Source organism: Cibotium barometz, chromosome 19 (assembly GCF_041138505.1).
Source record: "Cibotium barometz isolate CiBa-2024 chromosome 19, ASM4113850v1, whole genome shotgun sequence".
Lineage (NCBI taxonomy): Eukaryota > Viridiplantae > Streptophyta > Polypodiopsida > Cyatheales > Cibotiaceae > Cibotium > Cibotium barometz.
The window spans coordinates 31,126,626-31,198,714 of record NC_141064.1 but is presented as its reverse complement, the minus strand read 5'-3'; the positions used below and the strand labels follow the sequence as shown (position 1 = coordinate 31,198,714).

Sequence of the window (72,089 nt, the reverse complement as noted above, 5' to 3'; positions counted from 1 at the left end):
CCAATGAAAAAGTTACATCGACCACCTATTGATACACCATCTGGTAGAAGATCAATGGAACCTCACAAAGTACATATCAATAATCTTAAGAATAAAATGAAGGTAAATCCCCATGCCACAAGGGTTTCGTTTATTATTTTAGTTGACCCCCAAGATTGTCCCAATAAAATAGCTTCAAAATAGTAGAATGCCATAATTATAACTATTATGTCACTGGGGGCTCACACTCCACTCAAGCTAGGAGGGATCTCTTAAAGGAAAATCCAAACAGTCCTTACTGCAACATTGTAGACTGCAAAATCTATGTTGCTCTTACAGTTGAAGAGACAAAAATTCTTGCATGGGATCATAATAACGATAATAACTATCATCGTGTAAAGACGTCTCAGGTTGAGAAAGTCAATTTTTTTCACTGTGAGTTTCAGGAATATGTGGCATGACACCAAAAGGTTGATGGAATATTAAGAAGACAATGTAGTTTGGAGGTTGGGGTTCTTGTGGAGAAAGAGGAGCTCTCATATGGACTCCAAAAGTATGATCCTCTATTTCACCTTGCTTTTTGTACAGGACAGATTTGGGATCTTCAGAATAGAATCTTTTCAATGTGGGAGAATAAAGCTTTGAAAGGGTAGAAGACCTCTAAAAAGTTAAATGAATCTAATGGCTTGGCTAAAAAGTTAAATGAATCTAGTGGCTTGGCTAAAAGTCATTAAGTAAGAAGGAATTCAAGGAGTGAAGGATCAAACATTCCTAGTTTGTGTCTTATGCATGTCATTTCAAAGGAGCTATCACTTGATGAAATGTCTTTGGCGCTACAAAATTAAGTAAAGTTTTAAGTTGTTCATTTTTTATCTTCTTGATGTAAATGAAGTATTTATATTATCTTTACATGTGGCTTACAACCATAAAGTTTATATGAAGATGCAAGAGGTCATGATAAAAAACTAAATTGCACCACTTGGGACAATGTACGTGCATAATATCCTCAGTCTAGCTCTCAAAATTTTTTGAAAGATTTTCTCTTATCCTTCAAAGATTGGGCAATACTCTTTTTTTTGTATTAAAGATTTAAATGTGATGGTATGTTAGTATTAGTGTCATGTTTTAAGAAACTAGCTACTTAATATTAAAGATTTAAATGTGATGGTATGTTAGTATTAGTATTATACTTTAAGAAACCAGTTGCTTAATATTAAAGATTTAAATGTTATGGTATGTTAGTATTGGTGTTATGTTTTAAGAAACCAGCCACTTAATATTAAAGATTTAAATGTGAAGGTATGTTAGTATTGGTATTATGTTTTAAGAAACCAGCCACTTAACATTATATTCTTGTATATTAACTTTGTAATAACAACAGAAGCCTCCAACTAAAAAAGGCAAAAAGTCACTCTCTCAAGAGGAATCAGAGTGTCCATAAAACTTTCTTATACACCTTGAAAGAGCTTGGCAAGAGAAAGCAAGATGCCTTCTAAGAAATACTGCTCCAACCGAAGGAGATGAACTACAATAGTTTTTTCTTCCTGAATAGGAAAGTAAAGGGGCATCCTATAAAGTGATTTGGGGGATGTAAATAATATTTAGAATATCATTCTAAAGAAATATTACAGTCTTATTATTGCCAAAATCCCATATGGTTTTAATATGAGTGGCTCTACAAACGACGAGAGAGCATATACCTATCAAGAAATTCAAAAGTTGTTGCAGAATCTTTAAGTGGTAACTACATTGAATATATGGAGATTTGTAATCATCCATAGCACTAGCCAAGCTACATCAGTCTGCAGCTCTGAGAAAAGAAGCACATGGTCTGGAGTCTCTTGTTTGGTATGATTTTAAGAACTTATATTTTTAGTTTCTTTTCATTATTATTCAAACACATTAGATTTATCTTTCACTAAATTTGATTAATTGTAGCGTTAAAAAAAATATAGATCATGTTCTTGGTTTTCATTTCAAAAGTTCCTTTTAAATGCTCACAATTAGCTATTAGGATGACGATGAGCAAAGACGTGTTAAAGCACATGTCAATGAGTCTGGATGCTCTAATGTGCTTTCTTTTCCCGTAGTAACTAGGAAATTAAGGTATGTGATTGAGTCCAAAACCTTTGTGAATTCCTACCATAAGCCTCAATGCTTGATTAATTGTTTGATTGATCTATTTTCTATTCCAGATGATTGGGATACTTGACTTGTTTTTTGGAACTAGTATACACTTATTCTTGCTTAAAATAATTATATTTAAATATATACTTTCTTATTATTGATTGTGTGTTAGATCTTATATACATTAAAAAAAACAACAGGTATAGTTGTGACATGTGCAATTAAGAGAAAGAGAAACTACATTGCAGTTGAAAAGGATGAGATCCAAGTAGCCTTCATTCCTATGTATGTGAAGGGTGCTATGGAACTTCTCGATGAAGATCAAGAGGTGGGAGCAGTCTCCACTGATGCTAATGAGAAGTTTTAGTTAGCATCAAAAGAATCTATACCTCCACTCTCTGATGAGGTTGGGGAATTAGCACATCTACTAGAAAATGAGAATCTTACTTTGATGATCTCTGGTCCTCCCCAAGGAGAAGAAAACAATTTGACCAATCTAACAAAGAGTCAGAGGAAGATCCAGATCAAGTGCCAGATGTTTAGATTTTTGAGTCTATTAATTTATGTAATTTTGACTCTACTACTTTACATACTTTAGTTTAATGCTCTGAAACCTTCAAGAAGTTTTATCTCATCTTTGTAGGAAGAACTTTTGTTTCATATTATTTGTATTGGCTTTGCTATTTGGGTCTAGAAATAGATTCAAGGATGATTGTAGGCTTTTTCATAAACTATAGAGCTTATGATGTTATCTATTCTAATCTTTTTTGATCACTTGTCAAATAACGTGTATATTTGTGTATAGTGGTAAAATTTGTTCCAGGAAATTCCATTAAAAAAAGTCTCTTTCATTCATGAAATTTTTAAAATAAACTTTTATTTGAAAAATTTGGTATTTCTTTAGGTTGTGTGAAGTTCTTCCATCCCATTTGAAAGTCAAGTTGTTTTTATGTCAAAAGGGATTTTATTTTTTAAGAAGGATAAAATTTTTAACCTACAGGTTGTTACTATAAATCACAATGTTGAAACTATAGTATAGTTTTTAATTGCCTCTTGATTCAACTTACACCAATAACGGTGTCTCATATAGTTGTCAAAGTAGAGATGACACAACGTTCTAAAAAGCAAGTTTATAGTATAAACTTTTGAAGAAAACCTCATTTGAGATTAAAATATGTATAAATGTCACTACATCTCCTACTATGTTGCTCATAAACCCTAGTACTTTTTAGGATTGAATTGGCGTATTTAGTGAATTTTATTCATTTGCATGGCCAAGCGTCATCCAACACCACATAACACCCTCGTAGGATGCCTTGTTTAATTAGCACAACTAAGAAGGCAAAAGTAATGGTGCTTTACTATCATGAGATCATATAAGCACAATAGTTTTGAGGACCTAGCATTATTAACTTTGAGAGAGAGAGAGAGAGAGAGAGAGAGAGAGAGAGAGAGAGAGAGAGAGAGAGAGAGAGAGAGAGAGAGAGAGAGAGAGCATTGAATTGCACCTTAAGATGCACATCTTTACACATTATGAAGCTTGTTACTTATCATCACAATTAATAAAGTACCTTCTCTAATGCCAGTTGTGTTAAAATTACAGCAATGTGATGAGCTATGGTGGATCAAATGCTAGAATCAACATCATTAACAAAGTGATTAGATGATAATTAAGACGTGATTAGTGAGCAATTAACTAATAGCTTAATGTAGGCATGGATAATCAAAAACCAGCAAATTCTCATGAGGCCAATGCCTCAATTTATAGAGTTTACATCCAAGCATCTAATCCCACTGATTTCTCCTTGATTCACTCCACCTCTTTTGCTTGATTCTCTCCACCTCTCCCAGAATATCTCCACACTTCCTAAATCTTCTCATGCTGCCCTTTATTCTCTCCTAGTAGATTCTTCTCACCTTTTCACAAGTTCTCTCACATTTACAGATTCTCTTTTACAGCCTCTTGCCAAGGGCTTGTTCCCACACACACCCTATTCAATTGTATATTTCAACACCTCCCCTCAAGTGAATACTCCTAGCACACCTGGAACCTATACCAAGTTTCTCTCTTACTTGATAGTCCGCGAGACCAGTGCCTAGCACACCTCCCCTCAAGTGAACTTAGCACACCTAGACCCTATACCAAGTTTCTCTCTTACTTGATAGTCCGCGACTAGTGCCTCAAGTCCCTAAACTCATAGTCCTTGACACACACTCTCTCTCTATGTGTCCAAGGCTACTACAAGTGCCCGTGACCTTGACTAAAGTGCTCACACATACATCTACCACATGGCCTACATCATCGGTGGCTCAGAGGTGGTTTTACTTTGTTGGGGTAGGTTACATTGGGTTGTGGGGTCTCTCTCTCTCTCTCTCTCTCTCTCTCTCTCTCTCTCTCTCTCTCTCTCTCTCTCTCTCTCTCTCTCTCTCTCAGATTTTCACATGGCTCCTCACTCTTTGGAGCCTCACATCTTCTCTTGTCTTCAGTCTTCTTGTCGTGGCAGCTTCTCTTCACGCGTCCGTGTCTTCCTCTTCTTTCAGTCTTCTTGTTGTGACAGCTTCTCTTCTCGTGTGCATGTCTTCCTTCAATGCTTCCTCTAGATCTTCTTCTTGGTGTGGATCCTCTTCTTGGAAAGAGTTGTTCTTCTTCTTTCATGGGGCTGGGGCCATGAGCTTGTCCGTCAGTTCTTGCTCCATGTGAGCAACATGTTTAAACATTTTGCTTACAGTTCTTTTGGGCTTTTGATGTTTATCTTGTGTCATTATGCAATGCAAACCCAAATCTATGCGGGAGGTCTTACCTCTTACCTTATTCTGGACAAGGGCAGTGTCTAATCCCATTTTTACACTGATGTAATGTGCCCAATACATAATGCATATAGCATTTGTTCTTATGCACATTCCCAAATGCAACTCTGGCTGTGAATAATCTTGAATTTGAGTGTGATTTGCAGGCATTAACTAAGGGTTAAATGCAAAATGATGATTACCACAAATTTATCAGCATAATTTTACTAGAAATCACATTAAATCAAGGGTAACCAATTTGTACGGAATGGTTGGAGTATCAAACCAACTCCGAATTGCAATATGAAGTTATAGGGATCTGTATCAGATATCTAAAGGTTAATTTGAACCCTCAATTGCACCAAAATACAGTGATTAGCATTGATTCATTGATTAGCAAATTAATCCTCTGTTTTGTGTGCAGAAAATAGAGTATGCGGGGAGCCCAGATCTGAGGCCTTAGAGTTCAAATGAGCTCAAATCCTTTCAAGGCCATCAATAGCAATTAGTCTAGTAGAGGATTAAGTCAAGAAACACAAGATTTGACCAAATATTGAATACTTAATCTTTGTTTTACCAAAGTCACCTGCAGATTTGATGAAGAGCTTGGATCTCACTATAGACTTGATCAAATCAAATTCTGACTTCACTAGCTTGTAGAGCATGTGTACAGCATGCTTGAAAACCCCCGGGGCTAAGAGGAATTATATCAATTTGATTTGGAGTAGACAAGATCTGTAACTTTCTCAGAAAAAACTGTGCATGAAAAAATGCGATTTGCTCCTGAATGCGCCGGTGGTTTGCGCTTCTGATTTGACTGGCTGGAGCACAAATGAGTTGGCTATGTTGGGCTAGAAGGGTTTGGGAAATGGTTGAGCCTACAAGGAGAGGGAGCTCCTCCACTGGCTGTGGGGGTACAGAAAGATTTGATTATTTCTTAATTATCTACTAATCCTAATTAACTAGATAATGGGCTCAAAAACTTGATGGATTCTAGCCTTGGCTTTGATACCATGTTAAAATTACAACAATATGATGAGCTATGGTGGATCAAATGCTAGAATCAACATCATTAACAAAGTGATTAGATGATAATTAAGATGTGATTAGTGAGTAATTAAGATGTGATTAGTGATTAGTGTGAGTAATTAAGATGTGATTAGTGAGTAATTAAGATGTGATTAGTGAGTAATTAACTAATAGCTTAATGTAGGCATGGATAATCAAAAACTAGCAAATTCTCATTAGGCCAATGCCTCAATTTATAGAGTTTACATCCAAGCATCTAATCCTACTGATTTCTCCTTGATTCACTCCACCTCTTTTGCTTGATTCTCTCCACCTCTCCCAGAATATCTCCACACTTCCTAAATCTTCTCATGCTACCCTTTATTCTCTCCCAGGAGATTCTTCTCACCTTTTCACAGGTTCTCTCACATTTACAGATTCTCTTTTATAGCCTCTTGCCAAGGGCTTGTTTCCGCACACACCCTATTCACTTGTATATTTCAACAAGTTGTTAAAGCATACTTCACTTAAACTTATACACATCAGCACCAAAAATTATTTCAAAAAATTAAAGCTTGCATGTGCATTTTGCTAGGACCTTAAGAGGGAAGTGTACACACTTTGAGTAATAGTCCTTTAGTCGAGGTACATTACATGAATGTGGTAATCTATTTAACTAACTTGTTGATTATTATTCAAGTTGGGTTTTGAGTGTGGATGCCAATCATATTTACTCACCCAAAAAAAAAGACTTGGTTGCTTTATGTCATAACTCAATATCTAACCTTGATGAGGCTATGTGTAAGATTTGGTGGACTTGTAACTCTATTTTAATTTGTGACTACATTTTAAGTACACCTTAAAATGGGTTTGAAATCTTTAATAAAAATCAAGTGAAGACCATATCTTAACATTTTGATGTATATCAAGCTCAATTATCTTAAAGGTCTTCGATATATGTATTGATCTTAGTGTGGTGTGAATGCATGCTTGACCTTGATGTCGACTTCATTGAATGCCATTAAAAGCACCAATGGCATGGCATTTTTGTTAAAACAAATCTTCAATGAACTAGTTTGAATGCTAGTCTTTAAAATGAAACTATATTGGTGTATTGATTAAAGAGCCATGTACTCTATTTTGAGATGTGCTTTTTTAAACATTGGGTCAAAAGTATTATTAAAAAATCATTGTATGGTCCATGATAAAATTGAATATATAGATGTGAGGCATCTTTTTTGTTTTGGGGGCAAAGAAAGGAAGAGGGAGGGGGGTGTGAATGAGATGTAAACATCACATAAAACTTACTCTTTATGACACTTAGCACATAATCCATATTTTCACTCCTTCCATATCAAATCATTTAGTGAAGATGGGATGTTGCATCACATTAAGTATAGGTTTCTTTAAGGGATAAAGTATGTAAATGCCCAAGATGCCTTTTTATGTACAAAGATCTTGAGTTGCTTCTTTTGTGATACTAATGTAACATCAACTAACGCATTATGAAAGTTTGGTTGCACACAATCTTGAGTGGCTTTAATATTTTACTCTTTCGGCATCAAAATGTGAATCGTTATCGTGAAGGTGGACATGTAGCTAATATAATATGGGTTTGTTTGAGGGATACAATGTGTACATATCTACTACTATTCCTTCTTATGTATAGAGATCTTGAGTTGCTTCTTTGTGAGCAAAGTGGGTGACCCCTTATATTAGTGATGAATTAAGAAGATGACGTTTCTTAGCAAGCAGATAGACGAAAACCATAATGATTTCGGCAGACGTATTTAAAATGAGATCATGATTCATGACATGAACAGTTGATTCAATGAATATGTTATGATCTTTGGAGCTGTATGTAGAGAGAGAGAGAGAGAGAGAGAGAGAGAGAGAGAGAGAGAAAGGAGGTGGCCTTTACTTTGTCCATAGGGGTATGGTGGGTGAAAAAGAAAAGTAAAGTGAAAAAGGACGAATAAAATAAAGGGCATGGACACGTGGATAAGGTTGGGGTGCAGGCTTTGTGATTGGATAATTATTGCAAGGCTTGTTGAAAAGGCGACGGCTGTCCAGGAGTGAAAGCGACGTCAATTGGCGTGCGTACGTGGCAGGCAGGTGAGGGGCCACGAGGGCGCCACGGTGGAGAAAGGTCTGCCAAAACACGTGGGAGGAAGATGGGTCTAGGGCGCTGGAGGGGAGCAGGAGTATTTTGCATGAGCTAGCACTCTGAGTAACGCCTCCCTCCCTCCCGCCTCCCTCCCTCCCGCCTCCCTCCCCTCCCCTCCCCTCTCTCCCTCCCTCGCACCACCCTCCTCGCTCTCTCCCATTGATGGCTTGGCCGCGCCGCCTCATCTTCCTTCCGCTGCGCCGGCTTTGGAGCTCCTCCGTGAACTATTTCTGCCGTCGTCGCCGCGGTAACCACCCTGTCTTTTTTTGGGCGCTTAGATCTAGTTTTCTTAGCTCTGTTATGGAAAGATGCAGACCTTGATGAGCATATTTTGAAGTCCGCCTTAAGCCCCATCACCTTGCACCTTGTCAGGCAATCCTGAGTAACATTATCACTATTCGATTTTACCACTCAATTTAGTGAAAGCTTGCATGTGGAGTAATATATTTTGATCAAATTAAATTGATCGGCAGCCTCTTTTGCAGTAGCGTCCTTTTAATGACATTTCCATAAGCATGCATGTTGTTAGGGTTAAGTAACAAGGAAGCTAGCGTTAAGTGTGCATGTAATTAGGGTTACATGCATGTCGTCAGGATTAAGTAACAAGGAACAATGATAAGCTATCATTAAGTGTGCACGTTATTAGGGTTAAGGAGTGTTGTTAGGGCTAAGCAGTTGCCTTATTTCCCTTTCTTATCGTTTATTTTTTATTTTTGGGCAGGAGAGGATTTTTCCATGTTATATTATCATGTGCAATCTTGTGGCTATGAAGATGTGCATGTCATGTGGACAATGCTCCACACGAACCAGCTCTCCAAAACACAAAGCGGTTCAGTCCCACTTTTGTTAGTCTAAGCTGATAACTGAAGCTCTTTGAATTTGAAGTACTAGATGGGACTCTTGCTTGAATATGGGTTATCTAAGATTGAAAATTATGTTATGCTTATACTGATCCAAAGAGGAAACGCTCCAGACTTTTACTTTGTAGAAAAACTAATGTGGATGAACATTAAGGTTGAGTGTGGACGACTTCCAACTTGATAAGGTGAATCTTCATGCATATAACACTCATAGATCTTGAACCTTCTCATATCTTTTTGTTACACTCCTTACACACACACACACACACACACAACATATGAAATCATGATCTCGAGATCAAATCTTCCTTGTACTGGGTTCCACATGGTTTCCTTAGATGATCAACATGAGGAGGGCATGGGCATGTGCTTATGCTTATAACATGGAAAAGTTTGTAAAAACCAGACGAAATAGTTTGAAGGGTATGTGCATGGACAAGAAATCAGCCATCCATTCCACACATTGTCTGATACACTAGGTCATCGAGAACGATTCAGTGGATTTTGGACACGAAATATTTTGAAAGGGCATGTGCATGTGCTTATGACATGGAAAAGTTTGTGAAAATAATTCTCTCTCTCTCTCTCTCTCTCTCTCTCTCTCTCTCTCTCTCTCTCTCTCTCTCTCTCTCTCTCTCTCCCCACCAACCCCTAGCACTAAGAGATGGAAATATTAGGCTCTAGCCTCAAGATCAAATCGGCCTGAGGGTCATAAATACGATATGCCTTGGACACAGTGTTGTATCCGAGAAAAGTCATGCGCTGAGACTTCGAGTCCAACTTGGAGTGATGCTCCTTAGGCATATGAACATACGTCGAACATCCAAATATCCAAAAATGAACAACGGAGGGCTTCTCACCATGGAAAGCCTCATATGGAGTTTTATCTGGAAGAGCAGCAATAGGAGACCTATTTTGAATGTAGACAGCAGTGGAAGCCGCCTCAGCTCAAAAACGTCAAGGTAATGAAGAATGCTCAAGCATAGCATGGGCCATCTCCATAATGGTCCTATTCTTCCTCTCGGCAACTCCATTCTGTGATGGAGTATATGATGTAGTAAGCTGTCTCCAAATGCCATGGGTCTTGCAATATTACCGAAACTCCTGGGATGTAAACTCAACCCCTTCATCAATCTTGAGAGCGTTGACCGAGTGACCGGTCTCTTTTTCCACCTCAACTCTCCAATCACTGAAGTGCTGAAAAACCTCATCCTCGGTCTTCAGAAAGAAAACCCAAGTATATCTGGATGTCAAAGATCTGTGTGTCGCCTCCTTCGGAAAGGCGGCTCGGTGTTGCTTCCCCTGTAAACAAGAGGAACAAGTAGAAGACGGAGTCTTGATGATCGGTAATCCCTCAACCAACCCATCCTTCGAAGCAGCTCGCTGCAGAAGCTGATAGCTCAAATGGCCAAACCGAGCATGCCAAAGAGCAGAAGAAGCACCAGAAGAAAGTAGAGCGGTCAACTTGTAGAGACCACTATCTTGGACTCCCTGAGCCAAGATGCTACCAGTCGCCTTATCACGAATGGTAATCTCATAATAACGAGAAAAGATCACCTCCGCACCCTGAGTTGTAAGAGCACTCACTGACAAAAGGTTAAAAGCCAAATCTAGAATATACAGAACGTCAGAGAAGTACCTCTTGTCCTTAGAAGAGCGGAAGATGGGGATAGTGCCATGTCCATGCACTGGCACGGAAGAAGAATCACCCAAAGTGATCTCGCCTGACTTGGCAGTGAAGTCCTTGAACCAATCTCGATGGGGTGTCATATGAGCAGTAGCACCGCTATCCACAATCCAAGACCGTGATTGAGAAGTCACAAGAGCAAGTATACGCCGAGTACCTGCTAAGAGAAATGCCATCATCCTTCTTGGGTTGAGACACCGCCGTAGAGGAAGAGTTCTTTGCTGCTTCATCACGCTTCTTCTTGCGACATTGGGGTGACTTATGACCCTTCTTGCCACAACAATGACATTCAATGTCCTTATTCTTTGAAGATTTGTTGTTGTCTTTACCCTTGTTGGAATCCTTGGAGTTCTTGTCAGAACCCCGTTTCCCTTTCTTTTGTTGATTCTTCCCTTTCTCTCGCGCTGCCAAAGCTCCATCAGGGCCACCAGAGGTGCTAGTCCGCTCCTCAAAGCGAGACTCAATCTGCATAATGGAGGGGAGAACTTCCTCCCAAGTAACTGGAACAGGACGAGGAGAAGAAACAAGAGACTGAAAGTATGCATCAAACCTCTCGAGAAGCTTGGAGAGAAGCCGAATAGCTATGTCCTCTGTAGAGATGTCCTTGCCACAAAACAGCAAGCTCGTCTCGGAGGTCTTTCATCTTTGAGATGAAAGCAGATAAAGATGGAAAGATAGAAACTGATAAGTTCATAAGTTGCTTTTCCAATGCCAAAATCCAATCCGGAGACTTGATCTCATAGAGATCTCTGCAAAAGCCTTCCAAACTTCATGTGCAGCATCTCTTGTACGCACATGAGAGAGAACAGAATCCTGACAGTTCAACATCAGAAAGGAGAAAACGCATCTCTTGTACGCACATGAGAGAGAACAGAATCCTGACAGTTCAACATTAGAAAGGAGAAAACGCATCAATCATTCGACTGCCAAATATCAATTTGTGCTTAAGTCGCACCACCGGAAGCAAGGGTGGGAGGGGTGGCATTGGCCGGTGTAACAAGCCAATCCCAAAGATCCACGCCACGCAAGGCCGATTTCATCTTCACCTTCCATAGGGTGTAGTTGGAACCATCCAACTTTGCAGACTCAAAGAACAGAAGTCGGTGCAACCATCACAAAAGCTTGGGCTCAATCTCAAGAAATATGCACAAACTGAGAAGAAGATGTGTCCTCCACAGGTACCAAGAGTGCCACCAAAGCCCGAAACACCACAGACCCCCTATGCAAAGGGCAAAGACCACTGGAGAGGAAAATGTAGCACAAAGAAGGCTGTTGTCCTGAAAAAACAGGCCGTAGGAGATGTAGAAAACGCAGTAGCAAAGGGGCTGCAAATGTGAGAAAAAACACAGAGGAGAGGGTGCTGAAAACAGGGCTCAATGTGGGGCAGCAAAGAGGTTGCTAAACCGGGAGTGATGATACCATGAAAGAGTGCATAGAGCGGAAGCAAAGGAGCACTAGAGTGTGCTGAATAGAGAGTGCAAGAGAGAGAGAGATATGGAACAAACTATGCTTAATATACTAAAGCAAAACAGTCCCAAGCAAGAGACACTAGAAGTCTCATAAGTGAGGGAGCAAATATTTACAAGACTGAATGAAAAGTGAGAGGCCAGCACCTCCTATTTATAGGTGAGGTATGCTGGCCGACTGGGGATGCTAATGCTGGCTGACAAGAGCATGTATTCTGGCCGACTAGTAAAATACCAAAAAGGCTGGGAAAAATCCCAGAAAAATAGGAGAAAAAGGGGTGGCCAGCCGACAATCAAGGGCCATACAAAAGGGACCAAATGGGGACCAAATATGAGCAGAAACTGGGGATGAATGTGCTAACATCTAGCCCCCCCTTCCTCTCTCTCTCTCTCTCTCTCTCTCTCTCTCTCTCTCTCTCTCTCTCTCCCTCCATGCCCTCCCTCCCTCTCTCTCTCTCCTTCTACACACTCTATCTCTCTCCCTCTCTCTTATCATCCTTCAACACGCATCCTCATGCTCTCTCCACCTCTGTCTATCCCTCTCCCTCCTCCTCCCCTTCTCTCTCTTTCTCCCTCTACACACAATATCTCTCTCCCTCTCTTTCTCTTCCTCCTTCAACACGCACCCTCATGCTCTCTCCACCTTTGTCTATCTCTCTCTCTCTCTCTCTCTCTCTCTCTCTCTCTCTCTCTCTCTCTCTCTCTCTCTCTCTCTCTCTCTCTCCCTCTCCTTGCCACCGTATGCGCTCTCCCCCTATCTAGCCTTCTCCCCCTCTCTCTCCATGCCCTCCCTCTCTTCCTCTTATCTTTGTCTCCCTCTCTCTCTCCCTCTACATACACACACACTCTCTCTCTCTCTCCCTCTACACACACTCTCTCTCTACCTCACTCTGTTTCTCTTTGTCCTTCAACATGCACCCTGATGCTATCTCCACCTCAAACAACTATTATAGCGTCAGTTATATTGGTGTCACTTATAGCATCAGTTATACTGATGCTTATAGCATCGAAAAAATAGCGGCGCTTACAGTGATGATTACACCCCGACACTTTTCCAGTTCCCTTTATAAAAGCCACACTATAAACGCTGCTACCTTCTCTTTCTGTTGTAGTATTTATGTCGAGAGGGTTGGACTTTGTTGCAACAAACTCAACAACCTACCCCTCGTGTTCTTGTGCTTCGGGTTGGAGCTTGACCAAGACAATAGCCCCCTCCAATTTCTCTAGTTCTTGGGCTCCAACTTATTCCTCAAGATGCTTAGCTGTATCCTCTAGAAAACCAGTAATTTGTAGAGAGCTTCATGTTTCTTCGAGAGGGAGTTCAACAGCCTCATTGAGAATTAGAATACAAGTTGTTAACGGCCATGACAAACTTCTGACCAACATTACCTAAATTCAAATCACCTATTGTGTTCACTATGTCTTCGATAGAATGTAGTGAATATATTCTTCGTGAATCAAGCTAAGTGTTTGAAAAAGGAAGGGTTTGAATGGATGTAGGTAAGGAGCTTTATAAATCATTATATATAATAAGAACTTCAATTTCAATTCATGTCACATGATAGAGTCCCATAAGTAAATCTTAACAAATGTCTTTAGATTTAGGATTTATGTTTTATGGTACTTTGGACTTGCCTACTTTTAACTTTTCTTTCTAGTTACCAAAAAAAGTTGTATATCTGGCTTCTGAGAAAACAAAAGAAACAAAGAGAGACCTATGTGTAATTGCATTTCCAATTACCAAAGATTAGAGCATATTTATAACTTGTACATAAGCTCCAAGAAAAAAATAGAGAGAGAGGGAGAGAGAGAGACGTGTAGTACTAAGAAATATATGTAATACTTCCTAAGAAACATGAAAGTGATTTACATACTTTAAAATAAAGTTATTCAAGGCTTACAACGACTAGAAACTAACCTTCAAACATGGAAAATTTGCAATCACTTATAATTTAGAAGTGATTTCTTATGCTCATCTAGAGAAATTTGTTGTGCATTTCATTTATTTTGGTTAGGAACAAGGAATGCCAAGGGTCAAAATTTGAAGGTTAGAGCCTTGATGTTTCCATCTCTTGAGGCTAGAGCCTTGATATTTCCATCTCTTAGTGCTAGGGACAAAAGCTATTTGGGGGGGACGGGCGAGAGAGAGAGAGAGAGAGAGAGAGAGAGAGAGAGAGAGAGAGAGAGAGAGAGAGAGAGAGAGCTTTTGACAAACTATTCCATGTCATAAGCACATCCACATGCCCTTCAAAATATTAATCAACTGAATCGTTTTCTTGATGATCTAGGTGTATCCGACAACGTGTGGAATGGATGGCTGATTTTATGTGCATGCACATGCCCTTCAAAATAGTTCATGCAGATTTTACAAAATTTTCCATGTCATAAGTACATGCACATGACCATGCCCTTCAAAAAAAATCATGTGCATGCCCCTTCTATCGTTGTGATCATCTAAGGAAACCATGTGGAACCCACTACAAGGAAGGAAGATTTGATCTCGAGATCATGATTTCATATGTTGTGTGTGTAGTAAGAGATAAAGGAGTGTAACAAAAAGATCTGAGAAGATTCAAGATCTATAAGTGTTATATATACATGAAGATTCAACTCTTCAAGTTGGAAGTTATCCATAGTCAACCTTAATGTTCTTCTAGATCAATGTTGGCATGCACATTAGTTTTTCTACAAAATAAATTCATCTTTGGATCAGTTAGAATATATATATATATGTGTGTGGATTTTCTCTTTTTGGTTAGTTAGAGAACTCTCGTTTCTTATGAATAGAATGTATTTTCCTTGGTGAACTTCATTGTGTACATGAATTTCTTTGAGCAAGTATGCTATCAATCGTTTTTTTTCCTTCAATTTTAGTCCTCTCCTTATAGTTATAAATTTTCTCTTTTTGGTTAGATAACTCTTGTTTGTATGGAGTTTTTCTTTACTAAGGAAAAATTCATTGTGTACATGAATTTTTTTGAGCAAGTATGGTATCGTTCGTTTTTTGTTAATTGAATAAAGTACAATCCCGATTTTTTTGAGCAAGTATGGTATCGTTCGTGAGAAAATCCATGTAGTGTTTCCCGCCGTTAATTGAATAAAATTGAGTAATCACGGGGCAAATAAAATATGTAAATTGATCTTTTTGGTTAGTTAGATAACTCTTGTTTGTATGGAGTTTTTCTTAACTAAGGAATGTATTTTCCTTGGAAAACATTATTCAAACATGAATTTATTTGAGCAAGTATGGTATCGTTTCTTTTTTTCCTTCAATATCTCTCCTCTCCTTAAAGTAATAAATTAGGAAATTTGCATATAGAAAGGTTGAAAGAGATAGAACGAGATGTAGAGAGAAAGCGAGAAATAGAAAGACTAACCATAAGGAAGAGTGAGAGAGTAAGCATAAGGAAGATGGAGAGAGCGAAAAAGGGGAGGAAGGGGGGGATAAGAAAGCGGGGGAGAGGGGGGCTAGTTACAAGAAAGCGGGAGAGAGATTGGTAGGATCGATCCTCCCTCTCTCCCCCTCTCTCTACATACATAAATATAGAGAGGGAGAGGGCATAGAGAGGAGAGGGGGGCTAGTTACAAGAAAGCGGGAGAGAGATTGGTAGGATCGATCCTCCCTCTCTCCCCCTCTCTCTACATACATAAATATAGAGAGGGAGAGAGGGAGGGCATAGAGAGGAGAGGGAGATGGAATGAGAGAGAGAAAGAGAGAAGGAGAGGGATAGACACAAACACATAAGTAATTAAAACAAGTGAAATATACATTTAAAGTATATTAAAACCTGAAAACCTGTTCGTGTTAAATCCAAAATACCATGAAAGGCAAGCTACATCGAGTATGAAATGCAAAATGCCATAGAAGGTGAGCTACATCTAGTATTAAAGCCAAAATGCCATGATAGGCAAGCTGCATCGAGTCTCAAGTTACATAACAGGGAATACAGAGAGACAAAGGTAAAACACATAATGATAAAGTAGGCTGGTCTCTACTCATCCTCATCATCAATTGATGACGACGAGATGACCTACATGCCATTTGATACCATAGAATGAAGGAGCTAGAACACCATGTGCTAATTTTTGGATGGCCTTTTTACACTTGTCAGACTGTCCACCAATCCATCCTTGACATGTGACGTTGCTATTTAAAGAAGTACAATGAATAGCCCACATGGAATCGTGAATGTCACTTTCAATCACCCCTTCACATTCCACTTATGTTCTTGTATCTCCTTAGCAAGTCTTTGAAGAAGGATTTGGAGGTGGAAAGTTTAATCTTTCACCTCTCTTCCTTGGCACATTCTCTGTGGCTTACTTTGGTCAATGTGATGAATTCTCACCTTCCACATTTATGACTGATGGCTTGTATTTACGCGTTTTTGTGATATTGTCACCAAGAAAAGGTGCTTGTACATATATAGGCATTCCTCTCAATGCTTCAGCAAATGTTCTGTTGCTAGTTAAAATGGGACTAGGAGCCTTAGAAGAACAGGTCCTCTTAATCAACTTTTCCATGCTTATACTGGCACCATGGTACTTTCCTTCATTGAAAGCATGTTTCTTGGTATTTTGTAATACTCCGTTACCGAGATCAAACATAGCTAGTACCCTTGAAGCCGTCCCCTAGTAACCAACTTGCATGTTTTGTCTCTGTAAGATTTGTTATAGGCATGTGTGCCAAAATTCTATCATCCATCTCCTAACATCATGAAAACCAATAGTAAGTGGTTGTCAATAATGTAGCATTAGATTCTTGATACATAAGTATTTTTAATTGAAAAGAGGCAAATACTTACTCCAACCAAATGCTTATGCTAGCGGGCATATCTCACAAACCACCAAAACTATGCCAGCAATCCATTGGTTGAACATTTCCATTTGCCACCTTGCCATTTATCCACCAAATATCTATATTGAGAAAGTGCATCATCCTCAGTCAATGCACAATGCCACATTCGACAAAGACATTTGTGTTCATCTTGAAAATACTCAATCACATATTGCTCAGTGTGAATATGCAAACTTTGTTCCCAGTCGAACAAATAAGATCATTCTCTCACTTCCATAATGTTCTGAGAACCATCATTGTACACTATGCACATAGCTTGCCAATTAGCACTAGCCTCATCTCCACCATGAATCCAAAAAAAGGTCTTCCTCCACCTTTATGCACCACCACCACATCATTAAGCATTTTCCAGAATAACACTTAAGTATTTGTGTCTTCCTCCTTTATCTCACATGGCACAATGGTCACGAACTCTTGAAAACTACATAATATATATGAAGTATCATCAAGAGCAAGTACTACAATATGTTAAATTAGTAATGGAGTAAGTTTTACCTTGGATCATACACTTGTGCTCCCATAGTGGTCCATCCTTACATGAGACATACGTGATCGAAGCACACCCAAGCCCTTTTTAGATCTCCACCACTACAATGATTCATTCTTTGCACTTATTCTACACCTGAACTAGGACCTCTCAGGGGGTTTACTTAAAAATATGTAAGTCTACTATGCGCGATCATTAGGAAGGGTTTTTTAAACCAAGATTTTGAGAAAAATTTATAGAAATCTACTTACATAAGGGAGTTTTAAATGGATTTTTGAAAAAAAATTGTAAGTTTATAAAGAAAAAGAAGTCATTTTAGTAAGTCAAAATTCACAAAAAGGGTATTTTTTAATGCATGTTGTATGTAGGTCTTCCTAAAAGTACACCCCCCGGAGGACCTGTTGTGGACATCTTGACCTTTCTAACTTATTTAACGGTTGCCCTGGAACTGCCGACTACCATGAAAGAACTCATAGGCACATGACCTCTTCAATTGTGGTATACTTAACTGTGCACCCCAAACTTTGCTGTCACTCTTGGAAGCTCGTACCAATATCTTAAATTTGTAAAAACATTGAACATCATGAATGGGAAAACATCACAATTATATATAAAACCTTATGGTATTGGAAATACCTATGGCATTAGATGAGTGGTTGCATTTGTTGTAAGAGCTCAACCAACTCTTGAAAGCTTATACTACTTCTAGACGTGACGTGTTTTCTTAACACAACACCAATAGCTAGTTGTTTTTTTTTAACGAGGGCCACTTGAAGTCACCTCAGACACTACCTCTTGAACTAGCTACTTTATTCTTTGCAATGCACTTCAAGAAGAATCCATTTGCACTCCATGCATATGCATCCCTTGATGTATCATAAGCCTACTCATATTTATGTCATCAAGCATGCAATAGTATACTGTGGCATCACAATTCGCCTTCAATACAAGTCGACTCTTACAATAGAAGCATGCCAAGCATCAATGTCTAGTTGTTAACAATCCAAACTGAGGGACTTCAAGAATGGATGTAAGCTCATTGCAAAGGGACAAAAGGAGGTAAGAATATTCACTTTGGATGCAGAAAATTAGCCACCATGGCATCGTGCAAGACATTAATATCTGGCATCAAACTATATGACATGTCATGGGTGAATGGTTTGATAGGAAAAATCCCACACAAACATAAGGATATGTGATTACTAGAGATGATACACAGCATCTGATCATTCTATTAGTGATGCATCCATTAGCACACATGAGGTTAGTGATACCTCGCATGTGGAGTCATGGGGCACACATGAGCATAGGCATGAGTTTCTTATGCCAGATATATATCATGACATTCTTCTAAGGCTTTTGCATGTGGAGACATTCATGATACCACTACTCGTAGTTCTCATAGTTTACCTGACAACGTTTATGTGGGTATAGTGCATATATTTGTGTAGCTATGTATTAAGCATGAGGGTAGTGATGATTTTACTAAGGTGAGTGAGATCTCATAGGAGACACATAATTATACATATAGATCTAGAGAATTTTACTTTTGACTTAAACATTTTGTTAGATCCAGTATTGATGAAGATAGACCCTACCTCTATGAGGATTACTTCAATGACCTTGGAGATTCCAAGGTTAGTGACTCTATGAATGATTCCATTTATCTCTCATATGTGGATACGTTGTCAGTCTTTAGTGTTGATGATGCTTATGATGATCCTCTTGATCTATTTTTACCTTGGAGGATCACACACACATAGAGGGATTTGCACATGAAGATTTGGTGCATAGTTCAAATCATGCCCATTCACACATAGATATAGTGGATTGTGCTCATATGTTTTGAGTTGTGCTACATAGGGCGATAGCATCGATTCCCATCTGACTTTGCATTATGCTAATTATGAGCTATGTGCATTTGGTTCGTTGACATGGCCCTATGTTTTTTAGAGCCCTGACATTGGGTGCATCATTTGCCATTTGTAGTATATGGTTTTTGACTATGTGGCTGGACATTCAGATGCACCGGTGGTGGCACATCCTAGTCTTGGCCTGCACGATGGTTATTTTGTCCTAGGAAAATTCATTCTGGCCATAAGTTTCGAGCTCATTGTGTGGATATCTTCAGTGCTGGATTTGCATTATGACTATGAGGATAGGCTAGTTGTTAGTCTTTCCTTTGACCCACGAGGTTTGACATTGGTCTCCCATATTTACCATTTGACCTAGGTGGGTGGAGGAACATTATTTAAACACTATTAACCTTTTACAAAGGGGGAGGCTTCTATTTATAGGAAAAAATGAGCCTCTAACCAAACAAACTGATTCTAGAATTTTTCAGATCAGTTTGGTCAATTTTTGACCATTTTTGGGTCACTTTAGCTTACTTTTTGGATCTAGTTGAAACAGGAGAGAGGAGAGATGAAAATATCTCATTATTTATGAGTTTAAAACTCCTCCACACACATGAAATAGGCACCTCTTTCATGAGGGGAAATCCCCACACACTGAGGTGTCAAAAATGCATCATTTCCTCTAAATATCTCTTCTTTTTTTAATAACTAATAAACCTTGTCCTTAGTCAACTCTTCATCTTATGTGAGTATTTACTCATTTTTGGGGGATTTTCTTTTATTCTTCAATTTATCTCCTCCCTACATTTGGATTAATCTTATTGGTCCATAGGAACCTTAATTGGAGCATAATTCAAAATTTTTTAAAAATCTGGACCCTTAGGCTAAGATCGTTTATACCTATTTTTTTAATTAATTCCAATTGCACATTGGAAAGTTCTTTTTAGGATCTTTCTTTTATTTACATCACTAATTGAATTCTGACCCACGAGATCATCGCAAACTATGATCCCTAAGAAGGTAGGTAGGCCTAGATGTATCAATATGTGTCTAGGGGTGATTGCAGGTTGTCCCAAGGACACCCAAGTTTCCCCAAATATGATATTGTGATTGGCTTTAGGACTAATCACTACTCTTTTTCATTTAACATTCTTTCCTATAGAGAAATCTTTCCAAACTTTGATAGGCTCATCAAATGTAATTAATTATGTATGTCTCAGATTCACCATCAATTTTAGATTCCCATCCACTTTGAGATGAAGTCATTTATACTCCCATAGAGTTTATCTAAGGCATAATTTTCCTTGTTTTGGCTCTACAAATTCTCAAGAGTACCCAATGTGGTGCTCAATGTGAATAATGGCACTATAGGTCCCCTTACTGTGTTTATTGAGACTTGTTTAGAAGGTTATGAAGATTGTCTCGGTTCATAATTAGATGAGATCGTGTCTCCCTGTGCAAATCTCAAATGAGATGTCATCTTAAACTCTTTAGACCTTTCAATCTCATTCTTATTTAAATACTAACTTATTGTATCATTTGTAGATTCTTCTTCTGATTTATCCTTATCATGGTTTGATGGATTGGTTTTGGTACATAATGTATCTTCCTCTTAAAAAGGAAATTGGTACTCCTCTTTTTGTTAGTTTTGGGGAGTCTTAACAAGATGTGGTTCAATGTCAACCTAGGCAACACTTCGACCAATTTGAGCATGGTCTCTTGAGTGTGTTTTTGCTAGGACTCTTGATAAGAGTCTTGTTATCATCTTGGGGTGGTGTGGTGGGTCTTAGTGCTTTAATTTGACTTTTAATTACACTAGAGGAGGTGGTAAACCATTCTTCATCTTATATTTATTAGATCATTAGCAAGTTCCACATTATTCTTCTTTCCCATGTGACAAGAACGGATTTTGTTTTGAGCACTTGTATAGTAAGTGTCACATACATTGGTTCCTTCATGTCAATGCTTATACATTGTGTTACCTTTACCTCCCTTGGGTCTAAGCTTGAGGTTTAGTTATAACCTCAAGCTATAAAGAGGTTTAGTTTATAACCTCTTTAATTTGTGTAACTTTGGCTTTCTTCGGTTTAGGAGTTTTTGGCTCTTGTTTCATTCTCCCCTAGTATCCCTTGTGTAGAGTGTTCTTTTGGTTTATCTATTTGGTTCCCTTGAGTGTGCCCCATGCCCCTATTATATAGGAGGGCCCTCAAGTGACTCTTGACTCTCCATTTCCCATGTGTGACCCTTGGATGCCTAACCCTATAGAACTAGATAACACTAGAGGAAGCACTATAGAACTAGATAACACTAGAGGAAGCACTATAGAACTAGATAACACCAAAGGAAGTACTACATAATTAGATAACACCAAAGGAAATAATATAGAATTAGATAATACCACCAGAGGAAGTACTATAGAATTAGATAAAGCTAGAGGAAGTATTGTAAAACTAGAGGAAGTACTATAAAACCAGATAAAACTAGAGGAAGTACTATAGAATTAAAGGAAGTGCTATAAATATAGAGGAAGTACTACTATAATTAGAGGAAGTGCTATAAATAAAGGAAGTACTACTATAATTAGAGGAAGTGCTATAAATATAGAGAAATTAGATAAAACTAGAGAAACTACTATAAAACCAAATAAAACTAGAGGAAGTACTATAGAATTAGAGGAAGTGAGGAATTAGATAAAACTAGAGGAAATACTAATAGGATAAGACACAACCAGAGGAATTAGATAAAACTAGAGGAAGCACTAATAGAATAAGACACAACCAAAGGGGAATTCTACATAATACTACATTGGAACTATTATACAATTTAAGGAAGTGATATACTATTATACAGAGGAAGTACCATTGAATCTAGTAGACAAAGCAAGGATATGAGGAAGGTACCCAAGAAACTCTTGGAAGTAGTACCAAGAAAACAATGTGTTCAAAAGCCCTAAAAACAAGGTGTGGGAAGAGAAAAAGAAAAAGATTAATAGTCTAAAAGGGAAGGAAGAAAGTCCTAGAACAAGGGCTAAAGTTGTTGGGCTCTAAAATCCAAACAAGGAACAATGAAGGAAGCAATGAGGAAACAAACAAAAAACCAAAGGAAGGAAGAAGAGAATAAAGAAGTGAAATCTTGGATAGAGAGAGCAAAGAAAAGAATATTGAGTAAACACTAAAATAAAAGAACTAAAAAACAAAAAAAAACATAATGAAGAATGCATAAAAAGAGAATGTAAGGAGATAAAAGAACTCTGTAAAAAACAAGAGTAGCATTACAAACAATTTAAATGTCTAGGAATATTACTAACAATTGGATAACTAATCAAAATGGATCTAGGTATATAGCCTTTTTAGAAAAAAGTTCAATAAAGAAGGAAAGGTCAAGTATGAGCCAACAAAGGCCACAAGAAAAGGAAATATAGAGAAAGGCATGTTGAGATACCCGTATGCATGGCTGAATTTGAGAGTGTGTTGTTGAAGGGTATGATCATCCTACTAGAGATTGATAGGCTGTCTGTATATAGTCGACCTATGGAAATTTTTGAGAAGATTCAAGAGTAAGGGATTCAGTTGATCCCAAAATATTTTTAGCAATAATATATTCAACATATGCAGTTCACACTAATACATGATGTGGTTCCAACTATAAGCTTACAATGTAAAGGGCACACAATTGAAGGGGTGATAATTATTGATGGAGGAGCTAGAGTGAATATTTTTAACAAAAAAAACCCAAAGGAGGTTAAAGCTCAAGGGACCAGAAAATGCCCCATTCCAAGTCAAAATGGCCAATCTTAGAGAATAGTTCAATTAATATAGATGATTGAATAGGTAACCATATAAGGAATGGAGTGGAATGGACTTAAGTCCAATAGTCACAAAATGAAGGATGGGGACACTTCCTACCTAGTGTTGCTTGGAAGACCATGGCTAAGGATATCCCATGTTTTACATGACTAAGACAAACATAAACTCACCTTGAGAATGAATGGACAACATAAACCAATATATAATGTATAAAGATAATGTGAAAGAAGGAAAGCATGCATCTAGTACCCTATAACTAAGGCAAAGATGTGGTAGTAGTAGGCAGCATTGTTTGGTGACGCTACCAAATTTGTTTAATGATGCAATGAGTGCCAGTAAATGTCCATCACCTATAATAAGGATAGAAGGCCCTTATACCATATCATTTCTCTAGAACCCTTTGAGAAACGGGGCATCGATTTTGTTAGACTATTCTCTATGCATAATATGCAAGTACTCGATATCATTGTAGCTACAAACTATTACACTAAATTGTTTGAAGCCATAGCTACAAGAAATCTGGTGCAAGATCAACTACCAAGTTTTTATACAAAAATGCCATCACAAGGTTTGGATATCCACTTGAACTAGTGACACCCACCAGAGGGAAACACTTCATAAATAAGTAACTTGCCTTCTTTTATTAAAAAAGTTATTGGTAACTCAGATGAATTCTTTACCCTTCCTTAGACCAACAACAAGTTGAAAAGCATAAACAAGACTATATATGCTATCATGAGTGATGACCAACCCTCTTCTATGGATTTCCCATTGTCAAAAGCTAAGAAGCCACACAGCCAACATTACAATGTAATGGAGACCTAAATTACATACAAAAGTATATGTAGCATTTCTCTACAACCCTCGGCCAAAGGGGAAGAGAAGGTGGACCCATGCTAAGGAATTTGAAGTCCCAATTAGTACTTCCACCTTCCAATAATCTGATACACTAACAGGTGTTACACAGACCATGGAGTCTAATATAGAGATAGATTCCACCTTCTGATTTAATACACTAAGCAGGTCACCCAAAACCATGGAATCTAATGTAGAGCAATTCCATGGTTTTTCAATGCATAGCAATTATAAGGGTTCTATAACACAAGTAAACCATCCCATATTGCAATCTGATACACTCACCAAGCTACCCAAAACCATGGAATTCAATGTAAAGCAATTGCATTGAATTGATGCACTAAGCATGGTTACCCAAAACCATGGAATTCAATGCAGAGCAATTTCTACCACAAGTAAACCATCCCATATTGCAATATGATACACTCAGTAGGTTACCCAAAACCATGGAATTGCAAGGGTGCTCTAACACAAGTAAACCAACCCATATTGTAATCTGATACACTCAACAAGTTACCTAAAACCATGGAATCCAATGCAACGTAGGGGTGCTCTACCACAAGTAAACCAACCCATATTTCCATCACTACTTATACCACAACTACAAGCCAAAGTCCTTGCGCCTCACGAACATTGAAAAACCTGACAAGCTTAGCCTCATGGGCTAGAAGCATGTAGAGTAACTAAGGAGGTTGCGTAACAACAACTTGACCTTTATTCCCCAAGAAAGCGACGAGATGTAGAATATCAAAGAAATCGATCAGAGAAAGTTGAAGAAACAAGGGATGGTGGGAGGATTAAGCAAAGCATTAAATAAAAGAAAGTGATGAGAGAGAGTTGAAGAAACAAGGGATGAGATGTAGAATATCAAAGAAAGCAATCGGAGAGAGTTGAAGAAACAAGGGATGGTGGGAGGATTAATCAAAGCATTAATTAGGAGAAAGAAATTCAAGAGTCCATGAGAGATAGAAAAGTACTCATACCTAGTGTAAACATTCCCGTTCTAAGTCCCTCAAAAAGGGATAAAAACAGTTCAAGAGACCATGAGAGATAGAGAAGTACTCGTACCTGGTGTAAACATTCCCATCCTAAGTCCCTCAAAAATGGATAAAAGGAATAAAAAAATGTCAAGGAAAGTAAGCAAAAAAGTTGAAGAAAGTATCTTCGAGAAGGAGAAATCACAAAAGAAAGCACCACGATGAAGAAACAGAGCTACTAGAGCTAGGAGTTGGATACTTGGTATTTATGTCTGGTGCCATTATACAAATCACCTACATTTGAAGATTCCTCCATTGCATGAACCTATGTTTGCGTTTCCTCCATTTCATGGTGTTCAATGTCCTCCAATGGAACTTTCCCTCCCTTTCCTATGAATTTTGTTTACTCTTAGTAATCTTGGAGAAGATAATCCTCCCTTGTGGAGAGGCTAGGGCACTCAATCTTGCCACCAAATGGAGTCCTTACAAATGGGTGGTGAGGAAGGAGGAGAGAGATAAAGCTCAAAATTTACTCAATGCCATTCTTACAAGAGGATGAAATAAGTGAGAGTTACCTAAGGGGGTGAGAGAGATCATACACAAGCAAAACCTAATGCAAACACCTAACCATCCACAAGCATGCATTAATAAAAAACCTAACCATACATAAGCATGCAAAACCTGACCATCCACCACAAGCATGCATTAATAAAAAAAAGCAAGCATGCAAGCCATGAGCTCCAAGCTAGAAAGTTAAGAAAACTCTAGCTCAATTTTGATTAATGGGAATAGTGCCTTTCTCATTATTGAAAAATGTCTTATATACATTGCCTCATATCTATAAGTGTTCGAGGAATGCTTGGGGCCCCAAAAGCTAGATAAGCTTCTACTTAGGCTATGTATTACACATTTTCACCTTATTTGATAATATACATGTGGTAGGCTTGGGTAGATCTCATAATCTTATGAAATTAAGTGTTTGGCATGGTTATAAAGCATGATTATAAACAGTGGTACAAAGTAGTGAGATCACGCGTTGAAGTAATGTTAGCCCAATGTGGTTAACATAATCCCTCCTTAACTCCATCCTCAGAATTGGTGAGTTACAGTAGGAAGTAGTTCGATAAGTGGTAGAAAAGGTTTGCGTGAATATAGAAACTATGTGGTTTAGTGGAAGACTTCAAGAAAGTCCAGAAGGTTGTTTCAACCATGTCCTTAAAGAAATTCCATAATGTTGTCTCAACCATGTCATCCAAAGGTGTTGAAATGCCACCCTTGCATTCAAAGTACTCATTGTTGTATCTCTAAAGTATAACATTGCCAAAAGAGCTTGATGGTGGTAAACACAGTTGGAATGGGTACTATTATGGATAATTCAAGGTCATGTAGACTTGTGGGAAGTATTGGTATGGTGACGATTTTTTTGAGGTTTGTCCTCTAAGAGGTGGTACTTCTACTTGCATTGTGTGTGCTTACAGGCTAGTTTGGGGATTGCCTGCTCCTAATAGTGCTACAAAAGAGATGTTACCTAATTGCCATTGTAGATGAAATAATCAAATTCTCTATAATGATGAAATAATGAAACACTCTTTAATGATGTTTAACAACTAGGAAAATGCTAATCAAGGCTACATACAAGTTTTAATGTCAAAACATGAGACATTGATGAAGATTAAGAGAGACTAATTAGATGTTAATTAAGCAAAGCAATAGATGAAAGATACAATACCACACTCTCATTATATGAGGCTTATGAGAAGAGGAGGACTTTATAGACTATGAGGAATATGAGCTTTATGAAGATTAATCTTTCACTTTTTGAATTGTTGATAATTCTTGAGAATCCTAAGGTTTCATGAGTTTGAAAAAGTCTTTGATGACAATATGCATGTGTTGATCAATTCAAGGATAGCATGTTTGATGCCCTTCTCTAGCTACATTTTTTGCACATGGGATCTTACACTAGAGGAAGCCATGTCGATCAGGCACTAAATGAATTTATCATTATTGTTCCACGTGGACTTGGCACCACACTCATGAATGTGAATTGGGCAGATCGGCTTTTAACTAGATGACACGAGCTACTTTGATGTGGGTGTGGCACTAAGAGCAACCACTTGGACTAGGTACTAGTTCTTTAATTTAAAGGTGACACAAACTCTTTGGAACCACACATAGATATGTGGGTTTAGTATAGTGTCATTAGGATTTTGGTGCTAGTGTTTTGTGGCAAGGGGGAGATGGCTTTTGCATTATCAACACCCACCATTCATGCTTATTTGGATATGGATATACTATCTCACTTGGTTATGCAGATGGCACCCCATTGAAAGGCTAAAGCTTAGTGGTAGCATTTGCTTTGCTATTGACACTAATGTTGCTTTTATTTCCCATCAATTGTTGCTTTACATGTACAACCTCATCACCACTGTCTCTAGTCATAATCAAATCATCCACATAAATCAATTGTTGCTTTACATGTACAACCTCATCACCACTGTCTCTAGTCATAAAAAATCAAATCATCCTCATAAATCAAAATGACTATGAGTCCAAATCTCTCTTTCTCACATATAAAGATGGTCCACACACTAGCAATGCTTAATCCAATAGATACAATATAGTGACTAATCTTGTCTATCCATGCACATGGTGCCTGCTTTAACCCATATAAATACTCTCTCAACCAGCAAAACCTGGGCGTTTTGGATGCTCATAACCTGGCGGCTATATCACATACACTTCTTCTTAAAATTCACCATTCAAGGATGCATTCTTAATATCCCCATTTGGTGTAATGTCCATCCTCTAGGTGCCACCAAAGCAATCACACATTTCACAATTGTCATCTTTGCAACATGACTAAGTGTTTCCTCATAATCGATCCCATGAGTTTATGCAAACCCTTTTGAAACCAATTTACAAAACCAAAAGCTTTCTTATCCGTGGCAACGCAGCTAGATCCCAAGTACCATTCTTTTCTAGTGCATTCATCTCATCATCCACCATTGCCACTCGCCCCAGTGTTTATGACCCATACACAAGTGGCCTCAACATCATGTATAATCTGTGTTAGTATGCATAATGCATAGCACCAAAACCATCATAAGTACATATGTGTATTGGATATTTGATTCTTGGCAACCTCCTTGGTGCATGCATAGACCTCATTTTCCTTACACCAGATGTGTAGATAGATAGTATCCCAAATTCTTCATCTAGGTCCTGATTTGACCCACTAGATATGTTACCAATGTTTACACTTTCACCCATCACATCATGTATATTTTTGGGTTGCTCACCAACCTTATCTTTTCCTTTCCTTGATCATTTGTCTCAATGATAGCCAAAAAGTAGCAAGTCATATCTAAGTTTTGGACCCACTTTTCATTTTTAAATAGTTTCTATTTTTTGAATCCACATTACTTGTTTTTGCTTCTGTTTATGTATTTAAATATTATCATCATTTTGCAAATGCATAATCATACACCTCTAAATAATTGTAAGGACATAAAAGGAACCATAAGGATAAGGAGATGGCTTCCTCCTCAAGCCACACCTCCAAAGTAGCAAAGGAATGGATGCTAAAAGGAAGCAGTGATCTTGGTACATGGTCCCATATGAGATGTATGGAAAGACCTATTATATAAAACACATTTCCTTGGACCGTTAACAACTAAGCAAGCAAGTCGAAACTAGTAGGGATTGCTTTAAAAGCATTGAAATTTTTATGCGTACAAAGGAGAATATCAAGGCCGGGTTTAAAGCTACTAAGATATGGCCACTAAATGCATCAAGGCAATCATGTGGAAGAGGGAAGAGACATATGGGATAGTGAGGATACAAGAAATGGGAATGGATTAGCCTTCCACTAACAGTAGGGACTCCATCAAGGAGGTGATTTTTTGAGAGCTACACAACTGATCACAACAAAGTGTTGGATCTCTTACAAAACCGTTTGTGAGTAGAGATTAAGTCTTGGCGTAGTGAAGTATTTGCAGACTACACCAAGAGTTGATTCTTACTTCTAAACAATACATTGAAATCATAAAGGAAAATAATGCTAAGAAGGATGAAATTGCAAAGGCAAATAAGCAAAAGAGAGCATAGAATCAGAGAAGAGGCTAGAGAGCTACAAATCAGCAAAGGATGTAGAGACAAGGTGCATGAGTGGCTAAGCTTGCAAAAGAAGGTAGTGAGAGGCCCAACAACTTGCCTTTGAAACTTGTCTATGAGCATCTACATGCTATGCTATGGGAGGGTGGTATTGCTGGAAATGCAGAGCACGTATGGTAGAGCACGTATGGTTGATAGTGCACAACATTGCATGGCAAGAATGTAGTGGTTAAAGAAGATGTGGTAATCCAAAAGTCACATGACTTGCCCAGATAGAGGCGCCATATCAGGATTCCATGCCATAGCCTCGTATGGATTTTTTGGTTTAGCACTTGCATGGAAAATAAAACCATTGTTATGCTTAGAATTCTACACCCTTTTTTGATGGCAAAAAGTAAAGATTATGTTTTTGTAATCTCTTTTATCTATCTAATTGTAATCTCTTTTGTTTATCTAATTGTAATCTCTTTTGTCTATTTATCTATGTGCATTGATGTCAAATCCCTACCCACATTGATGACAAATCCTAGATTTTTTGTAATCTCTTTTGTCTATTTAATTGTAACCCTAAAATTTCCCTACTCACATTGATATCAAATCTCAGATTTTGCCCAACCCACAATCAAGTGTCAAAGGACTTGGAGCCGGTCATAAGCACCACACCAAAACTTTGCCAAAAAAGCCAATCCCAAATACCTATTATTGATTACAAATTAATCTCAAATCACACAATTGTAACATCATATAGGGGAAACACGAAATGTCCACTAAAAATTCAAAGCATGCAAACAAATAAAATTTCCACTAAACGAAAAACCCCTAATTTTATCACCAAATGGTAGATCTAATAACCAAGTAAAAATTTCCCTACCCACATTGATGCCAAATCCCTGATTTTCTGTAATCTCTTTTGTCTATTTTTAATTGTAAGACTAAATTTTACCTACTACCCACATTGACAGCTAGGGCTGAAGTGTTTAAGAGGAATTCCCTAAGGGGGGCAATTACCAAATCCCTGCCATACAAAAGAAATGAAGTTTCCAACATCCGAGTCCCCTCTTTTCCCTTCGCGACTGCCTTCGAAGAGCGAGCTGCAGCACTGCCATATGACATTCTTTTGCGAATTCCGTTTATTTTTCTGCTAGGCGATAGCTTGGTTTGGACCATGACTTCACTGTGTCCATTGAAGGGGGCCTCGAGACTGGGTTTCGACCACCGCGCACCAACCAGCACAAGAAGGGGATGGCTTCCTCTCAAACCTCGCCCTCACCCCGTTTTGTCCTCACCACGGCCCGCTTCGCTGGTTGTCAAGCTCTGCCACCAAGGTTACTACTCGATATGATCTATGGCTTTTCTCTTTGGAAATAATTTTGTAGTTCTCCCTCTCTCCCCCCTCTCTATTATGTGTATCAGACTTTTAAGATCACACAAAAGTCAACAGTTAACCCAGCCACAAACGATCACTGCTAGTCAGGGGTGTCGCTATGCCAAATGATCCTAGCGCGGTCACACAGAGACGTCTACAAAAGACCCAAACGGAGACCAAAGGTAGTACATGTAACCCATGAGAGCTGTGGAAAGAAAAAGCTCTCACTAAACAAGACGCTCTCAAGAAGAACAAAATATGCTGCGCTTTACATTTACAAAAGGCCTTGAAGCTCTCCTGATGGCAGAGTCATATACAGAATATGAACTATCTATGTCTACATCACGTGGGGGAGTGCTTATGTGCAACCGGAGGATGTAGTTGAACTTGAGCTCTTGTAATGATGACACCCAAGGTCTGTGTGGAAGGGGTGGTGGCCCTTTGATGCTTTAAATAGAAGTTTAAATCAAATCAGATTGCTGCTCTCAATCCCATGTGCGAGCTTGACGATTCTTGTTGAGAGTATCGCTATGACAAAGTAGCTTGGGAAGACAGAGGCCTAAACATCCTTATTCTTGATATAGACTCGAGGGGTTCACTTAAGAAAATGTAACTATATCACGTCAGTTTAGATGAAGGGGTTTTTTACTTCTAAGTATAAGGTAAACTTACAGAAATACATTTACAAAAGGGACTTTTTTAATCGATTATTAAAAAACCCGTAAGTCCATAAAACAAAAAAGGTCATTTTATTCATAAAAAATTAACAAGTAAGGGGTTTTTTAAATACCCCTTGCATGCACGTGATACATAGGGTTTCTTAGTAGTGCACCTCTTGAGGATATAGATAACTTGGGCGAAGCGGACAAAACCCTCTTAGAAGAGGCAATGGAATTGGCCTTGTCTCATAATAATATACTGGATCTTTGAACAGATAGTGCTCTTTTGTCTCAGTTTGTCTTGTGTTACATACTTTGCATATTCATGCTCTTTACCCTCCCGAGAGAGAGAGAGAGAGAGAGAGAGAGAGAGAGAGAGAGAGAGATTTTATTCACGTCAACAAAAAATCCAAAGAGTCTATGAGACCAAAAGTAGTATAAGTGATCCGTTGAGTAACACGTATACCAGCGAAACATGAAAAGAAAAACTAACTACTCAAAAACAGGATCCACATATACTCCCCACACCTTGAAATCAACCCAGCAAATCATGTGGTACCAGAAAGAGCCGAGTAGGTGGCATCATTGCCAACCTCTTGTTGGGGAGCCGTTCTATGGCACTGGAGTATGTTCCTAACCTGGAGCTGGCAAGAAGACGGTTGGGAACTTGAGGCTTGGGGGCATCTAGCTCTTTGAAGAATTTGTGCTCTGTGTGTGTGTGTGTGTGTATGTGTGTGTGATGTGCATAGTGTGTATCTACCGTATGCTACACGCACACAAGACTAGCTTCGAGGTTTGGGGAAGCTTGGAGCTAGGCAGGCTGATTGACGAGCTGAGTTAGGGATAGACTAACGGGCGAGCACCCAAGTATGGACGGGCAAGCGTCCAAGGGTGGACGCCCGATGACCGGCCAAGATCCTATAAAAGGGTGGCCAAGGTTAGTCATTAGTCATATAGAGTCTCGCGTGTCTTTGAGAGAGCTCTATGGTCAGGAGCCTGGATCTAGTGCAAACGTGCACATGCTTCATGCAGCCGAGGTCGGCAGCAGTCTCGAGGCCCGCGAGGGTAGCTTCGTGGCGGTATGGTACGTCCATCTAGTTAGCTCAGCTCGTGGCTCGGTGGGGATTGCAAAGCCTTGCCCATGGCTGTCGAGGTTGGGAGGTGAGTCAGGCTTGCACCCCTGTCTTGTTTGTTTGGTTTGTTTGCAGGTTTCGAGTCTTGTACTAGGAGCGTTCCACGAGGAGATCCTATGGGGTTTTGACAGTGGTATCAAAGCAAGCCTCGTGAATGAGCAAGTCGGTAGGTAGAGGAAAAGAGGTCGAAGAAAAGGTATAAGTTCGAGAAGCTTGCTGTTTTTTCTGTGCATATTGCTGTTTTTCAGATTAAGTATGTTGCTTTTTCATCGTAGGAGGCTGTGATGGTAGAGATTGTGGTCTAGTTGGGTTGGTTTGCTTAGCAAGAAGAAGGGCTGTGTTTTTGCAACTGTTTGAACAGTTTTGAAGAGAGAGAAAACAAGAAAAGCCAGTCGGCTGTATGCAAGAGAGAGTGAGAGAGAGAAAGAGAGAGAGAGAGAAGTGACGCTTGGTGTGAAGCGCAGCCCTGAAGCATGTATACGCAGCCAAGGCAGGTGGAACTAAAATCATTGGCGGCTGGTATACACAGACAGGCGGTTTGCTGGCAGGTTGGTACTCGCAGCCAGGTAGGAGCATAAAGCCCAGGCGGCCGTTGTATTGGCAAGTAGGCGCAAGCGTGCTAGGTTATGCGCTGGCGGTCGACTGTATGCGCAGCAAGTTCAGGCGCACACGTTGAACGCCTGCGACAGTCGAGTGCAGGCGGTGCCCGACGGCAGGCAAACGGGTGGCGCAGAATTTAGTAAAGCAGTTGCGAGTTGTTTTTTAGCTTTTGTTTTTTTTAAAGGAAAAAAACAATCGATTGCTTTGGGTATTTTCAGATGTGCCTAACGTTTTTATAAGCCCACACTTTGGAAAAAGGGGTAAAAAAAAAAGAAAAAAAAAGAAACCTAAGTAAGCTTTATAATTGTTTTTTTTCTTTTTTCTTTTTTTAAGAAAACAGATTATATATATATATATATATTGCCAAAAAAAAACACAAAAGCAAAAGCTAAAGTTGGCTTTTGGGGAAGCCTATATATTTCCCTTAAGCGGGCTTCTAGTCACACATCTCTCAAGTTCTCAAGCTCTCAAGCTCTCGAGTTCCCTAGTACTCTTATTTGAGCAAGATCAACTTTTCTCTCACCTTGCCCTCTTCAAGATGTCAACCCAAGAATATGAGAGAGCTCCTTATCGAACGTGAAGACCTGTTGGCTACGGAAGATACCGATGTCGATCTTTTCGACGATTATGTGTCAAATCAGATTTCCAAGAATTTAAAGTTGCTCTCGAAGCTTCTTCCTTGGAACGTCAAGCACAAATCGCCGCGCAGATGCAGGCTTTACAGAACTCCATCTCTTTGTTGACCACTACCCTATCTACTCTTTCGGGTATGGATACCTTGGTATCTGCTTTAAGCCCCAATATTACTTCGGAACAGTTCGGGGGCGAGCAAAAGCAGCGTACCAAGGAGATAGTGGACACTTGGCTATATAAGTGGAAAGTCCTTTTTCAGTTCCATCCATATGACGATGGGAAAAAGATCCAATTAGCAGCAGGTTTCCTCTCAGGCAAAGCTTTGCTTTGGTGGAAAGAACTCAATCCTAAACCAACGACTTGGACACAGTTCGAAGATGTCTTCAAGAAAGAATTCCTCAAGAAGGAGGATGACTATGATGTTGTTGCCCGGTTTACTACTTTGACCATGACCTCGCAGAATCTCACTTATGAGGTATATCTCCAGAAATTTAGGAACTTGCATATGAAAGCTACGAAGATGGATCCCACAACTCTTTTGGGGTTCTTCGTAGCCGGTTTACCCGACTCATATCGTTTACAGATTAAAAATAACAAATGCAAAACCTTGGACGAGGCCATTCATTCCGCTCGTATCTATGATGATACAATGGTCTCTTCCAAGTCTAAACCCGTTACCGAGCAGGGGAACAAGCACAAAAGGAAGTTCTCCGCACTAATGGCTAGCACGACTGACGGAAAGTCTTCGGACCAACCTTCAAAGAATTCAACTTTGACACCAGCGAAGAAGAAACGTCTCCTTAAAGCTTTGAAGCTCAAGAAGGAGAGACGTTGTTTCATCTGCAAAGAAAAGTACACATGCGTAACAAGTGCCCGAAGCAAAAGGGTGCAAAGACCAACGCAGGACCCAAGCCAAAGGCAGCTAATGTCACCAACCTGGACATTTCCCAGTCTGAAAGGGGTCTGGTGGACTCCAGGATGTTTAAATATTTGGAAAGGACAAGCTTTGGGAATGGGGGATTATCCTAGAATACAAAGGACCACACTCCTAAAATTTAGGAGAGTTGCTATTTCTGGCCCGACTCCGATGGAAATTCTGTTCGCGTCATTACATCTGGAATTGAGCAGATACCAAGAGTTGGCAAAGTGCCTATGACAGAATGTCTACCAGTTGGGATATTTTTAGAGGTAAAGATTATGGAAGGACCCATCTCTTAGATTGGGACATGTGGCAAGAAAGTGGACCAAAGTGAGACAAGTGGCCTGACACTTGTTAGAAAAAGGATCAAAGTGAGACAAGTGGCCTCACACTTGTCACTTCAGCTATTGTGTGGCTCTCCACTTGTCATCGTAACCTTCTCTTGCCATTTTAGCTCATGGGAGGCCCAAATCTATAAATTGGAGCCCTCTCTCTTCATTAATGGAGGCTCTCTTGCTCCACACTAGCCTCTACCACCGTTACAGGTTGCCCTAATGATGGCTACTCTCTTTCTCTCTCTCTTGAAGGCTGCCCATGAAGAATACCGGCTGTTGGGGACTGTTTTGGAGGCTTCCATCGCGAAGAAAGACTTAAGGCAAGGGTATTCAATCATTTATTATGATTTCTAGCCATTGTATGTGTTGTACCAGCATTTGTACTTGCTGTACCTGCTGTACCAGCCACCGTACCGGCTGTACCAGCCATTGTACTTGCTGTACCTGCTGTACCAGCCACCGTACCGGCTGTACCAGCCACTATACTTGCTGTACCAGCTTCTGTACTTGTTGTACCAGCTGTACCAGTCACCGTACCGGCTGTACCAGCCACCGTACCAGTTGTACCAACCATTGTACCTGCTGTACCGGCTGAATGGAGAGTTGTACTTGCTGTACCCTTTCTATTGCATGAAGACCCGTGGTTTTTGGGGAAGAATCAGTTCCCACACGGAGGTATATGGATTATATTGTTGGCTCGGCATTTCTACAGCCTATGTTCCGGCTCAGTTGCCTTGTGTTGGGCTGTGTTATGGCATTTGTATATGGACGATCCGGCATCTCCCGTGGGGAGAGTAAGGCCCTCAAAGCTTGTACATGATATTATTCTCCTTGGGTAATAAAATACTCCAAGGGGGGGGGTCGGCCCATTCCGGCCTCTATGCGGTGTCACACGTGCAAGCTCCATTTTCAGCATTTGTGGATTTTTTGTCCTGCTTTATGTTTTATGCAAAGTGATGATGGATATGTGTTAAGGTTGTGGCCATGTTTAAATGTTTTAATATGCATTGATGGTATCAACAAGTGTGTCAAAGGCCCTAGTCCCCCGGGCCCCGCCGCCGCGAGTTACATTGGTATCAGAGCATAGGCTTTCTTGGAAGCGGAGGCTTCCTTCTATCAATAAGGAAGAGAAAAGATCTGGAGTGGGGACCACACTTACCATCATTGCTATTAAGCATGGCCAGCCACTTCAGAGCCTATGAAGCAAGAGCATGAACAATAGACAGCTTGATCTAAGGATTTATGAATTCACAAAATTTATCTTGGAAGTATGGAGTTGGCTTTATGTGCACACGTTTAGCACTCTTTCCATATGGATATTGTGGATTATATTATCAAGCTTACAGGCAAGCTATATGGAGATATATCTCAAGATATCTTAAGGATATGGTGACGAGATATTTCTGTTGGCTTCATGACCAACCTGGCAAAGAATAGCTAAGTATACTTTGAGTTTGCAAAGTTGGTACTTTTGCTATTTACTATGAAGTGTTTTTGATGTTCACTAACCCTTGTATAGCTATGCAAGGAGAAAGGTGTTGTTGTTTGCCTTGAGATGGTTTCAGGGAAACATTGTTTATGGCTCCCTTTAATGGGATGAATTCTTTTCATGGCTCCCTTTATTGGGATGGAATATATCTATGGAGATTTCTTTCTTGGACGAGATTTATATAGATATTGGGCTTAACAGGCAATTTCTATGGACGAATCTGTTCGAGTTTATACAGAAGAAATCTTTGGTTATCTCATGGATATGATGCTTTTATGGATTAAGTTCACCTCTACTCCAAGGTGTGTGGTTAGCACGGAGTATGTGGTAAGAGTTATGGTATACAAGGATTATGGTATACAGGTGTATGGATTCTTGGACTTCTTTTCTAGGAATTTGGATCCATCCTCAGGTTTATGGATTATGTTTATGGCTCCCTTTTACTGGGATGGATTATTCTTTTTGGCTCCCTTTATTTGGGATGCATTGGACTTATGGAACTCATGGTTCACTTACCTTGTGTAGTGTTCTCTTGTCCTACGTGCTCTCTTGAAGATTGTTTCTACCATGTGAGGGTGGAACAATAGAGGGCAGATGGAAGGGAACATGGGCACTTCAAAGGGTAGTGACAAGCACAGCATACCCTGTGTAGTGTTCTCTTGTCCTACGTGCTCTCTTGAAGATTGTTTCTACCATGTGTGGGTGGAACAATAGAGAGCAGATGGAAGGGAACATGGGCACTTGAGAGGGTAGTGTGAGTTGGTGGCCGAAATGCCTATAAACTATGTGTAGCAGAAATGCGTATGGAACACCAGGTTATTTATGCCTGCGAGTGATTATTTTCAGGACTCCTTGTTTAGCCGCCCTGTGTAGTATTTCTCTTGTCCTAAGTGCTCTTCAAGATGTTGCTACCTTGCTTGGTAGAACATAGAGCCAATGGTAGAGAATATGGGCACTGAAGTCGGGCCGGGCGTCAAGGCAGCTCCTTGGTGATCTACATCGACATACCATTGTTTTCTAAATGTTGAATTTCATATGCATTGGCATGGATTATGCTATCTGGACTTATGGGACTGCTTTGTCTCACCCATTTATCTTGGGACATGATTTTGATATTGGTATTATGGAGACTTATTTAGTCTCGCCCATTTCTTTGGGACATGGATTCTTCAGTTATATTGGATTTTTTGAGACTGTCTCGTCTCGCCCAATCGATGGGACATGATTATATCTTGAATATATGGCTTGAAGCTTAAAGTTGCGGACAACTTTTAAGAAGTTGGGGAGGATGTCACCAACCTGGACATTTCCCAGTCTGAAAGGGGTCTGGTGGACTCCAGGATGTTTAAATATTTGGAAAGTACAAGCTTTGGGAATGGGGGATTATCCTAGAATACAAAGGCCACACTCCTAAAATTTAGGAGAGTTGCTATTTCTGGCCCGACTCCGATGGAAATTCTGTTCGCGTCATTACATCTGGAATTGAGCAGATACCAAGAGTTGGCAAAGTGCCTATGACAGAATGTCTACCAGTTGGGATATTTTTAGAGGTAAAGATTATGGAAGGACCCATCTCTTAGATTGGGACATGTGGCAAGAAAGTGGACCAAAGTGAGACAAGTGGCCTCACACTTGTCACTTCAGCTATTGTGTGGCTCTCCACTTGTCATCGTAACCTTCTCTTGCCATTTTAGCTCATGGGAGGCCCAAATCTATAAATTGGAGCCCTCTCTCTTCATTAATGGAGGCTCTCTTGCTCCACACTAGCCTCTACCACCGTTACAGGTTGCCCTAATGATGGCTACTCTCTTTCTCTCTCTCTTGAAGGCTGCCCATGAAGAATACCGGCTGTTGGGGACTGTTTTGGAGGCTTCCATCGCGAAGAAAGACTTAAGGCAAGGGTATTCAATCATTTATTATGATTTCTAGCCATTGTATGTGTTGTACCAGCATTTGTACTTGCTGTACCTGCTGTACCAGCCACCGTACCGGCTGTACCAGCCATTGTACTTGCTGTACCTGCTGTACCAGCCACCGTACCGGCTGTACCAGCCACTATACTTGCTGTACCAGCTTCTGTACTTGTTGTACCAGCTGTACCAGTCACCGTACCGGCTGTACCAGCCACCGTACCAGTTGTACCAACCATTGTACCTGCTGTACCGGCTGAATGGAGAGTTGTACTTGCTGTACCCTTTCTATTGCATGAAGACCCGTGGTTTTTGGGGAAGAATCAGTTCCCACACGGAGGTATATGGATTATATTGTTGGCTCGGCATTTCTACAGCCTATGTTCCGGCTCAGTTGCCTTGTGTTGGGCTGTGTTATGGCATTTGTATATGGACGATCCGGCATCTCCCGTGGGGAGAGTAAGGCCCTCAAAGCTTGTACATGATATTATTCTCCTTGGGTAATAAAATACTCCAAGGGGGGGGGTCGGCCCATTCCGGCCTCTATGCGGTGTCACACGTGCAAGCTCCATTTTCAGCATTTGTGGATTTTTTATCCTGCTTTATGTTTTATGCAAAGTGATGATGGATATGTGTTAAGGCTGTGGCCATGTTTAAATGTTTTAATATGCATTGATGGTATCAACAAGTGTGTCAAAGGCCCTAGTCCCCCGGGCCCCGCCGCCGCGAGTTACATTGGTATCAGAGCATAGGCTTTCTTGGAAGCGGAGGCTTCCTTCTATCAATAAGGAAGAGAAAAGATCTGGAGTGGGGACCACACTTACCATCATTGCTATTAAGCATGGCCAGCCACTTCAGAGCCTATGAAGCAAGAGCATGAACAATAGACAGCTTGATCTAAGGATTTATGAATTCACAAAATTTATCTTGGAAGTATGGAGTTGGCTTTATGTGCACACGTTTAGCACTCTTTCCATATGGATATTGTGGATTATATATTATCAAGCTTACAGGCAAGCTATATGGAGATATATCTCAAGATATCTTAAGGATAGCTAAGTATACTTTGAGTTTGCAAAGTTGGTACTTTTGCTATTTACTATGAAGTGTTTTTGATGTTCACTAACCCTTGTATAGCTATGCAAGGAGAAAGGTGTTGTTGTTTGCCTTGAGATGGTTTCAGGGAAACATTGTTTATGGCTCCCTTTAATGGGATGAATTCTTTTCATGGCTCCCTTTATTGGGATGGAATATATCTATGGAGATTTCTTTCTTGGACGAGATTTATATAGATATTGGGCTTAACAGGCAATTTCTATGGACGAATCTGTTCGAGTTTATACAGAAGAAATCTTTGGTTATCTCATGGATATGATGCTTTTATGGATTAAGTTCACCTCTACTCCAAGGTGTGTGGTTAGCACGGAGTATGTGGTAAGAGTTATGGTATACAAGGATTATGGTATACAGGTGTATGGATTCTTGGACTTCTTTTCTAGGAATTTGGATCCATCCTCAGGTTTATGGATTATGTTTATGGCTCCCTTTTACTGGGATGGATTATTCTTTTTGGCTCCCTTTATTTGGGATGCATTGGACTTATGGAACTCATGGTTCACTTACCTTGTGTAGTGTTCTCTTGTCCTACGTGCTCTCTTGAAGATTGTTTCTACCATGTGAGGGTGGAACAATAGAGGGCAGATGGAAGGGAACATGGGCACTTCAAAGGGTAGTGACAAGCACAGCATACCCTGTGTAGTGTTCTCTTGTCCTACGTGCTCTCTTGAAGATTGTTTCTACCATGTGTGGGTGGAACAATAGAGAGCAGATGGAAGGGAACATGGGCACTTGAGAGGGTAGTGTGAGTTGGTGGCCGAAATGCCTATAAACTATGTGTAGCAGAAATGCGTATGGAACACCAGGTTATTTATGCCTGCGAGTGATTATTTTCAGGACTCCTTGTTTAGCCGCCCTGTGTAGTATTTCTCTTGTCCTAAGTGCTCTTCAAGATGTTGCTACCTTGCTTGGTAGAACATAGAGCCAATGGTAGAGAATATGGGCACTGAAGTCGGGCCGGGCGTCAAGGCAGCTCCTTGGTGATCTACATCGACATACCATTGTTTTCTAAATGTTGAATTTCATATGCATTGGCATGGATTATGCTATCTGGACTTATGGGACTGTTTTGTCTCACCCATTTATCTTGGGACATGATTTTGATATTGGTATTATGGAGACTTATTTAGTCTCGCCCATTTCTTTGGGACATGGATTCTTCAGTTATATTGGATTTTTTGAGACTGTCTCGTCTCGCCCAATCGATGGGACATGATTATATCTTGAATATATGGCTTGAAGCTTAAAGTTGCGGACAACTTTTAAGAAGTTGGGGAGGATGTCACCAACCTGGACATTTCCCAGTCTGAAAGGGGTCTGGTGGACTCCAGGATGTTTAAATATTTGGAAAGTACAAGCTTTGGGAATGGGGGATTATCCTAGAATACAAAGGCCACACTCCTAAAATTTAGGAGAGTTGCTATTTCTGGCCCGACTCCGATGGAAATTCTGTTCGCGTCATTACATCTGGAATTGAGCAGATACCAAGAGTTGGCAAAGTGCCTATGACAGAATGTCTACCAGTTGGGATATTTTTAGAGGTAAAGATTATGGAAGGACCCATCTCTTAGATTGGGACATGTGGCAAGAAAGTGGACCAAAGTGAGACAAGTGGCCTCACACTTGTCACTTCAGCTATTGTGTGGCTCTCCACTTGTCATCGTAACCTTCTCTTGCCATTTTAGCTCATGGGAGGCCCAAATCTATAAATTGGAGCCCTCTCTCTTCATTAATGGAGGCTCTCTTGCTCCACACTAGCCTCTACCACCGTTACAGGTTGCCCTAATGATGGCTACTCTCTTTCTCTCTCTCTTGAAGGCTGCCCATGAAGAATACCGGCTGTTGGGGACTGTTTTGGAGGCTTCCATCGCGAAGAAAGACTTAAGGCAAGGGTATTCAATCATTTATTATGATTTCTAGCCATTGTATGTGTTGTACCAGCATTTGTACTTGCTGTACCTGCTGTACCAGCCACCGTATCGGCTGTACCAGCCACTGTACTTGCTGTACCTGCTGTACCAGCCACCGTACCGGCTGTACTAGCCACTATACTTGCTGTACCAGCTTCTGTACTTGCTGTACCAGCTGTACCAGCTTCTGTACTTGCTGTACCAGCTGTACCAGTCACCGTACCGGCTGTACCAGCCACCGTACCAGTTGTACCAGCCATTGTACCTGCTGTACCGGCTGAATGGAGAGTTGTACTTGCTGTACCCTTTCTATTGCATGAAGACCCGTGGTTTTTGGGGAAGAATCAGTACCCACACGGAGGTATATGGATTATATTGTTGGCTCGGCATTTCTACAGCCTATGTTCCGGCTCAGTTGCCTTGTGTTGGGCTGTGTTATGGCATTTGTATATGGACGATCCGGCATCTCCCGTGGGGAGAGTAAGGCCCTCAAAGCTTGTACATGATATTATTCTCCTTGGGTAATAAAATACTCCAAGGGGGGGGGTCGGCCCATTCCGGCCTCTATGCGGTGTCACACGTGCAAGCTCCATTTTCAGCATTTGTGGATTTTTTGTCTTGCTTTATGTTTTATGCAAAGTGATGATGGATATGTGTTAAGGCTGTGGCCATGTTTAAATGTTTTAATATGCATTGATGGTATCAACAAGTGTGTCAAAGGCCCTAGTCCCCTGGGCCCCGCCGCCGCGAGTTACAGCTAACCAGTTGTCTTTGACATGTACGTAAGTTACTGTACTTTCTCGCCCTAGTACATGTTCTGATTGTCTGTTCAACTCTAAAGTTTTTGGCTTCATGATCTTCTCCGAGTTTATGAAGAAGTGAATGGCCATAGAATCCACATTCTTCTAGATCTTGACAACTCACACAACTTTGTTAACTACAAACTTGTGCAGAAATTGGATCTTGATACGATACTAACGATCATACATATGAGGTACGCCTACTTGCGGGTTGGCAAGTATGGGATCGAAAGGTGGAGATGCTACCAATCCGGATTCAGGACTACAAAGATACTCTGGAATGCTATATTATGCACCTAGAACATGTAGACTTGTTATTAGGGATTGAGTGGTTTAAGACTCTTCAAGTCCAGATAGATTGGTCTAGTTATATTTTTTCTTTTGAACATAGAAACACCCAGTATAGTATCTTAGGTGATTGTATACATCCCTCTCAGGGACCTCTTGTAAATACAGTTGATTTTGGTAATATAATGGATTCTTCTTTGTATACTGCTTTCCATTGTGTATTGATTCCACTTTCTTTATTTCTCATACCTTCTATGGATGTCAATGAATTAAGTGTATTTGAAAGCAAAGAATTACAGAAGATACTTGATTCGTTTCAAGATGTATTTCCTAACGAACTGCCATCAGGCTTACCACTTGAAAGGATAGTAGATCATCGTATTGACCTGGTCCCTGGTGCTCACCCTGTTAGTATTCCACCTTGCAGGATGAGCCAAGCTGAGGAAGATGAGTTGGCTAAACAACTCGAAGACTATTTGAGGATGGGCCATATCCGTCCAAGTAAATCACCTTGGGGTGCACTTGTGTTGCTTAGGAGAAAGAAGGACAACACTTGGAAAATGTGTATAGATTACAAGAGATTGAACAAGCTGACAATTAAGAACAGTTATCCTCTCCCTAGATCAGATGACTTGATTGACCGGTTAGCAGGAACGAAATATTTCACGAAGATAGATTTACGTACTGGCTATCACCAGATACGTATTCATGAAAGGGCCTTTCGGACTAGGTATGGCTATTACGAGTTTCTCGTATTACCTTTCGGGTTAACCAATGCTCCAGCCACTTTCCAGCAAATGATGAACGATCTTTTTCGTGAACATTTGGAGAAATTTGTGGTTGTATTCCTGGATGATGATTTGATATATAGTCGTACTCTTGAGGATCATGTTATACACCTCACGATTGTCTTAACTATTTTAGGACAGAATCGACTATATGCTAAATTAAGTAAATGTGTGTAACTTGGTTGAACACAATGCTAATCAATACACTTAAATACATTAAGATTTGATGGACACTTGTTCAAATACAAGAAGTAAATTACTGAATTGACAAGAGATACACAATGAGCCAAAACGGCCGACCCCTCCCTCAAATAGAGTATATTGATCTTGGGAGAATCAAGTACATAGTGTCGTGGGCATTTCTGACCAGATTTCCATACCAATGCATATGAATACAGTATTGCAAACAAGTGGTTGTCGATGTAGACATGCAATCCACACTACTCTCTCAAGTGCCCATGTTCCCTACCATCTGCTCTCTATATTGTTCCACCAATACATGGTAGCAACAATCTACAAGAGAGCACGTAGGACAAGAGAACACTACACAGGGTATGTGATCTTGTAATCCGGTTCCTCCCTCCTGCTACTTGCTCCCATATTTAAGCATAAAAGCTTACCAATAGCAAGAGGAGTCGATGACAGCGGAAGTCTTTGTGATGGAAGTTCTTGGAGTGTTGAGATCGTTGATTTGTCGCCTTTCTTTGCGACAAAAGTCTTCAAGAGGATGAAGGGAACCTCGGGAAAGCTTCCCCTATGGTTCAACTTGAGAAAGGAAGGCTGAAATTAGGATTTTCAGCAAAAAGACCAGAAATTACAGCAAAAATGAGAGCTGTTTTGCTGAATTTCAGTCATTGGGAGTGAGTAGGAGAGTGATTAGCACTTGGAAACACTCTTGGAAGCTTGGAAAACACCCTAGCAAGTCGGGTATGGCTATGGAGAGCTTGGAAATGGAGAGAAATGGTGGAAAAACAGAGTTTTCAGCCTCCAAAAATCTTCATGAAGAGAAAACACAAATTTTCTCTTAATAAGTAAGTGAATTGGGGTCCAATCCGGTGAAGGGACATGGGAAGATGCCCATTTATGAGTAAAAGGGGAGGATCAGGTCGTCTTGGACATTGAGTCTTGTCCGCCTCAGGACTTCAGTGAGTGTGAACTTGGAAGCGGTCATAATTTATAAGTGACTTTTGGGCGCCCAAACTTTAATGAAGTGGGAACGCACTCACTTATAAATATTGGCTAAGTCCTAAGGGCTATTTGAGCCTAGATTGGGTAATACTTACCATGTGTTTACATACCACACAACCATGTCAGCAGACAGTTTCACACGCACGGTTCACGGGCAGGCGTTTCCTTACCCGGAACTACACATTGGTGAAGCAAGCATGAAAACAGCATGCAATTTCAATTGCAAGCAAGCACATAAAGATGCTATGCAATGCAGCATTGGTATGGACAATCCCCGTTCATGAGACTATACCAAAATAGACGTGCTTCAGGCAAGTACACGAGGTACCAGACCCAATGGAACACCAATCCACCAAGCATTTCCGAGCATGTACACGGAGGCACAAGTCCCAACGGAAAGCCAAGTTTACAGTATCACATGAGTGGCATCAATCCCTGGCATAAACAACTGCCATGGGCACCAGTCCAATGTACATACATGATAAGAAAGCACGGGTGGACCAATTGGGTGGCCAAATGGTGACATCCCCTTGGCTTCTAAACAGTTGTCTGCAACTGAAAAGCATCCAAATATGTCTGAAGCACATGCGGGCAATCTTTGAAGAACTCTTCACCTATCCATTTAGCATCAATGGGAAGATAGTTCTTAAACTTCACAAGGTAACGCCTCAGAACTTTGCCTGCAGCAAGCTTGCGTTCCTTGTGATACACAATCTGCTCTGGCTGCAAGATCTCCTCAAGCTCATCCACTTCTGGTGGATCCTCAATGACCATTTCACTGGGCTCCGGCTCTATATACTTGCGAAGGAGACTCACATGAAAAGCATTGTGTATGTGCCAATGACTAGGTAATGCTAATCTAAAAGCCACTTCATTGATCTTCTCGATCACTCGAAAAGGCCCATAGTACCTGGTTGCAAGCTTAGGATATGCACCCTCTTTGCCAGGCCTCTTTGCAAGTCTTGCTTTCTCAAATTTCAGCAATACCCAATCATTCTCTTTAACATCCAATTGCCTTCTATGCTTGTCGGCAGCCTTTTTATGCTTGTCTTGTGACCTTGCAATGGCTGTCCAGCAAAAGCAATATCCAAGTCTCTTACATACTCATCAGTTGCAAATATCTCATCCTTTGTGCGAAGGATGGGTGGCAAAACCACCTTACCATAAACAATCTCAAACGGGGCCTTTTCCGTAGATGCATGCACCGTGTTGTTGTATGCAAATTCCACAAGCGGTAAGTACTTCTCCCAAGAAGACTTCTTATCTGCCACATAACATTTCAAGAGATCCAACACGGCTGAATTTGCAGCCTCACTTTGCCCATCCGTTTGAGGGTGATAAGCTGATGAGAAGTCCAATTTGGTGCCCATATTATCAAATAAGGCCCGCCAAAAAAGACTTGTAGTCTTGGGATCTCTATCCCCCACAATGGACTTCGGCATTCCATGATGTTTGAACACTTGTGCAAGATATATTTTAACTATATGCTCAGCTTTGATGGTCTTTTTGACCGGCAAGAAATGAGCTTGCTTGCTAAACCTGTCCACAATTGTCCAAATTGCATCATTACCCTGTTGGGCACGTGGCAAGTCCATAATGAAATCCATTGTAATACTTTCCCATGGCTGCGTGGGAATAGGTAATGGCTGAAGCAAACTTGGTGCCTTTGGCCTATCAAATTTGACTTTTTGACAGGTGATACATGCACGTACATGTGCCTCTATGTCCTTCCACATACCTGGCCAAAAGAAATACCGCTCAATCATGTGCGTAGTAGGCATTATGCCTCTATGACCAGCATATGGAGGAGTGTGGCACTCATCCAAAACCTTTTGTCTCATGTCAGACACCACACATAAGCAATTATCTTTCATGAGATAACTCTCTTTAATCACATATGAGGCATGTGCATGACCAGCCACAAATCAGCCCAAATAGTGGCAAAATCAACATCCGTATGATACAAATCACGCATGGTAGACAAGTCTCCATGAGAGGCAACCGAGATAGCTGCTACATACGGCTTTCGTGACAATGCATCGGCCACTACATTCTTCTTTCCCGGGGTGTGCAAGATCTGAAAATGAAACGTAGAGAGGAAATTGGCCATCCTCATATGCTTCTTTGACAACTTAGTTTGCATAGTGTGTCAAAAAGTCAAGTTTGACAGACACAAGACACCTGGTTTGCTTTAGCCTTTACCCATTCCACAGGAACCATGGGAAAGCATTGCTATGATGATGCTAATAGATCGTTTTAGCAAACAGGCACAATTTATTCCTGTGAGGAAAACAATAAAGCCAGAGCACATGGCAAAGTTGTTCTTAGCTCAGATTTTCAAACATCATGGCATGCCCAAGTCAATTGTGGGGGATAGAGATCCTCGGACTACCAATCTATTTTGGCGGGCATTGTTTGATAATATGGGCACAAAGTTGGTCAGAGTGAAATAGTAAATTCATCTGTGCTTGATTTGCTCAAATGTTATGTATCTGAGCAGAAGTCAGATTGGGAAAAGTATTTGCCATTGGTTGAATTTGCATACAATAACACAGTGCATTCTTCAACTAATAAGGCTCCATTTGAGATAGTCTATGGCAAGGTGGTGCTTCCACCTATCTTATGAACAAAAGATGAAATCTTTGCAGTAGATGAGTATGTCCGTGATTTGGATACTGCGTTTGCACAGGTTCGGACAGCCATAGAAAGATCTGCTAAGCAGAAAAAGGCAGCTGACAAACACATGCGAGAGGTGGTTTTCAAGGAAGGTGATTGGGTATTGCTAAAGTTTGAGAAAGTACGTCTTTGGAAGCGGCCGGGTAAGGAAGGCCGGTTTCCTAAGCTTTCAAACAGGCATTACCGGCCATTCCAAATTTTGCAGAAAATAAATGAAGTGGCATATAGATTGGTATTGCCCGATCACTGGAAAATCCACAATGCCTTTCATGTCAGTTTGTTAAGGCCTTATGTGGGACCACCTCCTATGGAACCAGTTTTGGAAGATCCGCGTGAAGTAGATGAACTTGAGGAGGTATTGCAACCTGAGCAGATAGTTTTTCATAAAGAGCGCAAGCATGCAGGTGGCAGGTATCTTGTGAAGTTTAAAAACTATTCGGCTATGGATGCAAAATGGATGGACGAGGATTATTTTGTGGATTATGCGGAACTTTTGAAGGCCTACTTGGAAGCTTTTCAGTTGCGGGCAACTACTTAGAAGCCGGGGAGGATGTCACAAAATTCCTTACAGCTTCTATTTTTTCTACTGTTCATGTGTGGCATGTGGAGCTTGACATGACATACATGTAAGGCTGGTGTAGCCTGACATGGTGTGTCTGTGTGGCATATGGAGCCTGACATGACAGTACATGTATGGCTGATGTAGCCTGACATGATAGTACATGTGTGGCTTGTGGGGCGTGACATGGTGTACATGTATGGCCATGGAGCCTGACATGATGAAAGTCTCTGGGACTAGCTATCTTGGAGATCTTGTGTATTTATGTTTTGGGAAGGTTCTGAAAGGATCATGAGCCCTCGACATTTTATCAGATACAACTGAGCAGATGGGTGTTTCTTCCAATATAATTGCACTCATGTGTGTGCATGACTTTTATTTTATCTTTGGATGACTTATCTTGTTTGCCTGGACAATGCCTGAGATTTTTGCCTGTGTTGTCCATGGGGCCGGGGATGCCTGGGCACCCTGTGGACTTGTATGTGCACACGTGTTTGGGATTGACAGATGGTCTACATGTGTTTTGCAGGTGGTAAGTATTCCCAAAAACTCAATTTACAGCTTTGAGTTCACATGTTAATAATTATGGGTGCAGGTTCATACTCACTTATAAGTGACTGGACAACTTATAAGTGAGTACACATTGAGCAGGACTTATTTAATACACGTGGCGGCCAAAGACCAGGCACTGGACATTATTTGGACTCCCTTCATGCAGCCGCCCCTTTCTGGACCAGAAAAGCACACGTGTGGGCTATTTTCAGCAGGGGAGTCTCCAGTATTAACAAAAACTCCAGATTGAGGGGGGCGCAGGCTTTTCAGGGTGCATGAGGGCTGGTCGGCTGGTTTTTCAGCCTGTTGGCAAGTTTCTACAGCCATCCATCGCGACTAAAGTTCACCAGTTGCATGGGAGAAGCTGGCTGACTCTTTCTGCATGTTCTCCACTGCCAGCCGGCTGATTTACAGCTTGAATAGAGGCTGGACAGATGTTAAGAAGAGGTAGGAAGAGCTGGTCGTGGGCTTCTAGAGAGTTTTCCTTCTGACCGGAGGTTTGCAGGCTTGTGCACAACTGCTGGTCGCTTTCTTTTGTGGCTACAGAGGGCTGGTTGATTGCTGAAAACAGCCTTTGAGGCTGGTCGACTTGCCCTATGAGCTAGACAGAAAGAAGATGAAGATGTTGAGTTGTCCCGGGCTGATGTGGGAGTGCTATGGGCTGTCCATAGTTGTCCTGCATGTGCTTGATGCCGGGAATGCTCACTTGTGCTAAGAATTGTGAGCAAATTCAGATTATGTGATGTTTTCTTGTTTTCATATTGTATTGGAAGAAACAGGTGCAGCCAATGGTGAACCCTGGGCACCCGCAAAGTTGTATTGGAAGCAGACTCCTTTTTGGTAATCTAACCATAAAAGGGGGGGTCAGCCCATCTTCTGGCCCCTAGTGTGGTGTAGTGTGCAGATTTGTCATCTTGTTTTATCTGCCATGCATATGTGTATCCTCAGATTTTTCGTGTTCAGTTGCTCCTTCCGTTTTCAGTTGTCCCTTCCATTTTCACCATGACATTGATGTGGAGAAAGTCTTGACGTTGCTAGAAAGCAACGAGCTCTATGTCAATGAGAATTTTATTTATTCGAGGTTCACTACCTTGGATACATCATTAGTGCCGAGGGCATCCAACTTGATTTGGCCAAGGTGGCCGTGATTGTCAATTGGAAAGTACCACAGACTGCTTATGACATCAGATTCTTTGTGGGTATATGCCAAGCATACTCCATTCAAATAGACAAGTTTTCTTACCTCTCGGCGGATCTCACCGATATGCTCAATTGTGTCAAGACTAGAAGGCATCGGATTCGAATGACTCCACGAGCATTGGAGGCATTCAAGAATCTCAATGTGGCGTTGTCAAAAGCACCTTGTCTAGCGCTTGTCTCGTGAGACGAGCCATTCCAAGTAATCACCGATGTGAGTAACATCGCAATTGGAGGTGTGTTACAACAGAATGACCATCTAGTAGCTTACATGTCTTGTAAGTTATTGCTTGCGAAAAAGAATTACTCGGTCTACGATTGGGAACTCCTAGCAGTTATTCAGGCCTTGAAACATTGGAACCATTTCCTTTATGGCTGAGAATTTGAGGTTCGCATTGACCATTAGGCATTACGTTGGATTCAGACAATGCCAAGTGCACAGTGGAGTGCCATACAGCACCGTTGGAGCCAGATCTTCCAACAGTTTGGTGGTATGATCGGCTACCTTTCAGGAAAGGCTAACCCAGTGGCCGATGCTTTGAGCAGGAAGGTAACAATGACTTTGATTCAGACCACTAGACTTGACCTTGTTGGTATGAGACTAGATGACATGAAGCACACGTACGCTGATTTCGAGGAATTTGATACACAGTCGGAACAGGCATTGGATGCCATAGGGCCATGCCACTTTTTGATACACGATGGATGGCTTTTCTACAAAGGTCGACTTTGTGTCATGAAGTTGTTTCGGGCAGCTCTTCTCCACGACGCCCATGACGTTGTCACTGGTGGTCATCGGGGCATGAATTCGACTTTGGAGAAGTTAGAAAGGCAATATTATTGGCCACGAATGAGACGAGATGTGTTTGCATATGTGCAACAGTGTGACGTTTGTTAGAAAGTGTGAGCTCCTCGTGGGAAGAAGATAGGGTTGCTATAGCCTTTATCAATTCTCGAGGGACCTTTCCAAGATATATTGATGGATTTTTCACGAATCTGCCTCCTAGTCTGGGTAAACGTAATACTTAGTGCTTGACTATTGTTGATAGATTTAGCAAATTTGTCATGCTTATTCCATGCAGGGCCAATGTGACCGCCGAAGATGTTGCCCATTTGTTCATTTGGCAGCATCGGTACTCGATTGGCAGGATCCCTAGGACCATAGTGTCAGATTGAGATGCCAAGTTTACCAGTCATTTTTGGAGGGCATTGTTTGATAACTTTGGTACTAAATAGAAATTTTCGAGTGCATTTCACCCTCAGACTGATAGCCAGTCAGAAATCTACAACCAGTTGGCCTTTGATGTGTTGAAGTATTATGTTCATGATTAGCAAGGTAAGTGGGAATCGTATTTGTCTTTAGTTCAAGTTGTTTTGAATGATTCCTTTTCTTCAGCTATAGGCAAAACTCCATATGAAGCAGCGTTCGGAAGACCATTCCAGTCACTATTGACTAGACCTCGTCTTCAGTACTTGAAGCGAACAGAATGTCTTACCAGGAGATTTGGAGTCAGTGTGGCTAAAGCATAGGAGGCCTACACTCGATAGGCCAACAAAGACCGAAAGGATGTGAAGTTCTAAGGAGATTGGGTTTATCTGCGGATCATGAAGCAAAGACTGAAACAGGTAGGCAAGCGATGCCCAAAGCTATCATTCAGGAGCTTCGGACCTTTTCCCATCAAGAGAAAGATTAACGAGGTTTCAATGAAGTTGGAGCTATCTCCGAGCTGGACTATGCATGATGTGTTTCATGTCAGTTGGCTAAAACCGTATGCAGGTCCAATCCCTTCAAAAGTAAAAGACGAAGCGGAATCAGATATAGTTGATGAAGCTGAAGTGATGGTTCCAGAATAGATCCTTTTGCATCGCTTCAAGCATGGCTCAGGCCGAAGACAAAGGCAATTTCTCACAAAGTTTTAGGACCGAGGGACCCATGAAGCGGTATGGCTTGACAAAGAGTTCTTCGACGACTATCCGGCTTTATTGACGGACTATTTGGAGACTATGCAGCTTCCGTCAAGTTAAGAAGAAGGGGATGCCACGTGCATCCCGCACTTGGATGCCACGTAGACATATCTGAACAAGAAGGTGCAGGACCTGGAGTGGAAACTTGTCCCATGTGAGCCCAGCTTGGGACGAGTCAGCCAGGGTTCCACTCTATGCGTCCGAGGACATGGGCATATATATAGCCAGGTCTACCCTCCCTCATATTCATTGCTTAGCATTATTTGCTGCAGTCCCTCACATACGAGGCCTTCTCCCCTCTTGCTTGGGACATGTATTATTGGTTGATGGTATTGAGAGCAGGTTTATACCTGTGTTTCCTCTCCATCTCTCTCTCTCCCTCTCTCTCCTATGTTTGCACTTTCCATCTTCCGCTGTGCATTCTATCATGGTATCAGAGCGCCGGTGATTTGCAGCGTTGGATGCTCCCTCCTCTCCCTCTTGCGTTTTTTCTTCTCAGGTTTGCTGCTCTTCGCCTGCCTCTTCCAGGCGCTTCTCCATTGCAGCCCGAGGTCATCCTTTACAGATTTGACACCTGAGATCCCTTTCACACCTATCGGCTGCTCTGTTTTCAGGGCAGCAGCACCTTGGAGTGTTGCGTTTTTTTCTACAGGTGGTGTTTTGCAGCAAGTCTTGAGTATTCAGCAGCAACTACCCCCCGTAGTGCTGGCAGCTTGTTCTGTGCAGGACAGCAGCAGCATATGTGCTGTGTTTTTTTCTCCTATCTCTTCTATGTTTCCAGAATCTGCCCTATCTACTGCCCGTTACCTCTGCGTTTTCAGATTTGCAGCACATTTTTATGGACTGATTTCTGCTGGTAGCTTCATTCGTTGGACCCGAAGGTACCTTCTCTTTAGCGTTTTTCCTCATAGAAGGTGTGGAAGCTGGTCGACCTGAATTTTCAGGTTTGCAGCCCTCTAGTTGGCTGCGTTTTCTTCTCCAATGGACACATATCGCATGCAAAGGGGGTTTTGTGTGGATTGTGGCTTTGGTGGTAGTTTGGTACTTGAGGAGGACACTGAATTTTTGATTTCATTGAGCGTTTTGCTGATTTTGGAGCATCTATACTTGTGTTTTGTTCTTGGCCTACACAGTTACCGGGTTTTCTTCATGTTCCTTGCCTTCTGTTGGCAGTGGAGTGCTGTTTTTTGTTGGACAGTAGTGTTTTTTGATTGTGTTTTGCTTCCCAAAGGAGTTTTCTACCCTCAAAGGGGGCCCATCTCCAGCTACATCACTTGAGGATCAGTTTCGGGAGCTATTTTGTATTTGTGGAGACTTTCTTCTGTGACAAGAGTTTACAGATTTTGGAGGAGAGTAGTGATCTTTTCAGAGATCCTGAGTAGAGTTTATTTTTGTCCGAGCCTGTGTTCTTTGCAGTGTTTGCAGAGAAAGGAGGGTGTTTTGCCTGTGAGGTGTGATCCTTTCACATGGATCACTTGTTTGTTTCTGATTCTTGGGATCTGATTCTACTTATGGAATAGTCTTCTGCTCTTAGTGATGCTTGAGGATTTTGTTACCATTGCAGTTTATATTCCTGCTTCCCTTCCTCATTGTGAGGAGTCTACCTCTGCCTCTCTTTGTGATGCTTCTGAGGATGCCTCTCCCCCTGCCAGTTCTGCATTGGGTTTGATGCGGTGTGTAGGTTTGTTGTTTTGGAGGATGGACTTTTGGACTCGGTGGGATGTTTTGGATCTGTGGTTGCTAATCGTGCCTGGGGCACAGTGGTACTTGTCATGTGCACAGTGTGTATCTACCGTGTGCTACACGCACACAAGACTAGCTTCGAGGTTTGGGGAAGCTTGGAGCTAGGCAGGCTGATTGACGAGCTGAGTTAGGGATAGACTAATGGGCGGGCACCCAAGTATGGACGGGCGGGCAGGCGCCCAAGTGTAGACGCCCGATGACCGGCCAAGAGCCTATAAAAGGGTGGCCAAGGTTAGTCATTAGTGATATAGAGTCTCGCGTGTCTTTGTGAGAGCTCTATGGTCAGGAGCTTGGATCTAGTGCAGACGTGCACTTGCTTCATGCAGCCGAGGCCGGCAACAGTCTTGAGGCCCGCGAGGGTAGCTTCGTGGCGGTATGGGACGTCACGAGGTAGAGATTGGTCGGTACGTCCGTCTAGTTAGCTCAGCTCGTGGCTCGGTGGGGACAGCCAAGACTTGTGGGCTTGCCCACGGTTGTCAAGGTTGGGAGGTGAGTCAGGCCTGCACCCCCGTCATGTTTGTTTGGTTTGTTTGCAGGTTTCGAGTCATGTACCAAGAGCGTTTTACAAGGAGATCCTATGGGGATTTGACAGTGGTATCAGAGCAACCCTCGTGAACGAGCAAGTCGGTAGGTAGAGAAGATGAGGTCAAAAGAAAGGTATGGGTTCGAGAAGCTTGCTGTTTTTTCTGTGCATACTGCTGTTTTTCAGATTCAGTATGTTGCTTTTTGAAAGAATGGCTGTAAATAAAAAAAACAGCAAATAGATCTTGCAAAGAAGCACATGTGCAAAAGAACTGAAGTAGAAAACTTGTTATCTGCTGAAGTAGAGTATGAGGGCTGCCTATAGGTGCATACAACCAACAGCAATGGCTGAATAATGAAGTGCTAATGATGCTAACCCAAGCCATCTATTTATAGGTTGGACAAGAGCTGGTCAGTCAGTATAAAAACAGTGGGCTGGCCGACTATGCAAAAAATACTAGAATAATGTCTAAAAAATAGACAAAAATAGTAGAAAAATATCTAAAATAAAATGAATGCATGGCCTCATAAATCTGGCCAGATACAGCATGAAATATGCACATATATGCCCAATGTGGAGATGATAATGCCAACACCTCCTCTTCAACGCCAGATGGGCGGACCGACTCCAGCACGCTGAAGGAAGACCTCCAAAGAGTCTGAAGGAACAACCTCCTCATTAAAGGCACAAAGCTTGCGAAGATATGGTACATCTGAATACCGAGAAGGTCTTCGGAAGAAGCCACGAGAGGATTGAGAAGATATCGAAGACGAAACAATAGGATCAATCTGAAGAGAGAAACCCTCAGGAGATGGAACCATAGACGGTACCTCCTTTGCATCTGCAACAAGTATCGAGACCGAAGTAGACTCCTCCTCTGAAGAAGGAGGAAATGAAATAACCACTGGAACAAACTGATCATCAGTTTTAGTAGAAGTTGCCAGGTTCAAAGTAGGGACAGGCTCCAAGATGGTAGAAGTTGCCAGGTCCAAAGTAGGGACATGGGGACAGCCTCCTCTGAAACATAAGAAGGAGAAGCAACTGCCAAAGGAGGAAGCTGCAGAATATGTGAGGATATCTCGGCAAAATCATCCACCTGCCCAGTAGAAGAACCACTATCCTCCTCTGAAAGAGATGAGAGAAAATCTGCAATAATAGCATCACACAAGGGAAGGGAGATACTCATCCAAAGGAATTAGAGGAACTGAGAAGGTCTCTATCAGAAACTGTAAATAATCCTCTGTTGTGGATAGGGCACTGACTTCCGGATCAGAAGTCTCCTCTGTGATCACTAGGATGGACTCATCCTGCTCTTGTGAAGATGAAAGAACATGGGGGATCATAGACAGCAAGAAAAGCCATCTTAGCATGAGACTTTGTACCCTCCTCTGTCGTTGGCGAAGAATCTGAGCCATCGGAGGAGGACTCTTGTTTTGCTTTATCTTTGGCTTTAGCTTTGCGGGAACCAGCTTGTCTAGCAAAACATTTGACCTCAGAATGACCAAGTCGGCCACAAAACTCACAAGATTTCTTCATCTTGGAACCCTTGTTGCTGTCAGAATCGTCGTCGTCAGAAGATGACTTTGTGGTGACTTTCTGCTTGTTGTTGTTGGAGTTACCTTTTTCGCCTTTGCCTTTGTCCTTGCCCTTGTTAGAGGCAACAAAAGCAGACTCTGACTTGCCTTTTCCGCGAAGCATGCACTTGTCGTGGAGATAACTCATGACTTCCTCAAAAGGGGGGAGAGGATCACGGAAATAGATGTGATCTTTGAAAGAGTCAAAGGATGATGACAGCTTACCAAGCAGTTTATGGATCGGGTTGTTGATTGAGCTCCCATACTCCTCAAGCTGCCTCTTGATCCTTGTGAATTCCCCAATCTTATCAATGATATTATACGAGGCACTGATGGTAATCTTCTCGAGATCCGCCTCCAACTTAGCAATCTTCACGGAAGATACTCTCCCGAACCTCCTCTGAATCTCATTCCACATTTGACTGGCATCACTCCGGGAAGATATGAATTGTGCCTAGATAGATGGTGTCATACAATGGATGATGATGAAACGGGCCCGTGCATCTAGAACTCCACGAAACGCGGGATCCACCAAGTGAGGAGTGGTGACAGAGGGCCACACGTGCTATGGATTTTATTACCGGATTGCCAAGAACACATCAAGGCCACGATTCTATTTGGGTTGTGGTAGATCGCTTGACAAAAATGGCTAGATGTTTACTAACCCGGAAGACCATTACAGCTACGCAATTAGCAAGGCAGTTTATCGAGCAATTGTTTAGACTGTATGGGTTACGGCAAGACATAGTCAGTGATAGGGACTCTAAGTTTACGAGTGATTTTTGGAAACTTGTTTTTGAGAAGTTGGAAACAACTTTGAATTTGAGTTCCTGAGATCATCCTCAATCTGATGGCTAGACTGAAAGAGTGAATCAGATTTTGGAGGATATGCTTTGGCATATGTATCCAAAAGACAGAGTTCATGGAAGGATTATCTTCCTATGTTAGAATTTGTATATAACAGTACTAAGTATACAAGTACAGGTTTTAGTCCTTTCATGCTTATGTATGGTTTTCAACCTAGATCACTTGTTACAGTGAGATTCTCAGGACTTCAGCATGATGGAGCACGTAATTTTTTGCAAGATATGCAAGAAATGTTACAAGTTGCGCAGGAATCTATTAGAAGTGCTCAAGATCGAGACAGATTTTATTGTAATAGACAGCGTTCACCCAGAGAGTTCTCGGTAGGAACGATGGTGTATTTGCAAGTTCCGAAAGATTCTGAGACTTTACGGACAAGTCGATCTCCGAAATTATCCCCTATATACTGTGGACCATTTCGTATTACACGACGGATTGGTTCAGTTGCATATGAATTGGAGTTGCCTTCTCATGTGAAAGTTCATCCTGTATTTCATGTCAGTAGACTTAAGGAAGTATTGGGTGGAACAGACCAGTTAGTTACTCCTCAAGAAATCATAGATGTCGAGGACATGACATTTGTTCTACACGAACCTGAAAGATTCTTGGATTTCGTGAAAGAAGATTGCGTAATACGCTTATCACGGAATACAAGATCAAGTGGAAGGATCGTGTTGAGGAGGACGCTACATGGGAGACATTGACTACTCTTCAGAGAGATTACCCTGGCTTTTTAGTGAGCTCAGGAGTGAGCTCTTAGAGGAAGGGGAGTATGTCATGTGCACAATGTGTATCTACCGTGTGCTACACGCACACAAGACTAGCGTCGAGGTTTAGGGAAGCTTGGAGCTAGGCAAGCTGACTGACGAGTTGAGTTAGGGATAGACTAACGGGCGGGCACCCAAGTATGGACGGGCGGGGGCCCAAGTGTGGACGCTCGATGACCGGCCAAGGGCCTATAAAAGGGTGGCCAAGGTTAGTCATTAGTGATATATAGTCTCGCGTGTCTTTGTGAGAGCTCTATGGTCAGGAGCCTGGATCTAGTGCAGACGTGCACCTGCTTCATGCAACCGAGGCCGGCAGCAGTCTCAAGGCCCGCGAGGGTAGCTTCGTGGTGGTATGGGACGTCACGAGGTAGAGATTGGTCGGTATGTCCATCTAGCTCAGCTCGTGGCTTGGTGGGGACAACCAAGACTTGTGGGCTTGTCCATGGTTGTCAAGGTTGGGAGGTGAGTCAGGCCTGCACCTCGTCATGTTTGTTTGGTTTGTTTGCAGGTTTCGAGTCATGTACCAGGAGCGTTCTACGAGGAGATCCTATGGGGATTTGACAATACTTCTAGAGTTTTTTGGATTTGGATCGAATCAGGTTGGGCTTGTACCAGTCCGACGACATCTTTTTTCAGAGGGGGATGTGGAGTCCTTTCATCTGGCGATGCCTACCTCAGTGGACTGTGCTTATGTACAGCATTTGGCAACTCATGGTATGAAGTTTGAGTAGATGGACCTCATCTTTTCTACAGTATCTTTACATCTTGCGATGCCTACTTTTTTCGAGGATGCTTCTTTTCAACATTTGGCAACTCTTGGTCCAAAGTTCGAGCAGATAGACTCAGAGGGTTCCAATGAGGAGCATCCTGCTTTTCTCAAGATAAATTATCTTCAGGATTTGATCTTGGTTGGTTTTGAGGTTTTTCATACCTTCTCCAAGCTGGATACATGACATTCGACTTCGGGGAGTGTTCTTACACTTGGGTTTGGAGCCATTATTTGGAGCAGCACGTCGCAGCCTACATGGTTGTTTTCTTCCAGAGGAGCGGTGTACCTGGTAGCTTTTTCTGTTGCTTTTGTAGCGGAGTTGCTGAGGAGATTGCTTGTGGAGCTTTCTTGGTACCTGTTTTTGCAGTCTTTCATCTATGATCGAGGATGGCGTCTTTGGCTTCTTTGAGTTCACTCAGCATCCGGTGCTGAGAGGGTGTGTTAGACCATCTCCTTGCTGTTGACTTTCTATGTGGTGTCCTATTTTTAGCCTTTAGGGCTGACCATGTTAGCTTGAGGGGCTGGTCACCCCTCACATATTTTTCCCATAGTTTATCCCCATTTTATGAAGTCTTGGATATCTATGCTAGTCGTGGAGGATTTGTCCTAGGCGTGTAGACCTAGTCGGCTGCCTCTACATGGGCATATATATACGGGTGTACCCTCCCTCATATTCATTGCTTAGCATTATTTGCTGCAGCCCCTCTTGCTCGGGACATGTATTCTTGGTTGATGATATTGAGAGCAGGTCTATACCTGTGTTTCCTCTCTCTCTCTCTCTCTCTCTCTCTCTCTCTCTCCCCCCCCTGTGTTTCCACTTTCCATCTTCCGCTATGCATTCTATCACTTAGCAGGGTGTCCCATATATGGCATGAGGAAGTGACTCCCGAGAGGCTATGTAAATACGAAGGGATGGAATCTCGGTCGTCCAAGCTAGAACCGAAGCGGCTGTGGGGGAGATTCCATCACTCTCCTAATAACACCACCTATCATTGGGAGGAAAGGATGGTATTCCTTCTTGAGACTAGGAAAGCAAACTGTCACGGGAAAGCTTGAGATCCAGCTAGGGGGTTGGACGTTGGCTTGAAGCCGTGTTGCACCCTCGCAAAGAAGACCTGGGCCGTATTTAGTGCGACGAGGCTCAGTTGCATGACTCTGTCCAATGGTGCAGGCAAATCAAACTCATGGAGGGGGGGGAGGGGGGATCACTGTCGGGGAACTGCTGAGATAAATGCTCATAACGGTTCTCTCACAAAACCATATCCTCTTGATGGGCTTGGCGGTGCTGCTTTGCTCTAGAAGTCAGATGGTGGTTCTGCCTTAGGGTAACGGTCTGCCACTCTCCTGCATTGGGATTGATTGAGGCTGGGCCCTCGTGCTGTGATGCATGCGGGTTGGTATCCACCCCACTGCCGTGATGAGGATCTGAAATGGGAACCCGTGGGGGGGGGTGGGGGGGGGGACCCACTGGAGGCGCCCTTATGGACTGACGGTGAGGACACACTCTAGCAAGGTGTCCCATCTGCCAGGAAATGAAGCATTGGTGTTGGAGGACGGAGCACTCAACTCTTTGCAAAATAGGATCTCCTCGGAGGCAAGGAAGCGATATGGCATGAGGAATTGACTCCGGAGAGGCTATGGAGATACAAAGGGATGGAATCTGGACTATCTGAGCTAGAACGGAAGTGGTGGTTTGGGGGGGGGATTCCATCACTCTCCCAATAACACCACCTATCACTAAGAGGAGAGGAAGGTATCGCTGCCTGAGATTAGGAAGACCAGGAAAGCAAACTATCATGGGAGAGCTGGAGACGCTAGCCAGAGGGTCGGACTTTAGTTCGAAGCCATGCTGCACCCTCACAAGGAAGGGTTGGGCCGTACGTAGTGCGACGGGGACTCTGTCCGATGTTGCAGGTGAATCAAACGCAACCTGGTAATTAACCATGCCCCAAGGGATGAATATCAGTGACCTTTCCAGGCTTGCCAAGAAGGCTTGCTTGTAATAGATTCCTGAGCTCTCCACGTGCCGGGTGGCTACCCACAATCTTGCAGACCAAGGTGGAGGCCTCTAGAGATGCAACTGTCAAAGTGAGGATTTGGAGGCGCTTTTGAGAAAGAAAGGCAAGGGATGGCGGCCTCGGTCGGGGATGATGGAGCGGCTGCCATGGAGTCCTCTTGGAGGTTCAAAGACCAGAAGTTGCCATAACTTGCCTAAAAGAGAAAACTGCCCGAAAGCTGAAAGCACCTGTCCAGGGAGATCAAGAAGAGGATAGGGAGGGGCGGACAGAAGGGGCAAGCGACAGAGGCGGAAGCGTGGGATGCAAGTAGGGGAGCTGGGCGGTGCCCGGATTGGAGGCGGCGGCACTGGGGAAGGTGAGGAGGCAGACAGGAGGCAGGGTGGCGCGAAGGCAGATGGCAGAGGGGGAGAGCATAAGTTGGAGGCGGAGGGCAGGGCGGCACTAAGGGAGAAGGCAGATGGCTTAGGCGGGAAGGGCCACAGGGGAGGTGGAGGGCCGTGAGGCGGGAGGCAGCGGGGTGAAGGAGGGGGGGCTGCACACAGGAACAGGGGGGGTGCAGGAGCGATGGCAAAGGCAGGTGCAGTCGCGCGTAGGGTGGAGCTCCAATCATCGCCCTCTCTTGCTGATTCTAGTGTAGAGTTACAAAAAAACTTCCTCTTTATGAAGGATAGACTAGAGTTAGAAAAGTAACTTCCTTTTTGGAAGCAGTTCTAAGCTTTAGTACAAAAGTAACATCCTTTTTTAAGCTCCAGTTACAAAAGTAACTTCTGTTTTGGAAGTCATTCTAGAATTTGAGTCACAAAAGTAACTTTTTGTAAGAAATGGAGACCAGAAGCCTATTTATTGGGCATTTCAATCTTAATAGCTCTTTTTTCTAACTTCTCTTTCCATCTACAAAGTCAATGAAAATGCTAGATCCTTATCATCCCCTCTTACCTTGAACGGTTTTTTAATTTAATCTAGCATTAAAGTCCTCCAATATCCCCTATCATGATGTAACCATGCCACTCTCCTATCATAATCTAGCATACAGGCCTGAGGCATCAACCCAGATGATTGTTTGCTTTCTTCTTGGTGAAACAAATGAATGTGAGGAACTCGTGCTCATTGCTTTTATTTCAAGACAAATGCAGTTGATGGAGAATCAAGTGAGAGTCATGCTCAAAGACGACTGTCAGCAATTGCAGCTGCCTTGTCCTCAGCAACACCTGAAGAAAATCCCACTTCTTTCTCTTCGAAGGAAAGTGTAATTTTCTAGCGAATCTGAGTGCATTAGTGGTTTGTGTGCATGCTCGAGTTTGCTATTATTGACATGAAGTTGGGGGGTTGACAATGCAGGAACTGAAGCTGGATTTGAACCTTCCAAGAAGAAGATTGCAGGTCTCTTTCACGTGTGACGCTTGTGGTGTGAGGAGTCAACGGTTGATAAATCCTAATGCCTATGCACGTGGGACAGTTTTTGTACAGGTTGGGCCTTTGCTATGGTCAAGTACATTCATGTTTTGAAGCGGCTCTTGTGGTAAACTAAAGATTTATGCTCCCACAGTGTGCAGGGTGTGAAGTGTATCATAAACTGGTAGACAACTTGGCCCTGATTGAGGAGTATGATTTTAGAGAAGAAACAGATAGTAAGGAAGATGAGGTGGACATGGAGGTGGTGGAGTAAGAGATGTTATCTTGATGGCATGCATCAACTCTTTTAAAAGAATGAATGAAGAACCTTCCACTTCTCATGATGGGTTTGCAACCTTAAGCTGTGTCATTCTGCCATGCTTCAAAGCTGTGACTCGAGTTGTAAAACGGAAAAACTTGATGCCTTAGTTGGAGATAATGACTCTACAAAGGTAAGGAAAGCAATTTTTTATATAGATTTTATCTTTTAGTGTTGTCTCGAAGTTAGAGGCTACTGCTGGGATCATTTGGCAGCGCTCAGCTCTGGTGGTCGGCTGACGGCCCGAGTGCGGGCCAACCATCCGCCACTCTGGCAATTGAGTCGTCTGCATCAGTTAGGGCTTGATGCTTTGCTACCAGGGAATCTGTCTCTCTGCCCTTTGGGGAGGATCTAAAGGTGAAACTAGGGGGACCATTGGAGGCGGTCTCCTAGATTGTTGCCGAGGGCAAGCTTTGGCTAAATGTCCCATCTGCATGCAAATGAAGCATTGAACTGGAAGGTCTGAATACTCCATGCGTTGCTGGATGGGGTTGCCCCAGAGGCTAGGAATAGATATGCAATGAGGAACTGAATGCGGCGAGGCCACATAGATGCGGAGGGATGGAATCTGAGCTGCCCGTGTTAGGGCCGAGGCAGCAGTGGGGGGGATTCCATCACTCTCCCGATGGCACCACCAATCATCGGGAGAAGAGGAAGGTATACCTTCCCAAGGCCTGGGAAGCAAACTGTCATTGGGAAGCCCGACACGCCAACCAAAGGGTCAGACATCGGATCGAAGCCGTGTTGCCACCACACAAAGAAGGCGTGCACCGTATGCAATGCAAGGGGGCTCAGCTGCATGACTCAGTCTGACGTTGTCGGCGAGTGAAACTCCACCTGGTAGTATCCACGCCCTAGAGTGTGAATGTCTGTGATCTTTGCTTGTAGGTCTGCTGAGGACTCGAAGGTGAGAACTTTACATGCAAGCAACGACGGCCTCGGTCGGGAAAGACAGAGCGATTGCCATGGAGTCCTCCTGAGGGTGAAGACTAGAAAATGTTGAGGCTTGCCAAAATGAGAGATGCCCCGAAGAACTTGAAAATCAATTGCGAGGAAGGGGAAACAAGGAATTGGGAAGGAAAATGGGGGGGGGGTGAGGCGGGAGAGATGAGAGAAGAAAAGAAAGAGAGAAAGGTGGAGAAGAGGGAAGGTTGGAGGAGAAAAGGGGGGGAGGCAGGGTGGCATTGAGAAAGGGGCGAAGGGGAGGAAAGGGGGGCGAAGGAGAGGGAGGCCAAGGAGGAGGGGGGGGGTACAGCGAAGGGGAGGGGGAAAGTAAAATGGTAGGCGGGCAAGGGGCGGAACAAAGTGATAGGGGGAGGCGCAAAAACACGTGAAGTGAAGGGGGCACGAAGGCAAGGGGGGACGTAGGAAAAAATTCAAACTGTGGGGGGGAGAGAGAGAGAGAGAGAGAGGAGAGAGAGAGCTCACGCAGTGCATGACTCTTGTAAAACTCCTCTCACATATGGATTTATGCAACCAAGGAGCTATTAATGGCCCTTCTCAACCAAACTAATAACATGCATGAGAATGAGTTTTCTACTTCTTAGTTACCTTAGATGTTTCCTAAGCAACTATCCTCGTCTTGTCTGGAGCCTTGTGATGACATTACGGGGGACTACATAAACAAGTCCTCCTTGTGTGCTTAACAAGTTAAGGCGGACTAAAGTGGCTTATGCTCTTACCATTGGGGTGATTGTTACTCTGTTCAGACAATCTTTGAAAGCATGCTCGTATCCACACTGGCATTGGATATAAAGATAGAGTTGGGGCACTTGGTGATATGAGAATTACTCTTGTTGAACAACAAAGGGAAGGGGGAAAGTAAAATGGTAGGCGGGCAGGGGCGACAAAGCGATAGGGGGAGGCACAAAAACACGTGAAGTGAAGGGGGCACGAAGGCAAGGGGGGACGTAGGAAAAATTCAAACTGCGGGGGGGGGGGAGAGAGAGAGAGAGAGAGAGAGAGAGAGAGCGAGCTCATGCAGTGCATGACTCTTGTAAAACTCCTCTTGCATATAGATTTATGCAACCAAGGAGCTACCAATGGCCCTTCTCAACCAAACTGATAACATGCATGAGAATGAGTTTTCTACTGCTTAGTCACCTTAGATGTTTCCTTGGCAACTATCCTCGTCTTGTCTGGAGCCTTGTGATGACATTACGGGGGACTACATAAACAAGTCCTCCTTGTGTGCTTAACAAGTTAAGGCTGACTAAAGTGGCTTATGCTCTTACCATTGGGGTGATTGCTACTCTGTTGAGACAATCTTTGAAAGCATGCTCGTATCCACACTGGCATTGGATATAAAGATAGAGTTGGGGCACTTGGTGATATGAGAATTACTCTTGTTGATTGGGAATTATATTTCTTATTTTATCAGGGATGCTCGTGTGTGCCGTGTTTGTTGGTACGTGTAATTTGATTTTTACGGCTGCCTATATCTCATGACGACGTTGGGATTAATTAATGTGTTCAATTAATTGTTTAACTAACGTGGATTGTGTCTATGAGTCTAAGTATTGAGATGTGTAAGGGTATCGATTTAGGTGTCGTATGGCATGAGATGTGCGAGGGTACTGATTGAGGTGTTGTATGGATGATGGATTGAGCGGTGGCGTGAAGATGGAGATCATTTTTTTAAATCATGTATTAGAATTTCATAAATCATTTATAGTCTTTCATGTGGCTAGAATATTTTACGTGCGAGTGTGTACAAGGTTATTTCATGTGTAAAGGCCCATTGGTATTTACATTTGGGCAAAGGTTTTGATATGTACAAACCTTAGGAACCTTATTATGGTTATTAATATGTAAAGCCCAAAAGTGGAAAAAGCAAGCCCAAAATTGTACGCATCGCTATTATTAGCTCTTTGGGCTATTTTCATGGAATTCAATTCTCTAAATACTGAAGTCATGGAAGTGAGACCTGCACGCTTGAGGGGGAAGATTGCCTTTTGTGTGGTACCTTCTACTCTATCTCTTGTTGCAAGTTTATTTCATTCATACTTTAGTCAATTTGTACTCAATTGAATGGTCATATTTTCTATATTATTTAAGTTTTGTATTGTTCTTCTTCAAGTATTTAAAGATCCCGTGATAGTGGTATCAGAGCATGGATACTTGGAATTGAATAGTGAAACTCACTAAAATCCAAAGGGGAGTGCTAAAACTCCTTGGACATAAGGAATTACAGGCTTTGTTTTGTCTTTTGGGCAAGGGGTTAAAAGCCTTAACCATGACCTCTTATATAACGAGAAATGTTGCATAACGGTGAAAAGTTTCTTGCAAAATGGTGTTATACTCAATCATAACGAAAAATTCTAGGAGTCCCTAAAGCTAGATTTGACCATACCGATGTAATTGACATGGAACAAAGCTGCAGGTTTCAATTTATTTTTGTTAGTTGAACGGCATGAAAATCTATAGTGGACATAGATGGAATTTCTAGTCCTTTTCAATATGCGCAGGTTGGTGGGTTCGCTTTCATTCTTTAAAAAAAGAGAGATTTCTTTTGGCTAAATTCACTCTCTTGGACGTCGAAGACACGACCGGTGGCGAACGGCGTGTGTTCTCTCCCCTTAGGCATTATTTTTTTCTTTCCTCTTTTTTTTTCCCCCTCACCCAGTCACGCAATGCACAGACCACGGGCTTTTGGTCGAGCTTTCGTTACAAAGCTTTAGATTAAAGCTTTAACAAGTTTTTATTTTTGTGTTATTTATATATATATTTTTTAAAAAGGAGAGTTATTCTTTTTATTGTGGTTTTTCGTTGCGCTGTCTATAAGCTATGGAGAGACTTGTATGAAAGCCTTATGTTAAGCTTCAATCCAAGCTTAATTCATATATATATATATATATATATATATAGAAGCTCCATGTCTCTTCTTATGGTTTTCTACCAAGAAAAGTTTTATTTAAAAAAGGGAGCTTTTGTTATAAGTTGTAGCTTCTTCTCAAAAAGTTTTGAATTTTGGAGTAAAGCTTTAAATTTTGGAGACCAAAATCTCTTATGTGCTAGCCGTCGGAGGGTTGATGAACAATCTATTGAAGCTTTTACAAAGCTTTAATAAGTTTTAGATAAGCTCTATATTAGAAGCCTTAGAAAGCTTATAATTCATGTATTATATAAGCTTTAAAAAGCTTATATTTACTCAATCTTCAAACAGTTCTTACTCTCACAAAGAAAAGTTTTATCTGAAAGTTGTAAACGCCTTGATTCAAATTTTAGTTGAACTTTTGTTTTCTTTAAGCCAAGATCTTGATTTCAACTTTAATTTTCTTTAAAAGAGAAAGTGTATAGTTTTAAACATAAAGCACATCATAAAGAAAGAGTTTAAGTTAAATTGATATTTACTCAGAGTCTCATATGCAATCTTTTAAAAGATGTTTAGTTTATGTTATTGAAGCTTTTTTTGAGAATGTTTCCTTGATCTTTTTACAAAATGCTTTTTGTTCATAAGCTAAATTGCAAGGACCTTGAGACAAGGCTTCACTTACTTGAGCTTGTACTCTATTTCGAGAATGGCTTATCAACCTTCGATCCAGTCACTCCTTTTGGCTCTTTGAGGTACCTGAGAACCTCACGTTTACCTTTTGGTGGAGAAACTCATCGATCACGAACCTCCTTGGACTTTCCTTGATGGATGGGGAGCTCTTATCTCGTGGTTGCGTGGAATCGCTTGGGATTCGACTATAAAGGTCGTGGATTCTATCCGAAATTCGCATCCATATCTCTAATTACTTAGCAGCATTCTCGATAATAGCCATTACCAATCTTATGAACACTTTTTTCCATCACCTTTTCAGATTGTGATCTTGGCACCCTTGGTCTTAGGTGAAAGATGTACACAAGTTTATTTTGTTTAACCTAGTTTTGAATTACAGACTTTGGAAGATATATTTTCATTCTTTATCAATCAAGATTCTTAAAATTGATGTTAGTTTTTCATTGTATTTATGTTTGTGCTTAAATTTTGGGTGTATTGAAAACTCAATTTTGTATATTGTTTATTTACAATCTCATACCCACTCATAGGTGTAAAACACTACACCAACAAAACTGTAAATCTTTATAGAATATCTATTCTAAAAAGCAGGAAGTTCTTACTGTCAAATTTTTTGTGTCTATAGCATTATGACTCGGCTATCACCTCACGATCCTTATCTTCGGAACTCTTACGACTCATGGCAGAGTGTATCCGTCTATCATATTTATCTGAACGGAATGATGCTCTATTTCAATATTTACTACGGATTTTCAACAATCAACAACATGACGAATGGTCGAAGATTTGGACACGTGATTATGAAAAATGTTTTGTCTTTATACCCATTGGCAACACTATAGTCTATGCTCCGAATATCCGTTTTTGTCGTCTCATGGAACAAATAAACATGATTTGCGAATATAGTATAGAGGATAACTCATCAATATATGATGTGGAGTTTATTACTTGACTTTATTACCTTACAATTAAGTTACCACTTGAGAAAATAATTGTGCCTGACTACATTCGCATTATTAGAGGATTGTAAAGTCATATTCAGCTTCTTATAGTTACTTGTTTTTTTCATTTTGGTATTAAGCTGCTTTTCAACTCAGGGTTAGTACTTTCGATCTTTATCTCCATAATCAATTTATCGTTTATTTTTATGATGTCAAGTATTATTTCAATTGTTGTTTTTAGTATTAGTGCAAAAGCAAGTTTTTAGTTCTAACTTTGATTATTACTTTTACTTCTCCTCTAATAATTCAAGAAGTTTATATTTTCTATGTATAGAAAAGCATAAAGACTCACATGTCTTTGGAGTGCTATTTTTTTTTTACAAGATGAATTCAAAGACATTACAACAATAAGATATGTATTCTCTATCAAATTTTTCTCATAAAAAATATTTGTTATTTCTTTAGTTTTAACTATGGCAGATTTATCGTAACGTCCCACAATTGACTCTCTTCGTGCGTTCTTATAAAGAATGGAAACTTCAAGAGAAATTTTGGAAGAAATTTTTGAGACGACTAAGTAGGAACAATAAAAGAGAAATAACAAAAGATAACTAGATCAAGAAAATAGACAACTATAGTTCCATTGATAACAAGAAGTGCAAGAAGTCTGTCTTTAAATGTTATAGATGTCATTAAAAAGGACATTATGCTAAAGACTATCCCACGAAAAACAAGAACAAGCTTTTATCTATATCCATAACTGGCGACAAACATCTCAAGCAAGAGGTTATCACCATCAAAAATCTATCAAACAATGGAGAGAGAACTGGCCACTCCGTGTCTTAAATCTCTATTTTGAAGGAGTGATATGTGATTAATTTGGTGGTATGGGGGACATCAGTTTCGTTTCTATCTTATGTGTGTATGTGGAATGAACCTTTGTGGTGGTATGGGACGCTTCGACTTGTTTTACATATATTCATTTGATTGGTTCATTGCATATTTGCACTATGTGTTGATCTATGTGTTGATCTAGTATTCAACACCAATCATGAAGCCATCCTCTCATGGATTTACGCAACTGAGGACAGTTGCAATCCCAGCAAGAGGAAATGATATGAGAATTACTCTTGTTTACTGGGAATTATATTTTTTATTTTATCGAGGACGCCTGTGTGTGCCGTGCTTGTTGGCACGTGTAATTTGAATTTTATGGTTGCTTATATCTCATGACGACGTTGGGATTAATTGATGTATACGCATGGCATGAGATATGCGAGGGTACCGATTGAGGTGTCACACTATATGACAGTACCGATTGTAAGGTGTGGTATGGATAGTGGATTGAGTGTTGGGGTGAAGATGGAGATCATTTTGCTAAATCATGTATGAGAATTTCATAAATCATTTATAGCCTTTCATGTAGCTAGAATATTTTACGTGCGAGTGTGCACAAGGTTATTTCATGTGTAAAGGCTCATTAGTATTTATATTTAGACAAAGGTTTTGATATATATAAACCTTAGGAACCTTAATATAATTATTAATATGTAAAGCAAAGCTCAAAAGTGGAAGAAACAAGCCTAAAATTGTACGCACCATTATTATTAGCTTGTGCTATTTTTATGGAATACAATTCTCTAAATACTCAAGTTGTGGAAGTGGTTGCTACACGCTTGAGGAGAGAGATTGCATCCAACATTGGTCTCTTGTGTGGTACCTTCCACTCTATCTCTTGTTGCAAATTTATTTCATGCATACTTCAATCAATTTACATTCAATCGAATGGTCATATTCTTTGTATGGAGTTTTGTATTCTTCTTCTTCAATTATTTAAAGATCCCGTGACACTTGGTGTGATGGCTCTATAAGGACACTTGGCAACATTGTATGGGTCCTTGCAATGAAAACATTAGAGAGGTGGTGTACGCAACATGTTATTGAAGTCTCTTGCTCTTTGTTGCATCATAGCTTTGAATAAGGAGGTATAGTCTCAGTGGTGGGTGGGGGTTGTTTTGGATATTCATGTGAACTAGAATGCTAATATGACTCGTAGTTTTCCTCTCAGAGTATGTTGGCAGTCATTGAGTATTGTTTTTGTACCAATAGTGCGGTTCCAGGAGGAACCGATTGGGATAATAATATTGGAGGTGGGTATGGTATTAGTGCCATAGTTTGTATATAGTTCTTGGCATAGGGTTTTGATAAAGGGGCGCTGTATTATGTATCGGTTAAGAAGCATTTTGTATGAGAGACATGGCTAGTGATTGCCTAGGTGATGGGAGCATAGATTGTGGTGCCGGGTTTCCTTGGTCTCAATAATAGATTGTATCATGGTTCCATGCTTGTGTGGTTTCATACACAAAACCATATCTCTGTGTGGAATTAAATGTGGATATCTTGCTTGAGGAACTCGTTGGGGTTGCGCTTGGGGCTAGCCTAATCCGTAGCAAATTTTTGACCAAAATTCTTAATATGCTCATGTTCTTGACTATGACTCTTAGTGCTGGTTAGAAATCCTTAGCCATTGAGGCTTTGGATGATGCGTCTCTTATCTCTTGGTTTGGGTGGACAACTTGTACATCCTTATCTTGTAGATTATGTGCTAGGTCTATTGCCGCATGCAACACTAAAATCAAAGATGTAGTGTCTAGACCTGTACAGAGGGTCATGAAGCCTCTTGCTCTTGAGAGTGATCATAACTTGATCAATGAGCGATAGGTCGTTTAGTCTTTTTGTAGGGGTTGCATCTCATTTGGAGATACTTGGTTCTAGCAATATAGTCCCGCATTGTTTCTCTCTCCTCTTGTTTGAGGTTATAGATTTGTGTGATGGGGCTCTATCTCTAGATCCACCACTAGGCGAGAACAATGAATGTGTGTCTTAAGAGATCATAGGTAGTTGGCCTTTTCACGTGGGTTTAGATACCAAAACCACCCCTGCTTTACCTTCAAAGCAAAGTCTAAATGATCAAATTTTGGTGGAATCATCAACCTTCCCATGGCCTCAAAAATTGGACCAAACTACTCTAGATATTGAATGAGATCTCTAGTTCCATCATCAAATTGGGTCATCATCCTTGATATGTGGCTTTGTTTTGCCCAACTCTAAGCCTCTAGGTATTATGTTTGTGGCAAATCCTCCTCCCCCTTCCCAGTTCAAACGCCATCCTAAGAATGTCTTTTGCATATTCACGTGGTAATGAAATGTAAGGAGGTGGTTGCATGAAACCCTCTATTTTAGGGTATGGAATATGGGATTGGGCTGCAGAGTTTTCAATGGCACTTGTCGTCCACTAAAATGTAAGGAGGTGGTTGCATGAAACCCTCTATTTGAGGGTGTGCAATCTCTTGCTTCATGGGGTTGGATTGTGTAGTTTTCAATGGCACTTGTCCTCCCACTGACTTGGCTTTGAGTCTACAAGCTTGCCTATGGCTAAAGACACATTATAAGAATGATATTATGGATCCCTTTGTGTTGAGGTAGTCCTAGAGTCTTTACCCTTTCTCGTATTCCTTGTGCTCCTCATCTAAATTGAGAAGAACTAGAACTTTGTTTCGTGTGGTGAAGGTGGCTTCTATAATGAGCTCTTGTGGAGAGTGGGACTCTTGCTTGCACTGTGTGTGCTTGTTAGGTGCATTAAGGAATACTTTAAGAGTACAACAAAGAGACATGTCTTGATTATCGTAATAATTGGGGTTGTAAGGAGGCTGCTTGTTGTGGTCGTGGTTCCCACAACCCCAAATGTTTGAAACATTGTGGTCTTCAACATAATTTAACCACTTATTTAGGGAGCAAACCTTGAGGTTCTTGGTCTTGCTCCCACTACTTCATGAGAGCTTCGCCCAAAGATAGGGAAATTTAGTGACCTTTTCATGAAGTTTTGGCATTGTTTACAGAGCCAATTGGTTGAATTTGGGGCTAGAAGGTGGCTCTTGTTCCTAGACATGAGTAGGTATGTTCTTATGAGTCTTTAAGGTAGTAATAATGGATTGGTACAATATTAGGTATCCTTACCTCTAGACTCACGTATCCAAGATCACGTCTACAAGCTTATGTATCTAGGTTCACGTCTCTAGGCTTATGTTTATAGGATCATGTGTCCAGATTCACTTCTTTTTCATGGAATTATGGACTCATGTCTCCCAACCCAAGAGTTGGTTTGATTTGGTTTTTTGAGTTTTTGAGATTTTTTAGATTTCATGGAGGGTGACTAAGAGTTCTAATCTTAGTTAATGATAATTATGCAATTAATTAAGTATTTTTATTAATTTTTGTTGGATTTGCATGCTTCTAAGCTACCAATTCAAACAATGCATGAAAAATATAAAATCATGAACAAAAATCATCTATTATTCTACTTTAATTCACACCTATTGGAGTTTAATGCTCATGTTTTTGGAGTTGATTCCACTCTTAATTACAATTGTTAAGTTATTTTGTGGCTCATGTAATGAAATCTAAGCCCTTGGGCTCTGAAATCATGTAAAATCACTAAGAAACGAGGGTTTTTCCCTTCCTAAGATATGAAAATAGAATGTTCTAATGCAAATAAACTTCAAATCAAAATAAAAAACAATAAACTAATACATCAAAGGGGCTCAAAATGGTACATTTTTTAGAGTGTGACTAGGTAATGGATGAACGGAGCTAAGCCCTAGGCTAGTCCCTGTCGGTGGTGCCAAATATGTTCAAGTCAAAACCAAGGTTTTTTCCTGTCACAAGAATTCCCTTATGTAAATAAACTGCAAATCAATATAAAACACAACAAACTAGCACATATAAGGCTCCGAAATCATCTGCTTTTTCGAGAGTGACCTCCAACACTGAGCAATATGATATAATTCCAATAGCTTGAAATGGAAAAAAGAATCGAGCTAAGCTCTAGGTTAGTTCTCGTTTGCAGCCAGACAGGCAATCCTAAATATGTTCAAGTCTAATAGCTTACCTTAGTCTTGTCAAATTATGTGTCATTGGGCCTTGGCTTAGAGCTACAATTATAATTTCTTGATGTGGGTGTGCTAGCTTGTTCATCTCGCATCCTCACTTTGTTATCACACCAGAATGATTCTTGCCACCAATGGGGTGAAGGAAGAGATCTCTATGCCTAGACGGAGGCAAAATGAGATTCATCTTCATGGTGGTGCTCTCTCGCAAAAGGAAGGGGAAGAAGAAGAAGCTAATGCAAGAGGAAAACCTACAAACCTACCTATCTAGCATGCATCCATCAAGTAAGTGAGATTGAATAGCATACAAACAAGCAGCAGTAGAGAAGAAGGGGATCTCACAAGTATTTTATTGTGGAATGTATTACTTATTCTAAAAAAAGTGGTTATAACAGACAATATCTTGCTCCTTTAGATAGAAATTGAGATTGCTAGAAAGAAAGCAAAATTGCGTGTGGATTTTTTATCCATTCCTACATAATCTAATTTTGAGTGTCCTCAGCCTCAACTCTTTTCCTTTGTACTTAATCCCATTGTTTTGTTGCTTGTGCCTTTTGAACATATTGAAAAATCTCATAGATATATTCCAATGGATTTATGTAGGTGCTTGCAT

The 72,089-nt window shown here is 41.2% G+C and overlaps 1 protein-coding gene and 1 long non-coding RNA gene across 3 annotated transcripts; both read left to right on the top strand.

Annotated features, from left to right (window-relative positions):
- Positions 1-8,177: 8,177 nt before the first annotated feature.
- LOC147628451 (uncharacterized) lies at positions 8,178-9,008 on the top strand. The gene is made up of 2 exons (XR_015268195.1): positions 8,178-8,315; positions 8,790-9,008. It is a non-coding gene; the product is annotated as an uncharacterized LOC147628451 (long non-coding RNA).
- Positions 9,009-30,031: 21,023 nt separating this feature from the next.
- On the top strand, positions 30,032-61,262 carry LOC147628450 (Zim17-type zinc finger protein). Of its 2 annotated transcripts, none has more exons than XM_086813602.1 (4): positions 30,032-30,358; positions 60,508-60,617; positions 60,716-60,841; positions 60,921-61,262. In XM_086813602.1, exons 1-4 carry the CDS (start codon positions 30,199-30,201, stop codon positions 61,038-61,040), a joined length of 516 nt encoding a protein of 171 aa, XP_086669728.1. In that variant the 5' UTR covers positions 30,032-30,198; the 3' UTR covers positions 61,041-61,262. The 2 variants fall into 2 exon arrangements, with proteins under 2 accessions (XP_086669728.1, XP_086669727.1); XM_086813601.1 differs by having other exon boundaries at positions 60,508-60,620; positions 60,713-60,841.
- Positions 61,263-72,089: the final 10,827 nt, after the last annotated feature.

Excerpts from the sequence above, each read along its gene's own strand:
- LOC147628450 (XM_086813601.1), top strand. The coding sequence starts at position 30,199 with ATGACTTCACTGTGTCCATTGAAGGGGGCCTCGAGACTGGGTTTCGAC. Across the intron at positions 60,621-60,712 it reads CTTTCTCTTCGAAGGAAAGT|GAACTGAAGCTGGATTTGAA; the intron begins GTAATTTTCTAG and ends TTGACAATGCAG. Across the intron at positions 60,842-60,920 it reads GTGGGACAGTTTTTGTACAG|TGTGCAGGGTGTGAAGTGTA; the intron begins GTTGGGCCTTTG and ends ATGCTCCCACAG.